At 45.1% G+C, this 71,909-nt stretch overlaps 1 protein-coding gene, 2 long non-coding RNA genes and 3 other non-coding genes across 7 annotated transcripts in view; 3 read left to right on the forward strand and 3 right to left on the reverse strand.

The window, feature by feature from the left end:
- itgb1a (integrin, beta 1a) overlaps positions 1 to 4,585 on the forward strand; it is a 20,974-nt gene extending 16,389 nt beyond the window's left edge. For both annotated transcript variants that reach the window (XM_030099734.1, XM_030099735.1), the window contains exons 11-16: positions 29 to 231; positions 334 to 572; positions 650 to 872; positions 1,210 to 1,445; positions 1,610 to 1,776; positions 3,253 to 4,585. In XM_030099734.1, the coding sequence (XP_029955594.1) occupies positions 29 to 231; positions 334 to 572; positions 650 to 872; positions 1,210 to 1,445; positions 1,610 to 1,776; positions 3,253 to 3,318 (1,134 nt within the window). In that variant the 3' untranslated portion in view covers positions 3,319 to 4,585. The remainder of the gene's footprint in view (positions 1 to 28; positions 232 to 333; positions 573 to 649; positions 873 to 1,209; positions 1,446 to 1,609; positions 1,777 to 3,252) is intronic.
- Positions 4,586 to 5,186: 601 nt separating this feature from the next.
- Positions 5,187 to 5,258, reverse strand: trnaw-cca (transfer RNA tryptophan (anticodon CCA)). The gene has a single exon. It is a non-coding gene; the product is annotated as a tRNA-Trp (tRNA).
- Positions 5,259 to 29,102: 23,844 nt separating this feature from the next.
- Positions 29,103 to 29,174, forward strand: trnaw-cca (transfer RNA tryptophan (anticodon CCA)). The gene has a single exon. It is a non-coding gene; the product is annotated as a tRNA-Trp (tRNA).
- A 1,470-nt stretch (positions 29,175 to 30,644) lies between these two features.
- Positions 30,645 to 31,995, reverse strand: LOC115394436 (uncharacterized). Its single transcript, XR_003932082.1, has 3 exons — positions 31,805 to 31,995; positions 31,370 to 31,404; positions 30,645 to 30,807 (listed from the first exon to the last, which is right to left on the reverse strand). It is a non-coding gene; the product is annotated as an uncharacterized LOC115394436 (long non-coding RNA).
- A 32,477-nt stretch (positions 31,996 to 64,472) lies between these two features.
- Positions 64,473 to 64,544, forward strand: trnaw-cca (transfer RNA tryptophan (anticodon CCA)). The gene has a single exon. It is a non-coding gene; the product is annotated as a tRNA-Trp (tRNA).
- LOC115394563 (uncharacterized) lies at positions 64,473 to 66,223 on the reverse strand. The gene is made up of 4 exons (XR_003932115.1): positions 66,193 to 66,223; positions 65,850 to 65,938; positions 65,414 to 65,448; positions 64,473 to 64,859 (listed from the first exon to the last, which is right to left on the reverse strand). It is a non-coding gene; the product is annotated as an uncharacterized LOC115394563 (long non-coding RNA).
- Between the last annotated feature and the right edge of the window lie 5,686 nt (positions 66,224 to 71,909).

Consider the following 71,909-nt stretch of genomic DNA (forward strand, 5'->3'; position numbering starts at 1 on the left):
CTGCGTCCGTCCGTCCGTCTCTCCTCAGGTCATGTTCACCATCAGCGTGACGTCCAAGGGGTGTCCAAAGCAAGTCAAGCCCGAGACCATCAAGATCAAGCCGCTGGGCTTCACCGAGGAGGTGGAGATCACCCTCAACTTCATCTGCGAGTGCGAGTGCCACAAAGACGGCGTGGAGAACAGCGACCTCTGCCACTTCGGGAACGGGACGTACGAATGTGGAGCCTGCAAGTGAGTCCTGCTCTCACCACAGCCTTTCAGCGCTTTTCTTTCAGAATTTATTCGGGTTCTGTTTACACACAAAGTTGACCATTTCACCTGACGCGGTCTCAGGTGCAACGACGGCCGCGTGGGCCGGCAGTGCGAGTGCAGCAGCAACGACGTGGCCACGGAGGACATGGACCGCACCTGCCGCAAGGACAACGGCACCGACATCTGCAGCAACAACGGCGACTGCGTGTGCGGCACCTGCGAGTGCAAGAAGAGGGACAACCCCGACGAGCGCTACAGCGGCCAGTACTGCGAGTGCGACAACTTCAACTGCGACCGCTCCGGGAACAAGCTGTGTGGAGGTGAGGGGGGGCGGCTCTGGGGCGGGGGCGCCGTGGCGGGACACGTCCGCCCGGGTCTCAGTCTGTCCCGTCCCCAGGTCACGGCCGCTGCGAGTGCAGGGTGTGTGTGTGCGACCCCATGTGGACCGGCAGCGCCTGCGACTGCTCTCTGGACAACAGCACCTGCATGGCCAGCAACAAGCAGCTGTGCAACGGCCGCGGAACCTGCGACTGCGGCGTCTGCAAGTGCACCGACCCCAAGTTCCAGGGCCCCACGTGCGAGACCTGCCCCACCTGCCCCGGAGTCTGCGCTCAGCACAAGTAACCGCCTCCGTCCCGATGCTCACACTGTACTTCATGAACACACACTCGCACCGCCGGGCTCCCTCTGCGTTTTCCCGGGTGGATTTTCCTCCCCGTGCGTCATCAGAGGGCCGCTTCCTGGCGGGACGCCGTCCAGACCCTCACGTCAGGACTGTCAGTCATTTCAGTTCAGCCTGCTTCCACCTCCAGTCAGACAGAGACACAGCAGCCTCTACATGTCAACTTTGAAGAGTCGGGATGTTATTGATCAGACCTCGCAGCAGTCGGTTGAAGTTGCTGCAGACGTGTCGCAGAAACCGTTTCCCATCAGCCCTGCTCCTCTGTCCGTCCGCAGGGACTGCGTGCAGTGCCGGGCGTTCGGCACCGGCGAGAAGAAGGAGACGTGCGAGCGGGACTGCAGCGACTTCATCATGATCAAGGTGAAGACGAGGGACAAGCTGCCGCAGCCCAACGACGCCTCCTACCCCGTCATGCACTGCAAGGAGCGCGACGCCAACGACTGCTGGTTCTACTACACCTACGCCGTCAACAACAACACGGAGAAGGAGGTGCACGTGGTGGACGCTCTGGGTGAGCAGGGCGTGCACGCCGCAGATTACAGGGCGAGAGAGACAGAAATAGAGCTTTAGTTTATCCTCATGCAGCAGGGTAATGGTAGGCCTCTCCCGGGTCGAGCCCGGAGTGGAGCGCAGCAGAACGCCAGACCAGCTGACCGGACCGACCTTTCCCTCCAGATTGTCCCGCGGGTCCGGACATCACCCCCATCGCGGTGGGCGTGGTGGCCGGCATCGTGCTGATCGGCCTGGCGCTGCTGCTCATCTGGAAGCTGCTGATGATCATCCACGACCGGAGGGAGTTCGCCAAGTTCGAGAAGGAGAAGATGAACGCCAAGTGGGACACGGTGGGTCTCCGGGTCCGGCCCGGGTCTGCCTGGGCCCGACCACAGCTCTGCTCACCACACCACAGCCAGACAGCAGAAACCTCAGCGCTCCCATGCTGCCACCTAGTGGAGGGAGAGGAACAACCACAGGATCCATGACGATCAGTTTTCCTGAGACAGAAATCGTTTTGTTGGTGGATTAAATGTCCTCCCGCCCAGATTAAAGTAGATGTAAGTGATAAGTGGTCTCTTCGTCTCCTACAGGGAAATAGAAGATTGTTCTTTGTTGGTTATGGTCATCAGACCTCACAGCTGACGCTAAATACAATACAGAAGTCAGTCCAGCTCTTTCACTCTGAGCTCCATCGAAAGAAATCTCACGTGTTTCTGTCTGTGTCTCAGGTGTTCTCCAGTCTGACAGGTTTCCTCTCCTCAGTGTTTGGTTGCTCCAGGTGTTTCTGAGTAGCCCAGTTGAACAGAGTAACCAGCTGTTGAACATGGAGCCTCAGCTGTTATTTTATTTTGAAGTTAAAGTTTCAACATCGGCTGTCGACTTTCACTCTTCTTTTCCAAAAGCTATTTTCCCTTAAATTATCCGTTAACAGCATCAAGTCCAGCCTTTACAAGGAGATCTGGTTTTATTCCCCAGCGTTCCTTTTTGTCTTTTAAAGGATTTTTGAGAAAAAAAATTTCAAACTGAAAAAGACAAGAGCAGGACTGTATAAATACATGTTTTATTAGTTATTATAATTCAGCTACTTCTTCTATTTTTGTTTCCATCAGTCACTACATAAAGTTTTTTTAACTTTCACTAAACTGGGCTGGGTTTGAAAACAGATGCCGGGATTCGAACCAGGGTCCCTTCAATCTGAACGCCATCCACCTGATGTGGCGATGTTTTATTATTTTAAAACGGACTCGGTTTATAATTTGGTTTTAGCAGGTTTTGTAGTGGGTTTCGCTCCTGTTTTTTCCTCATTTACTTTTCTCTCTTTAGTTTAATTTTCAGTTCCTTGTCCTGCTCTCTGGATGATAAAAGACGTCCATTCAGTCGTCTCTCCTCTTTCTGCTGCCTTTTCATTCTTTTTTTTCCTCTTGTTTGTGTCCCTGCTGAACCTCATGTCCTCCTTCTCCACCGTAGCAAGAAAACCCCATTTACAAGAGTCCAATCAATCAGTTCCAGAACCCAAACTATGGACGCAAAGCCACTGCTCTTTAAGTTTGTATTCCCTCTCCTTTCCTCTTTGCGTTTCCCTGCATGTGAGAGTCTGGTTTCGCTCACACTCCCGTTGCTGCCGGGCAGCGAGCGGCCTGCATGACCCGTTCAGGGAACCCGGAGGAGGTTTGCCGTGTTTCCACTGAGCATGGCAGCTTGCAGTGAGCCGCCGCCGCGCCTCGTTTCCACCGTAACCCGGTTGTGTTTGGGCGCCGCCTGCTAACAGACGCCTTCCCGACGCTCCCAGAGCTTCATGTCCGTCTCCTCCTTCTGCCCTCCAGGGTGAAAACCCCATCTACAAGAGCGCCGTCACCACCGTGGTCAACCCCAAGTACGAAGGCAAATGATGAGGCGCCGCCTCCTGAACTGTCCCTCCGGTGGAGTGGCTGTGGCGTCGCAGCAGGAGAAACGCCGCTCGCTCTCTCATCACAGCATCTGGCCTCCGCGGCTCTCACCCTCACTCTCGCCTTTCAGTTTAAAAGCCTCTCCTGTATTGTAGCTGTACAGTATGCGGTATGTGTATATACTATCGTGAAACGACGGCGTGAGATGTTTGTTTTCCTGCCGCTGGACTGAAATGAGCAGAGGAATGAGATTCTGTTTTTCTTTTTATCTACACTATGAGGACACTATGGATACACTATATATATATATATGTGGACACACACTCTTCAGCTTGTCTGTGCACTGACTCCACGAGGTGCTGAACTGTCAGCACGTTCTGTCCCTGTGTGTGTGTGTGTGTGTGTGTGTGTGTGTGTGTGTGTGTGTGTGTGTGTGTGTGTGTGTGTGTGTGTGTGTGTGTGTGTGTGTGTGTACACGCTCATACAGTAAAAAGCAACTGCAAGAAGAATATTGAAGGATTTATTGGTGCATTCATGCATCTGGAAAGTCAGAAGGTTTAAACTTCCTGTGTATGTAATTTACATTAATGCTTAAGCTTGATGAAGTGATGCCTGTAGCTTTAATATTTACACACTGTGGCATAAAGGGCAGTTTTTTCTGATAGAAAAATCAGTTTTTATCACAAAACTCAGTTTTGGTGACAGAAAAAAATGCAGTGAAACCTGCAAAGTTTAATTTCACAGTCAACATGTAAAAACTGCTTGAAACATTACATGGAATTGTGATGAGTAGAAACACTCACATGTCAGCTATCCAGAGTTCAGAGGAACAAACGTCCCTCTTCCCCGCTGTCGGATCGCCGCACGGCGTGGTGATACCTGCAGTTTTGAACTGTACTCCGTAAACACAGGATGAAGGAAAAACTCCTGATCTGCTCTGCTGTCATAAAAAGCGAGGCTTCACCGCTCAGTGGGAATGTGTTGCTCTGGTATGAAGTTATTATGGACTTCATCTGCCTTTCTGCTCACTCTCAGGTCCTCTCCTGTGTCAAATACACCAGAACAGTCTGCTTTCCTCCAGCCCGTCGTGAATTGGCGAGGCCGCTGCGCTCGTTGTTTCTTTCGGCCAGACGTCCCACTGAGCCTGAACGCCTCTGAAGTCCAGCCTGCAGCTTTCTACCGGGTTGTTTTCAAAGTGCCTTTCACTTCAGTACTGTGTTCTCTCCCAATGCTGTGCCAGAGTTATTTATTAAATAATGAACAGAAACTCTCCTCGTCTTTCTGCTCATCTACTCACTGCTGAAACCGTTTCAGGCTCAGTTTATGCAGCAGATTCTACTGAAATCACACCTCTGAGGACACTAGCTCACTCGGGGTGTTCAGCCACGGCTCCAGTAAATCAGCAGGGGTCACCTTCTGTTGTAACAGGTTCTCAGGGGAGGTTTTCACACCGAGCAGACGTAGATGGACACTGGTTACATGTGGTCTGAGAAGGGAGGACATGTTTAACGAATAATGATAAAGAAATGCCAAGAAAAGGTTTACCAGACAAAATAACTGACAGCATGACAGAGCTTAGGAGGCTTTATCCCACAGACAAGACCGTGTTAGGAGACTGGAACAGGACTACGGATGAATGGAACGATGGCCGTCAAGAACAGGGAGAGCAAGACACAAAGACACTGGGTAATTTAGTGATGGTAAATAATCTCCTCAGAACTGATCAGATGTGAAGTCAGTTAAAGTCCAGATCCTGCATGCACAGTGAGGACCTGAGGGTGAAAGGTCAGTTCAGAAATACTGAATAAGCAGACAGAGTTCCAGGTTTGGACGTTGTCCTCTCATCTGTCACAGCTGAATGTCCAGTCCTTTGACCCCGACGTGATTCGAACACACAGCCTTCTGATCTGGAGTCAGACGCGCTACCATTGCGCCACAAGGTCCCACGGTGCTGGTGCAGTGGTTTGTCCCGTCACTGCACAGAGAGAACAATCCAGTTTGAGTCCAGACTTTTGGGTATTTCTGCCAGAGACGTTCATGTTTTCCTCTTCATTCAGCCAAAAACAGAAACCACTGGTCACTTCAGCTTCCTTCAGCAGGAGAATGAAGAGAAACACTGAATTAACAGCTTTACTCCTTCTAATGTGGATCACTGAGTTAGTTTCAGATGATTTCAAATCATATCGAGTGAGATATACGATGATATGAAATTTTGTCATTACAAAAAAAAAAACAGTATTTGACAAAGAATATCAGCTAGGATACAATTGAGTAAAGTTTCAATACAAAACGTGCAAAACCAGAGAAATGGAGGTAGAAACATTCTTAGATCATCATCAGTGTGGTACATGGAACGAGATGTGGAATCTGCACAGCGATGGAATTGATTCAGTTTGTCTTAAATAAAACCTGGAATTAAAAAAATCATATCTGTACAAATGTAGTTTGACACTGACTGACTGACATGTGTAACATGTTCAGTTAGCCAGCAGAGTCCCATCAGAAGAATATCAGTGAACGATGGAAACCTGAAGCTGTGCTGCGTTCAAGGACCTGATGTGCTCCATGTAAATATTATAATCCTGTTGGGCTGTGAAGCTGGAGAAGGAGTCCTTCAGGGTCTGGTGAGCTCAGGAGGCTCTGGACTCAGAGAGATCCTGGTTGAAGAAAGAAAATAGTTTGCAGAGGCAGGAGGAGTTTTTTCTGAAACTGCTCAAACACCACAAACGTCTCCTGGACTCTCTCTACTTTGACTTATTGAACGTTAGAATGTTGATGAGCACTTCTCCTTGAATTTTGAATGTACCAGCTAAGATATACTCAACAATTCAGGGACCAAATGTTTCTTCCATATGCACTGGAAGGTCACTGGAGACTGAAGCCTTCACCATGAGAAACCTGTTTATCATTCATACAGATGTTTGGAGTGTGTCTGAGTGTGTGACAGATGGAATCATCACTGGTTCATTTGATGTTAATCACTCCTGGAGCTGAGGAAAGTGTGTGTCCTGCGTTACTCACTGTCCTTCTACTTTTTCAGGCACAGATCATATCCAAACCTGGAACTCCTGTCTCCTTATTCAGTATTTCTGAACTGACCTTTCACCCTCAGGTCCTCACTGTGCATGCAGCATCTGGACTGTAACTGACTTCACATCTGATCAGTTCTGAGGAGACGAAGCCACTCGTCACCTTGTGCTCCACATCAAAACGTTGATGGTGTTTGTAGCTGTCAGCTTCACAGTTCCTACAGTTGTGTAAGAGACGTCAACATGTCCTCGTGGGTGACGAGGTTTCCTCCACGTTCAAGTTCTGACACCTCCTTTGCATGAATGATTAAATGAGAAATGGATTTAATTTATTTTATAACGCATTTTCCCACTGATAAGAGGCGGGGAGGAGTCAGCGAGGACCTGAAACACCTGACAGACCTGCGAGACCGGGAGTCTGAAACTTTGAGGACCAGAAGACTCACCTGGAGCCACAAAACCTGATCGGCCTTTAAAATGAGGCGAGCAGCTTCTGAAGTCTCACATTCACAGTTTACTGCAAAAACTGTTTGTCATGTTCATCTAATCCATCTTCTTGACACATTTTTCAGCCTTACTGGACATTAATCAGCAGTGAGCGGCAGGCAGGCACACTCAAAACTTCATTTCATTCAAAAGTTGTGCTTCTTCTTCTGCCCCAAACGTATCACCGACAAAACTGCTTTCACTTTCAAGAAATCCCATCATCACCCTCTTCGTGCTGTACTCGTTCTTATACAGCTCAGCTCGTCTCAGCCTGGATGCTTCATGGCTGCTGAACATTTTACAAGATTGATTTTGGTCCTAAAGGTTGAAAACACTGAATAAAAGTGTCGTGTTACTTGACTGGCTTCATACTGACTCACAGTTAAAGGAGCAGTCCGTGATTCTGAGCCCTGACTTCAGTTTGAAATGTTGGCTCCGCCCCCGAGCTCTCTGACTGGTTCCTCACATTGAGAAAACCCTCCCCCTCCCCCTCCGCTCTGCTCCCGCTCAGCGTGCACGACGCTACATGCACATCCCGTACGCGTGCACAATCCTCCGGAGGAAACACAGCAGAAGCCACTTTGACTCTTCTTTGTTCAAAATAAACGGCCCTTCGTCTCAGGTGAACCATGTTTCACCCTGTCACTACATGTTCAACGCAGACAGCAGCTTGCAGAAATGAATTTGTAACAGCAAGTGGCGGTATCGCCACTTTCCCTGTTGCTCCTTCGGCTTCCACGCTGGTCTGTTTACCGCTGTCGTGCACGCGCTGAAGTCGGCCTGGCTCCGCCCCCGCCCCGCCCCCCTGCTGCTGCTGCCAGTGGAGCAGAGAGGTCGTCACGCTAAATCCTCAGGCAGCGCTTTGCCGGGCCAGATATCCAAAACACGCTGATCAATGTGGGATTTTTTTTTTTTCACAGAAATGTAGCATGGACTTCGTAGTACATGATGTAAAAAACATTTTCCTCGCCCTGGTTAAATTAAAATCGTGGATAGAGCCTTCAACTTAGCAATGTGCTAATTTACACAAGGATCCCAGATGTGACCTCATGAATTATGGGTAAAATCATACCATCACCAGTCACTTACTGATGTGAACAGAGAGTGAGAGCAGTACAAAGAATTGGGGCTGCAGAGACGTGAGACGTGTCCTTTAAATAGTGGTGAGGAGATCGACTTGTATTGAATTTGTGAAACGTTAACTGTGGGCTGCCGGCCAGCTTTACAAAACCTTGATACCTGAGCGTCCTGTGCTCTGACCTGAATGGTGTTGTTGCTGTCCGTGGTGCTGAATTGTGTTGATGAGCCAGACTTCAGGTCTGATTGATTTCAAACTGAGGTCGCTCTCCAAGGTTCTGAACTCTTCTGTCAGACGGCTGACTGGTGTGTGGTATTTTTAAAAGTTATGAATTGCATTTTAAGTGTTACGTTGAGTGTTGTAGATAGTTCTGTTTGATGTAAAACCCGTCTTCATTCAGTTTTTTGAAGGTTTAATCCATCAAATACAACCTATAATCACGTTATGGATTGAAGGCTAATTGCTAAACTAGCTCCAGTTAGCGTTAGCCTCTTGTAACATACTTGCTTTTTTTGTTAATCCATTAGGAAGAGGAGACATGTAGTTCATGTGTGATTTGTCGAACTATTTCTTACTGTTCTTTAATGTTTTAATATAAACTGATGAGATTTCTACTTCTTTCCATTAATTTTAGTGGTAGAATGAAAAACAATTTACAATTTATACGAAGCAGATCTTTGGGGGTATTATGTGTATTGATATTTGCATGGATTCATTTTGATTCATATATTTCTCGTTCTGTGTGGGACGTCTGTTAGTTCGGTCCTTTTTTATGCACAGTGTTGTGACGAGAGCCCTAATGGACGATCAGAGAGAGACGTGCTGAGGAGGGAGCAGCAGTTCAGGTGTGCTTCGTTTCACATCAACAGATAAAGGAGGCCCTGAAACAAAACCTGTCTCCTGGATTTCATAAAAATCTCGAGGCAGAGCAACAGCCACCGGTTCCACTCGCTGAAGAACCTCCAGGAGGTCAGCGCTCAGAAAATGAAGGCTGAGCTGCGGTGAATGGAGAAGGTTCATGAGGTGAAGATTCCCCGCAGAGCGGACCTGCCTGTTGCTCTCCACATCAGACTGACTCATCTCGGTTCACTGCTTCACCTCCTGAAAAGTCACAGATGAACTCATGAAAGACTCTGCTGCACAGCTCATTCAGTCATTCCAGCGTGAGCCCAAAACAGCCAGACTTATTCCACTTCAGAGGAAACCCAGTTTTCACCAGGGTTCAGACTTTTCTTTAGCAAGTGTTTGTTTGTGGTTTGTTAAAAAAAAAAAAAAGTTAATTTTAAAGAAATGTAAATAAAATGTTATCATAGTTTCATCCCTGCTGGAGGAAAGTTTTACCTCTAAATAGAAGTCAGTGCAAAAGAAGTGTTGAAGGTGAAAGTGTGGACCGTATTAGCAAGATGCTGTCTAGATTTACTCCTTTATTGGAATTTCATAAAGCACATAAACTGAAATTACTTGACTTGTCGTTTCCTTCCATGGTCTTTTGAACATTATGAATAGATCCATGAACCTGTTCTAGTTTCACCAAACTGTCCGTCCGGTTCCAGTTGTTTTTCTGGAATTCCTCTTGAAACAGATTATTAATATTACATTTCAATAAAATCTTCCACTTGAGTGTGTGAGCCAGAGGTAAGCTTCTGCAGCTTGAGCCGTTCCTGATGTGGCAAAAACTTATGAAAATGAGTTTTTCCTTCAAGATATTTGGTCCAATTTGTGATTGTTTAACAGCATAAGCTTTATTGGGATTAAAGGGCCGGTTCCCCCGGTCCACCACTGACTTGCAACCGTGCCAACCTCATTCTTCTACTCAATGTTCCGTCTATCTCAAGTGTGAGGAAGTCAAGATATGGACTGGGCAATAACAGTACAACTCTGAGCCTGGTTCTGCAGGGTTCTCCTCCTCTCAGCCTGGTTCTGCAGGGTTCTCCTCTCAGCCTGGTTCTGCAGGGTTTTTTCCTTTTAAAAGGGGGTTTTTCTTTCCTCAGTCTCTTCTTGCTCGTGTGGATCTGTTGGGTTTTCTCTGTGAAGTGTCTGGAGATGATTGTGTTGTAATTGCCGCTTTATAAATAAAGCTGAATTGAATTGAACCTTTTTTCCCGGTGCTGTGATTTAATCTCAGGTCAAAAGTTAGTGTGGGGCTGCTTTTGTTGGGTTAAAGACATGTTTTCCAGGACAAAGAGACACGAGCCTTTCCTGAAACCAGAACTCTTGTGTAACCCAGCACAGAAAATGACCTATTTTCTGTTTTTATTGGTTTAAATGTATTTGTCATTTTATTTTGAAAAACATTATTTTGGAAAGAGGAAGTGTTGTTTGCTTTCCATAGCTTCACTCTTCCTGTGTTTTGGTCACATTGGATGATCTTGACCTTCTCATTCGTCAAGAATGACGTTAGTCCCGCCCTCCATGCTGTGGACCTCTGCGCATTAGTTTAGCGGATATTTTCCACTCAGACAATGAGAGAGAGGAGTTTTCAGAGGGTCCGAGCACAAATCACGGGTCATTCTGTGGATGGGAGCACAAACTGTGAAGTCACGAGGCTGCTTCCCCGACCGTGTGTTTGCAGTAAAACTTCATCTTGGTGAGTTCTGAACCATGTTGCTGCAGACGCCATGTTAGCTTCATTAGCAATACACTAAAGCTGATCGCGGGTGGGTTTTTATGTTTTAAGGCAACAGAAATGCAACTTTTGTTTAACTTTTGGTTCTGCCATTGGAGATTTAAGTTTATAATAGTACCACAGTGTATTTTATTTTCATTTTGCACTGTTTTCTGGTAAATGTGTTGGTAATATTGATTTTGAATGTACTTTTTCTGTTCCAAATTGTGAAATGCTGATTGTGGTGTTGAAGTGGAAGCTCAGAAAGGCTTTTTCTGCCACAAGGGATAAGTTCCAGTAATGTATCCCTAAAGAAAGATAAAAAAAAAGAAATACTTGTATTTCATTTGTTGATTTACAAAGAGATTAAAGAACAGTTTAAAAATCAATCATTTCATTGGTTAAAAATATACAATAATAATCATAAATTCATGGTTAAATCAGTGTCAGTGAGAGGGATAAATTCATTTTTTACATGAGTCAGTCAGTTCATGTACAACAGATATTTTGAGTTAAAACATGCATGTATGTTATATTGCTGAATATTGGTACATTGGTAATATAATTTGATTGAAGATAAACAAAAAGCATAGCTATGTAAAGAGAAAGGATAATGAACACTGTTAGGTTGTATACAATAATACTATCATTATTGTGTGCAGGCTAGGTATTATAGCTTGATTAAGAAACCTCCGGATTGGACGTTGGAACGCTGGATACCTGGATTCTTCTCTGGACAGAGATGGCGAGTCAAGCCCAAACTGAACCAACCTTTGGACCGAGGAGCATCAGTCTTCTCTCACAACCAACCAAGTGGTAACAACACAAACTACCACAACACCGGAAAAGGAACTGAACTGAGATAAATCACGACTATACGACTACACGACTAAAAAGGACGAAACAAAACACTGAGCTCAGTAAAGACTTGTGGGATTTTATTTTATTTTATTTTATTTTTGAGATGCCGGCTTATTGTGAATTTTGTTAATTGTATATAGTTTTGTTTGCTTATTTTTCCTGAAATATTATACTCGTTCTTGCTCATTTCTTGCCTCCAGCCATTTCATTTCACTCAAATCTCAGTTGTTCCTGTACTCCTGCCGAACCTAGCAACTGGTCTATATACTTTCACCTTATTAACGTCAGTCAGGGGTTACAGTAAGCTTTGGCGAGTCCAGCCAGGAGCCTTTTTCTTTTTTTTCTGAACATGATTTTGAATTTTTAACATTGCCAGAATGGATATTATTCGGCGCGAATCTGTGAAAGTCCCAAATGCGGTGATTGTGAGTGAAATTGCTGGAGATGAGCAAATTGATGAAGTAATTGAATTCCTGAAGAAGTATGGGTCAATTTCAAGAGTTCTGAAAGTAGATGACACTAAATCTGAGTTTTTTGACAGTGTCATAGTCGAGTACAACTTTGGTACAGCTGTTGAAGCTATCGATCCATTGCCATACATTCATGTATCTGAGAGTGGTCATAACTATAAGATACAATCGCTTGCCAGTGTTTACACTCAAACAGTAGGTAATGATACAACTCAGTCATATCTTGAAGATATCAAAAACCTAGCTAAGATGAGTGGCAAAGATTTTGCAGATGTTCTGAAAGACATGATGTCACAGATTGCAGAGTCAATCAAAGTACCTGAAATGGAACAATCGGAGCAAACTAACCCGCCTGAGAACTCATCTGAATCTTCTTTGATCCAGCTCCAGACTACAACAAAGCACAGTAATGAAAGTGCACAACAAACTACTCATTCAAGTTACACTGCGAGTAGCCCAGCTCACACCATCTCCACGCATGATTTAAATCCTCCAGAAGTACAACGTGTGGTGGTAGAGCACATTGTGAAAAGAGAAGATTACTCCGTTCACCAGTTTTCACAGAAGCTGAAAGCTTTTTCTGGAAAGGAACCTCGACCAACCTATGAGCCAGACTATGATACTTGGCGCTCCAGTGTCAAACTACTGATGACTGATCCTTCTTTATCCAACCTGCAACAGTCACGAAGAATCCTTGAGTCACTTTTACCCCCAGCAGCTGATGTGGTTAAGCACTTGAACCTCAATAGCTCACCTGCAGAATACCTTCAGTTGTTAGATTCTGCCTATGAAACCGTTCAAGATGGTGGAGAACTTTATGCCAAGTTTCTCGACACATTCCAAAACCCAGGCGAGAAACCTTCGTCATTCTTGCAACGCATTCATGTAGCGTTAACTCACACTGTGAAACGTGGTGGTGCCTCAAGTAACGATTTTGACAGACTTTTAGTCACACAGTTTTGTCGAGGTTGTTGGGATGAGTCCCTTTTAACTGCACTTCAGTTGAAACAAAAACGAACAAATCCCCCAACATTTCCCGATTTGCTTCTCTTGCTACGCACTGAAGAAGACCAAAATGCTGCCAAAAGCATGCGCATGAGACAACATTTGAGCAGTACCAAACAAAAAGCAACATCTCATGTGCTAACTGTAAAAGGCTGCTCAGATGAAAATGCTAACATTACAACCTTAAGCACAATTCAAGAGCTCTCAAAACAAGTGGCAGAAATCCAAAGTCAGCTGGTAAAACTAACTGCCAAACCAACAAAACCAAAAGCTTACAATATTAAAGGTGCACCCAATACAAAGCCGAAAGAGAAATCAAAAATAAACAAAGTGACAAAGGAACCCACAGAACGAACAGTCAAAACTCAAAGTACTTCGCCCAAACCGTGGTACTGTTTTCAGTGTGGAGAAGATGGGCACATCAAACCGAACTGTGAAAATGAACCAAACCCAGCTCTGGTTACCGAAAAGCGGAAACTGTTCAAAGAGAAACAAAAGAAATGGGAAGCTGAAAACCCCTCAGCCGCTAATGAACAGTTAAACTGAAATCAGTCTCTATTGCGGGGCAAATGGGGACTGCACCCAGTCAATCTGGTCCCACAAAGAACAAACAACACGCTAACCTCAAACAGTCTATCACTAAACCTCAAAAGTATAGTCTACCAAAAGGGTTAGTCGGTTCTAAATGCACAGCTACAGTTAGCATTTCTGGTGTTAATGTGAACTGTCTGCTTGATTCAGGGTCACAAGTGACTACTGTCACAGAGTCCTTTTACAAACAGAACTTCCCAGATCAAACTCTTAAGCCGCTGTATGACCTTTTAGAAGTGGAGGGTGCTGCAGGTCAGCCAGTCCCTTACTTGGGTTTTATAGAGATGTGCGTGACTTTTCCCAAAGACTTTTCAGATGCAGATATTGATATACCAACTTTAGCACTTGTCGTTCCAGATGCTCACCCGAACAGTCAGACACCAGTGTTAGTGGGAACAAACACCCTTGATGTCTTGTATGAAAAGTATTTAGACATTAAGTCTCCCGATTACTTACCGAGTTCTTATGGGTTTAGAGCACTGCTGAAAACTCTTGAGCTAAGACATACACAGAACAAAGATGGGAACATTGGTTTAGTTACCTTGTCAGGCAAAGCCACAGCAGTAATTCCAGCAGGGCAAACTGTAGTGGTAGAGGGATCTGCAAATGTTCCCTGTACTTCAGTTGACACTTGTGCTATCGTTGAACACCCCTCCCATTCTTCTTTGCCCGGTGGGCTTTGTGTTAAAACTTGCCTGGTAACACTTCCTACGCGAGCTCCATACAAAGTGCCTGTAATGATAACAAATGAAACTGAACAAGATGTCACCATTCCATCCACTGGGGTTATCGCAGAGCTTGGAGTTTTCCAATGCATCCTGTCACAGCACAATGTCACCTGTGCAAATGAATCGACCTTGGACAAGACACCTTTGAATTTTAACTTCGGTGACTCTCCGATTCCACAGGAATGGAAAGAGCGAATAACTAAACAACTCAACGACATTCCCGAAGTATTCGCTTTTCATGATTTGGACTTTGGGTGTACGAGCAAAGTGAAACACTCCATCCATCTTAATGATCCGACTCCCTTTAAGCATCGTGCACGGCCTATACACCCTCAAGACCTTGAAGCGGTGCGCAAACACCTCCAAGAGTTGCTCGCTGCAGGTGTAATAAGAGAGTCTCAGTCACCTTACTCGTCTCCCATTGTCGTAGTGAGAAAACGAAACAACGATGTCCGTCTATGTATCGACTTCCGCAAACTGAATCTGCAAACAAGGAAAGACTCGTATGCTCTTCCAAACTTAGAGGAGACTTTCTCAGCCCTCACAGGATCCAAGTGGTTTACCGTCCTCGATCTTAAATCTGGATATTACCAGATTGAAGTTGAGGAGGCAGACAAAGAAAAGACAGCATTTGTAACGCCCCTTGGTTTCTGGGAGTTCAACCGCATGCCGCAGGGCATAACCAATGCCCCAAGCACTTTCCAGCGGCTGATGGAGCGGTGTGTTGGCGATATGAACTTACACGAGGTGCTAGTCTTTCTAGATGATCTCATCATCTTCTCCGATAGTTTGGAGGAACACGAACGTCGACTCATGCGAGTACTTCATCGCCTTAAAGAGTACGGACTTAAGTTATCGCCGGAAAAATGTAAATTTTTTCAAACCACAGTCAAATACCTCGGTCACGTAATCTCTGAAAGCGGTGTCGAAACAGATCCCGAAAAGATTCAGGCCCTCAAGACCTGGCCACGACCCAAGAATCTAAAGGAACTGAGATCCTTTTTAGGATTTTCTGGCTACTACAGACGCTTCATAAAAGGATACTCGTCTATAGTACGCCCACTGAACGAACTGACCCGTGGTTACCCACCACTTCGCAAAAAGTCAAAGACCAAAGAATCCGACCAAACCTACTTTGATCCCAAACTGCCTTTTGAGAGCCGATGGACCACAGACTGTCAGAAAGCTTTTGATTCCATCATAGAAAAGCTAACATCAGCACCTATCTTAGGTTTTGCAGACCCAAAGCTGCCTTACATACTCCATACTGATGCCAGTACCACCGGCTTAGGTGCAGCACTCTATCAAGAGCAGGAGGGTCAGCTTAGGGCCATAGCTTTTGCCAGTCGTGGGTTATCGAGAAGTGAAGCACGTTACCCAGCTCACAAGCTGGAGTTCCTAGCACTCAAATGGTCAGTAACTGAAAAGTTCCACGATTATTTGTATGGTGGTCAGTTCACGGTAGTTACAGATAGTAACCCCCTCACCTACATACTGACCTCTGCTAAATTAGACGCCACAAGCTACAGGTGGCTTGCAGCTTTGTCCAACTACAACTTTAAGTTGCAGTATAGAGCTGGCAAGCAAAACCTAGATGCAGATGGGTTATCTAGACGTCCTCATGGGGAACTTGTTAATGATCTTCAGTCCAGGAAAGAGCAGGAACGTGTAAGCCGGTTTGTAGAGCATCACTTAGCTGACACTGACACTACAGAGCTTGTAACGAGCGACGTGGTCCAAGCGATCTGTCAAAACCACTTTGTTAAGATCACAGACGACAGTCAGGACAGTAGTGTTACACTTGTAGAGTCACTTACCGTCTCAGCTGATGCGATTCCAGAACTATATCTCTCAGGAGATCATGGTTTACCCACCATCCCTGCTATGTCCCATTCTGAACTGAGAGACAAACAAAGAGCGGACTCGACAATCAGACAAGTCATTGAGCAGATTGAACATGGTCAAACACCTCCACCAACTGTTCGAAAGGAACTCCCAGATCTCCCTCTTCTACTCCGGGAACTAAAACGTTTGGAGATGAAAAATGAGGTGTTGTACAGAAAAAGACAAGACGGAGACCAAGTGACCCATCAGCTCGTTCTTCCTGAGGAGCTCAGAGCTCCTGTGCTTCAAAGTTTGCACAATGATATGGGCCACTTAGGTATAGACAGAACCCTCGATCTGGTCAGAACACGATTTTATTGGCCGCGAATGGCAACAGATGTCGAGCAAAAAGTAAAAACTTGTGATCGGTGTATACGCAGAAAATGTCCTCCAGAGAAAGCAGCCAGTCTGGTCAATATAACAACCACCCGACCATTAGAGCTAGTTTGTATGGACTTTCTCTGTCTGGAACCCGACAGCAGTAATACAAGTAACATCCTTGTAATGACTGATCACTACACTAAATTTGCCCTTGCATTGCCCACTGCCAATCAGAAGTCAAAGACAGTCGCCAGGTGCCTGTGGGACCAGTTCATCGTCCACTATGGCATACCTGAGCGTCTGCATAGTGATCAGGGTCCTGATTTCGAGGCAAAACTAATCAAAGACCTCTGTGAAATTTCAGGCATAAAGAAAATAAGAACTACCCCGTACCACCCACGTGGTAATCCCACTGAAAGATTCAACAGAACGTTACTGAGCATGTTGGGAACACTTGAGTCCAAACAAAAGTCCCACTGGAAAGAATACGTGATGCCGTTGGTACATGCATACAACTGCACTCGTAGTGATGTGACAGGGTTCACTCCCTATGAATTGATGTTTGGAAGAAAACCCAGATTAGCAGTTGATCTTGCATTCGGACTTCCACTCAACAAAGACCGAAAAGTTACTCACATGCAGTACGTTGAAAGTCTCAAGAAACGGCTCGAAGAAAGCTACAAGTTAGCTTCACAGAATGCACAGAAAGTGGCAGACAAAAACAAGGCCAGGTTTGACAGCAAAATCACAGTTTCTGAACTAGAACCAGGAGACAGGGTTTTAGTAAGAAATGTGAGGCTGCGTGGTAAAAATAAACTTGCTGATAAGTGGGAGGCAGATATCCACGTCGTAGTCAAACGTGCAGGAAGCTTACCTGTTTACACGGTGAAACCAGAATCAAAGCAAGGTCCCTCACGAACGCTACACAGAGACCTTTTGCTTCCCTGCAGTTTTCTACCTGTTGCCACAGCAGACATACCTGAGCCAGAGCCAATTCGCCGTCCTAAGACACGTCAAACGGCTGCCACAGAAAGCAATGATGAAGAAGAGCTGATGGAACTTGACAATGAACTGTTGATTCCATGGGTTGAGGATTCCCCATGTGAAGAAATGAGATTCACTACCGTGCATGAGTATCCAAAACCTTCTCAAAAACCAGACATGACAAACTTACCTGATTGTGACTTACCTGAAATCCCTGCTAATGTGGAAAACAATACACATGTGGATGAACTTACCGATGAAACACCTGTTGAAAACATCCCGGATGGAGACAATACAGGAAACGACAAACCTATGGAAATTGAAACAGAACTGACAACAGAGGAAACTACTGAGGATTCAGTCAAGGAACCAGAGAACCACTCAAGTGACTCACTTGATGAAATGGACAATGATGATCCCATTGTAACTCAACCAGTAAGGCGATCAGAAAGAGTCCGACATCCTCCAAAAAGACTTGAGTATCCTAATTTTGGAAATCCTTTAGTGACAGTTGTTAAGTCGCTATTTCAAGGGTTGAGTACAGCCTTCTCAGAGTCTCTTACTACAACAGACTATTGGTCTGACATGCAACGAGACGTGCATGATATTTAGCAGGGGAGGGTGTAACCCAGCACAGAAAATGACCTATTTTCTGTTTTTATTGGTTTAAATGTATTTGTCATTTTATTTTGAAAAACATTATTTTGGAAAGAGGAAGTGTTGTTTGCTTTCCATAGCTTCACTCTTCCTGTGTTTTGGTCACATTGGATGATCTTGACCTTCTCATTCGTCAAGAATGACGTTAGTCCCGCCCTCCATGCTGTGGACCTCTGCGCATTAGTTTAGCGGATATTTTCCACTCAGACAATGAGAGAGAGGAGTTTTCAGAGGGTCCGAGCACAAATCACGGGTCATTCTGTGGATGGGAGCACAAACTGTGAAGTCACGAGGCTGCTTCCCCGACCGTGTGTTTGCAGTAAAACTTCATCTTGGTGAGTTCTGAACCATGTTGCTGCAGACGCCATGTTAGCTTCATTAGCAATACACTAAAGCTGATCGCGGGTGGGTTTTTATGTTTTAAGGCAACAGAAATGCAACTTTTGTTTAACTTTTGGTTCTGCCATTGGAGATTTAAGTTTATAATAGTACCACAGTGTATTTTATTTTCATTTTGCACTGTTTTCTGGTAAATGTGTTGGTAATATTGATTTTGAATGTACTTTTTCTGTTCCAAATTGTGAAATGCTGATTGTGGTGTTGAAGTGGAAGCTCAGAAAGGCTTTTTCTGCCACAAGGGATAAGTTCCAGTAATGTATCCCTAAAGAAAGATAAAAAAAAGAAATACTTGTATTTCATTTGTTGATTTACAAAGAGATTAAAGAACAGTTTAAAAATCAATCATTTCATTGGTTAAAAATATACAATAATAATCATAAATTCATGGTTAAATCAGTGTCAGTGAGAGGGATAAATTCATTTTTTACATGAGTCAGTCAGTTCATGTACAACAGATATTTTGAGTTAAAACATGCATGTATGTTATATTGCTGAATATTGGTACATTGGTAATATAATTTGATTGAAGATAAACAAAAAGCATAGCTATGTAAAGAGAAAGGATAATGAACACTGTTAGGTTGTATACAATAATACTATCATTATTGTGTGCAGGCTAGGTATTATAGCTTGATTAAGAAACCTCCGGATTGGACGTTGGAACGCTGGATACCTGGATTCTTCTCTGGACAGAGATGGCGAGTCAAGCCCAAACTGAACCAACCTTTGGACCGAGGAGCATCAGTCTTCTCTCACAACCAACCAAGTGGTAACAACACAAACTACCACAACACCGGAAAAGGAACTGAACTGAGATAAATCACGACTATACGACTACACGACTAAAAAGGACGAAACAAAACACTGAGCTCAGTAAAGACTTGTGGGATTTTATTTTATTTTATTTTATTTTTGAGATGCCGGCTTATTGTGAATTTTGTTAATTGTATATAGTTTTGTTTGCTTATTTTTCCTGAAATATTATACTCGTTCTTGCTCATTTCTTGCCTCCAGCCATTTCATTTCACTCAAATCTCAGTTGTTCCTGTACTCCTGCCGAACCTAGCAACTGGTCTATATACTTTCACCTTATTAACGTCAGTCAGGGGTTACACTTGCTTGGCGACTCTTATCCCTCTGGACAGAAACAGTTCAGCTGCTGCACTTCGTTTAAGAAGGATCCACTCAGTGGTGTGTGGTGATGACAGGAACATGAATGAGAACTCCTTTTTTTTCCCTCCAGTTGGACCTTCAGATTGAGTTGCTCCACGTTTGTGTTCCTCATCAGAGCGTCGTACGTGACGAACGGCCCGGCGCTGTCGTGACACGCTGGTGGATTTGTCCGTGCTCCTGTTCTCCGGTCGCCCTCGCTCCCTGATAGCTGTGGGCAGACCAGACTTTAATGAGGCTGTTTCATTTCTACTGCTAAACAAATGTGTCATTTTAATCAACGCCGGCGGGGCTGATTGCGGCTCGCTCTGAGCTGTCGCCGTGACCTTGCCGTGCCCCCGCCTGCGGGAATCAGCCGTCGCCCTGCCGATGTGGGCCGCCCGCCACGCCCGGCGGCGCGGCGGAGAGTGAATATATGGCCAAACACACTCACACACACAGCCACAGAGCATTCGCCACACTCTAAGAAATACTGTAACAGCTCAGCTTAATTCAATTAAGGTAACAATTTGCATCAACCTTTTTAAGAAATTCCAACTAAAACCTTTCAATAAATCCAACAGGACTTTTAATGGTCGAAACTCAGTTATTTAAGGACAACCAACATAATTTACTTCTACCTGCAAACAGTTAAACAGTTAATTAGGGTGAAGTAACATAATTCTAATAAACTGGTCCATGTCAAATTAAGGTGAAGCAACTTAATTTCAGTGAAATGGTTTGTGTAAAATTAAGGTGAAGCAACATATGAAAGAGGTGAGGCTACCTCACCTTAAAACATGGTTTGAAAATCTTACTCATTCATTCATTAGCTACCACTTCTCCCTTTCGGGGTCGCGGGTGGCTGGAGCCAATCCCAGCAGCGAAGGCGGGGTCACCCTGGACAGGTCACCAGTCTGTCGCAGGGCTGACATACAACCATTCACACACACATTCATACCTTGGGGGCAATTTAGGGTGACCAATTAACCTGACATGCATTTTTCTGGACCATGGGAAGAAGCCAGAGTACCCAGAGAGAACCCATGGGACGAACATGCTCCACACAGAAAGGCCTGAGCCCCAGCCGGTATTTGAACCCAGGACCTTCTTGCTGTGAGGCATGAGCACTAACCACTGCACTATCGTGTGGCCATCTTACTTAAACTCAGCCCTAAAATATTAATATGAAAACTTTTGTTTGTTTTGTCTTACTCATTTAATTTAACAAAACAGATTTGGGCAAACTGATGGGAAACTCAATATACAGTAAAATTTCAGTCCCTGATTCAGCTCAGACAATGAATGAGGTGCAGTTGATTTCAGGTCTGGCCTTTGAATTGCCTTTGGGGACAAATGAAGTTTTTTTCAATTTGAATTTGACAGGCTTTGTTGAAAATATACATACATATTTAATTTGACACAGTTTCCGATTTCAAGCTGGACCAACTTCTTAAACTAAGGCACCATCTTGTTATAATAAATCCCCATGTATCAAATTTAGAATGTTATTTTGACAAAGCTCTTGATTTTAAGCTCAACCAGCTAACCCAATACTTTCAGCCGGACTAACCTCTTAAGACAAATTACCACCTTGTTATAATAAGTCCATGTAACAACCTTATTCTTTTATGCCGAAAAAGCTCATGATGTTAAGCTCAACTAACTAACCCAAGGAATCATTTTTTAGAGTGCAGGCGTGTGTGAAGTTCTGACACGGTGTGTGAGAAGCTGCTGAGGAGGGATGAGCACAGTCATTAAAACACACAACAAGGCTTGTTGGCGGCTAACGGTCCATACGGAGGAACGATGCGGCCACGGAGCGATTTAACCTCACAGGAAGTGGAACTGCCACAGAGGTCGACTTCACCTTCCTTTCTCCCCTAAACACCGGTGCTACACTGGATTAAACTTTGACCTCGACTGGGAATCCCTAAAAGCTCTGAAGGCTCAGATCCGCCTTGAGACGCAGTAAAGCGTTGTTTATTGCTTCAGCAGGGTAGAAACGGTCCTCGGGCCAAAGCCGGGACAAAGACGGAACGGCCTCTGACTGAAACTGAGTCCGACTCCTCTGATCCGGGTCAACGTTCAGCTGGACTCATCTCTAGAGAGAAAGGATGGCTGCTTGTTAAACATGACCGCAATTATTGAAGGCTGCTCCCATTATTGTTTCCAGAGTGTAAATCATGTAATTATAATGATACGGTGACAATTCTACATCTGAGGGCGAGTGATGGAGTTGTTCTCAAGGGCGAACAGGACACAGAGCTGGCATATGCTTCAGACTGAGGTCATTTAATCTTCACCGTTTCTCAGCCATTTAAAACAACGTCTTCGGTTCTGCAGGACGTTAAACCAGCAGTCTGAAGGTTTCGTCCACAGGATGATGCTGCTCGTCAGAATGAGCAGGGGACAGTTTTTCTGCAAGCGCCGCCCAAAACTGACAAATGTTGTTCCTGGAACGACGTAAAAGACTCCATCCCGGGGTTAATATTAAACATTGAGTATTTTAATGCTGCCTGGAGCTGCAGGATTCATTCACATTCTCTAATCCTCTCCTGTTGTTTCCCTGTTAGCGAGTGGAGTCCTCCTGGATCAAATCCACCAGGATGACGATTCAGCTTCTGTCATGTTTTCCTTTATCTCTGTATTGATTGGAGAAGTTCCAGAGGTTTTCACAGGATACTGACACACGAGTTCCAGTGAAAATACTGAACCTTTGTTTCATCTGGTTCGTCTATTTACACGACATCGGTGCTCAGAACCAGAGAAACTTCAGCTGTGACTTTCTGACGACTTCCAGGATGGAACTTTTTCAGAACGCCCGGAGTCTAAGATGGCAAAACCCTGGTCCTGGTCCTGGTCCCAGTCCACGTTCTCCTGGTCCTGGTCCTGGTCCTGGTCCACGTTCTCCTGGTCCTGGTGCAGGTTCTCCTGAACCTGGTCATTGTAGAGTTGACAGTCCAGCTTGGTGTTCTGGGTGGTTTCATTACAAAGTCATGGCTTCATCATTGTTGGTATTTTTGCCGTTCCCATGGAAACGGATGTTTTTATTGATGTGAAAATAGGATTTTTTTTTTTAAACAAGAATGCTGCGTTGTGACTCGTCGTGTAAACGGGGCCTCGGTTCTTCTGAAGAGTCTCCCTGAAGCTTTCAGGACATCGTGTCTTTTCGGGCCGGACGTCATGCTGCTCGTTTGCTGAGTGATTCTTCAGGTTCTAACTTGGTCTCTGGCCGCCTCCTCCTTCACGCCCCCTCCTGGTGTCTGATTGGTGTTTCCTGCCCTGATGTGGTCTTGATCTGCCAAGAGCTGCTGCTTCTTTTTCTATCTTTTTTCTCATCAACGTCAAGCCCTCATCAGTGGAATCATCAGTCCAGCCAGGACCCCACCCAGACCCAGGACCCCACCCAGACCCAGGACTACACCCAGACCCAGGACCACACCCAGACCCAGGACCACACGCAGACCCAGGACCACGCCCAGACCCAGGACCACACCCAGACCCAGGACCACACCCAGACCCAGGACCACATCCAGACCCAGAACCCCACCCAGACCCAGGAATCCATCCAGACCCAGAACCCCATCCAAACTGATGTGATGTCAGTCTGGCCCAGCCGGAGAGTGAGAGACCCTCTCTGTTCACCACCTGTACACCTGGAGACAAACACAACATGGAGTGAGACCACATGGAGCAGGACCATCAGGACGGAGCTTCCTGTGCCATCTGAGAGCGTCACTGTGGTCTTACTGGGTTTGCAGCGGGGAACATCAGGTCAGCTGCAGCTGAGTAGCCGTAGTGCGGCGCCCAAGGATACTGGAGGAGCTGCTGAGGGAGAGGAAAGAGTCACAAACCGGGTCAGACAAACACTTTCTGCATTTGAACCATGTGGACTAAATGTCTTGAGACGAAGCGTGAGGACGTGCGTCCTGCCTCTCGCCGGGGGTCTTACCTGTTGATGGATGAAGGTCTCCGCCTCACACCACTGAACTGCAGCAGTCAGGGTGTGGAGCACCGGGGGCTCTGCTGCTGGGCTCCTCCACCCAAGCAGCTCCTCCTGAGTGTGGTGGGGCTCGGGGAGGACCACTGGCACCGGTCCTGGAGGAGCCGGAGGGTGGAGTCCAGCCATCATCTCCTCCACCAGATCCTCAAAGATCCTCTGAGCGGGATCGACTGGCTGGGGGACGATGGCTGGCAGACAGCTGGATGATGCCGGAGCCATTCCTCCAGACATCATCCAGCTCTGCTGAGCCTCCAGGGTCCAGCCAGGACCAGCTTCTGGAGCCACAGCAGAGACGGGCTCCGGTTGGCACCGGGCTGAAGAAGTGTAGACTCCTGTCACACAGAGGAAGCACAGGTGAACATCTCGTCTTCTGAGTCCTGAACAGCTCACCACATATTCAATAGATAAGATGCTCTGTATCACAGTCACTGCGACCATGAAGCTGTCTGGATGTGAGCCTGAAGGGAAATGTGACTGACGCCCTGATCTCATCATCCACACTCTAACCTAATGAAATTCACTCATCTCGTCTTACCTTCATCTTCCCTGGCAGCCCTCACCCGCCGTTTCTTGGTGCCCTAAAAGAAGCAGACATATTTAGTTTTCCATCAGCTGATCAGACATGTGTCCAGTGCTGGTTTCATCAGTGGTCGTAGCTTCCTACATGTTGTGGAAGCAGCTCTAACTTACATAGTTGTCCCGGCAGGACCAGTCCGGGTGTCTCTGGGCGTGGAGTCGGGCTTCTCGTTGGGCCTGCTCTTGGTATCTGGCCCTCTGTTGACCGGACAGCGACTTCCACTGTTGAAGGAGAACAACACACTGTCAGCACACACACTGATGCTCCACTACAAGTCAGCTCCTTCGTCTAATAGTCAGGAGCTTCTCAGTGAAACGGACTGCTCACACACTCACCCTCTGTCCCAGGACTCTGTTGACCACTGCGTTGCCCGTCTGACCGACTTCAGCGACCACCGTAGCCCTCTGATCCTTGGCAAAGAACATGAAGGCGTTCAGAGGCTTCTTGATGTAGGACGGTCTGTCGTCGTCCCGGTCTGCACGCTTCCTCTTTCTAGAAGAACAAGAGGGAAAATCCAGACGTGAGAGCAAATAAACACCTTCTAAAACCACGTCCACAGGAAATAAACTCTTTCAACACGCAGGAGGAAGAAAGATGGACGTCTCATCTGACGGCAGCAGCAGAAGCTAACTTACTTTGAGGTGGTGGTTTGGGTCGGGGGGCCCAGGACAGACTCATCTATCGCCACTCGATTCCTACAGAGGGTCAAAGACACAGGCTTTAAATGGAGAAGAGGGGAACACAGGAAGTAAAGAACTGCTTCCACAGGGTTTGGTTTACTCACAGTAGCACAACAGGCTGCATGTTGGCCGGCAGGTTGGGAGGGCCTCTGATCGCCGGGGGGGTCAGGACAGCCTCACCTATCGCCACTCGATTCCTACAGAGGGTCAAAGACACAGGCTTTAAATGGTGAAGAGGGGAACACAGGAAGTAAAGAACTGGGTGACACTTTACTTGAAGCACCCGGTATAACACATCATAAGTACATTTATAAAGCATTATGATGCCATTATAGCATGTGTAGCTAAACACTCACAGCAGCACCACAGGCTGGATGTTGGCCGGCAGGTTGGGAGGGCCTCTGATCGCCGGGGGCGTCAGGGCAGCCTCACCTATCGCCACTCGATTCCTACAGAAGCACAGAGACACAGGCTTTAAATGGTGAAAAAAGGAAGACAGGAAGTAAAGAACTGCCTCTACAGGGTTTGGTTTACTCACAGTAGCACCACAGGCTGCATGTTGAGCGGCAGCTTGGGACGGCCTCTGATCGCCGCTGTGCGCTGGAAGCAGAACAGAACACAGAGTGAGACCACATGGAACAGGATCATCAGCAGGAACATGTTTGTGGAATCTGACAGCTTCACTGTGATCTTACTGGGTTTGAAGAACGGAGTCTCATCATATCTGTCGGTGAACGATCCCGATACATAAACAGATGCTCTACGGTCTGCGGAGAGAGAAGACGGTGTGACTAACCAGGTTACACAAACACTTTAAGAATTTCAATGAACAACACTAGCTGAAGTAGTGGAGGGTTAAAAAGATAAAGTGATGAGAAGTGTGGAAATGTGAAAAGCCAGTCTGGCCTGTGAGCTCTGTTCAGTTCATGACCAAGACACCAGCAGGCCGTTCATAAGGCTCCTCAAATCACAATTTGAACCCACAAAATACTCATTTCAGACCATGAAACATGAACCGGTGGCCTCAAAATATGATGTTTTCTCCTGTTTTGGCCCAGTCTGTAGTTTTCGTCTTGATATGATTCAGTTTTTATCAAATCGTGGTGGAAAGAGTCAGACACTGGATCATGTTCAGCTCCATGCTCCACGGTTCCTCTCCTGTTTTAAATACGTACTGAGTGTGTTTGGTCGCCGGTCAGTTGTGGGTTTCTGTAGCCTGGAACGGTTCCTCTGGAGCAGCACATACAAATATGTCTGAACTCTCTGAGATCCTGAAGCAAGTGAAGGAACATTCTGATTTCTCTGGTCTGATGACACGCTAAAGCAGCTGTCACCATGGCAACGACCCAGGCTTGATGATGTTACCTGGCAACCTTCCAACTTTATTTAAAATACATTTTTCACATTCAAACAGCCCAAAGAGCAACACCTGAGATCAGATATGTGAACAAATAAATAATTTACTTATTAGTTACTCTCATTTGAAAGTAATTAGTTCCATTAACATATTACTGTCTCTGAACTGTAATATCTTACACTACATTTGCATTACTTTGAGTTGCTCTCATCAGAGAAATATAACCTTTATCACTGAAATGTAGCTTGTTACAGCTGTACACTGTAAAAAATTACCAGGATTTCACAATAGTCAACTGTGAAATTGCACTCTAAATTGCAGTATTATTACTTTACAGGATTTCACTTTAATGTTCACAGTATGACACTGTAATTTAGAAGTTTACTATAAAAGCAGTGCCATCACAGTAAACTATTGTATTATTTGTTGTTTTAATTATTACTGTGATTTCACAGCATTTTATTGTGTTATTTCAGTGGAAAATACCGTATTAAGACTCTCCACGCAAAACACAGCAAATTACATGAACCGCACTGCATTGTGGGACCTGCCGCGGCTTTTTTCAAATCTTATTAAGTATTGGTGCATGGACTTGATACCACCCCCATGGAGAACAAGAGAAGATAATTTAGCCTTGTTTTCCACCTTTGTGTTCACTATATTGACATTTAAAATGAGTGACACCCACCTCACCGAAGGCTGCGAGGGACAAACGGAGGATCAACAGGTTAGTTTGTTTGATGAACTGTTTGTGTGAGCTGAAGGGACGCTGAGTGTCACTGTTTGCACCACATTTTGATTTGCGACTGTGGCCACGGTAACGTTAGCAAGTTGGTTTGATATGCTGCAAAACGCCTACGCTAACATTAGCTTACGTTTCTCTTTCATCTTGCATGTGAAATTCTCAGTAGAGCAGCATGTAGGCTAATATAATGTCAAGCGTTTTTTGTTTTCTTTTTTCCAAGTATTTCTTGATCCATGAACGGCTTGTAGGGTGTTTGTCTCTTAGGCCTTCTACTCCTGATGGCATACTTCAAAGACCCCAAAACCTCCATCATGCTTGGGACTGATGTAAGTTGTTAAAAAGATAAATAAGCATGTAGTGATTGCATAAGTCAGGATAAAATTTGCTGCAACAGATGTATGATACAGGGATCCTGTTTTACAGCCATGTGCCGCTGCTGCTGATGTGCAACGGACACAGGAGCTGCCAGGCACCCCCTGCTTGACTGTACAAGGTCTTGTTACTTTGATTTTAACTTTATATTTGTTGGAAAAATGTGAAAACTGTGAATATTTTATAAATGATTATAAATTCATTACATATGTCTACTTACTGTGACTGGTTGACTGATGTTTTGAAAATGTTTTTGCTAAATTCTGTATCTTATCTCCATCTCTTCTGATTGTGATCGTTTCTGATCATTCTGATCAGCAAGAAGGTCCTGGGTTCAAATACCGGCCGGGGCTCAGGCCTTTCTGTGTGGAGTTCTCCCCGTGTGTGCGTGGTTTCTCTCCGGGTACTCCGGCTTCCTCCCATGGTCCAAAAACACACGTCAGGTTAATTGGTCACCCTAAATTGCCCCCAAGGTGTGAATGTGTGTGTGAATGGTTGTATGTCGCGACAGAGTGGCGACCTGTCCAGGGTGACCCCGCCTTCGCCCACAGCAGCTGAGATCGGCTCCAGCCACCCGCGACCCCGAAAGGGAGAAGCGGTAGAGAATGAATGAGTAATTAAATTGTAAATTTACAGTAAATTATTGGTTAATAATTGCATTACTTTTACAGTAGTGTTTCTCCATCTCATCTGGGTAGATGTCTGCAGTGACGTGCGGTCAGGGTCCTACCTGGTGAGGCAGGGGCTTCTGGGTAATGATTCATCTGAGTCCATCCATCCATTTCAACCACTTACCTGGGACCAGGTCAGAATCAGGTTTACCAATATATTCCCCCTGCAGAGAAAATGATTCACTGGTCATTGTCCATCCTGGACAGGTGAGGACAGAGTGATAAATACAAACGATTAATGAGATTATATTAGTGCGTATCTGCTTTGAAATTTGTCTTTCCAAATGACATCGCTCTTTTTCTTGCCCCTAAATTGACACCCGGGTCTTGGTCATGTTTTCCATTTTTTCCATCACATCAACATCTGCAGTTTGTTTTTAACTTGAGTTTTGTGCTTCTTTTTGTGCTTCTTTCTTCTTTCTTTCTTCAGTTTGAATTTGCAATGCATGGAAACAAATTTCAGCAAAGCTCGTTCAGTATGTGTATGGAATAGATTAAAAAAGGAGATCATTTAAACTGAGAATGGCCTCTGATGCTTGTTAATGGACTGTGGGAGGAAACTCTCACAGACCGGGAGAACATGCATGTTGGTTCCATCAGAAAATATAATGAAGATCAATATATCCTGTTCATGAACAGAACACTTCTTTCATTGATGTTAAATTTTGACTTCGCTCTTGTTGATAAAAGAACCTGATGCTTTCTGATGAAGCCTTCAGCAGCTTCACCGTGGAGGCTCCGCTAGCAGCAGGTGAAGGGCCCCGCTGGAAACACCACTCACTGGTCGGCTTTGGGACTTTTTGCCTTATTTAGCTGAAATTCAAAGTAGCCATTGAAGAATGCGCTCAAGTTAAAGTGAAAAAGTAGTTTATGAAGATGAAAATGAACTTTGAGTAAAAGCTGCGGCTTGATGGAGGTCACTCCTCCTGGTGTGAATCAGCGAGGAAGAATCATTTATACCTAAAAGACTAAATAAACAGTTTGTCCATCCTCTATAGCCTTCATTCTGTTCAGTCCTAACACACAATGTTGTGTTCAAGAGGAAGAAGCATTTGTACCTCAGACAGTAAATAAAGGTTAAAACATGTCTGACTGTGCAGCTACAGGACAAACCACTGCACCTGTCCAGTGTGACCTTGTGGCGCAATGGTAGCGCGTCTGACTCCAGATCAGAGGGCTGCGTGTTCAAATCACGTCAGGGTCAAATGTTTACTGTCCCTCATCACACTGAGGACTGAGATCAGGTGGTGAATCACATTGGTACAGCTTGTAGACTGTCAGTGTTTCTCTGGCAGTGTTGTTTTCGTTAACGATGACGACGACGAAAATATTTCGTCAACGCCCCTTTTTTCCGTGACTAAAACGAGACGTGACGAGCTAAAAATATCTCTTTAAAAGACGGAAAAGTGACGAGACGTATCTGTTGTTTTCGTTAACGAGACGAGACGAGACGAAAATGTCGGTATTTTGACTTTCAAAATAAATGAAAACAAATGCGATTCCCCCAGCCAGTTCACGCAGATCGGCTGCTTTACTCTGAAAATATCAGGAATTCTCGAGCTGCTTCCTGCATGCCTGCACTGCATGCGCCGGCGCACTAGAGAGCGTGACAGCAACTTTCGCCCGGGCTCGGCGGGAGGAAAAGATGCAGCGATTTATGGATGTACTTTAATCAGAATCCAGCAGAAAATAAAACAGAACGCCTCGTAGTGGGAGACGGAGGATCTAATCCAACTGTTGACTGTTTGTTCTTACTGCGAAACTGCAATAGGAGCCCACCACTAATTAGTGAAGATTTTTCCCCAAGTACCTAATAAATCTTTACTTGTTCTTGTTCTTTTCTTTTTTAAAAATAATCCAGGTGTTGTCTTATTTTGAAGAAATGTATTTTCACTCTTGTTTAAAATTAGTATAAAGAAAATTCAGGTAAGGAATACTTACAAAGTTTATTAAACTGTCATTTCAGTTTTGAAGACTTCCAAGTGTTTCATACCATCAAGTTTACCCAAGGAATTAATTTAGTTTATTTCAGTTGTTTTAATGGTAGTATTTTCCTCATAACCATCTTAATATGGTGTTATCTCTCCTCCAAAAGTAATAACAGGCAGTTACTCTGACCAGTTCAAATCAGTAACATAGAAACATAACAGACCAGTTTTAATAAAAGATCTCAGCCTTTATATCAGTATGGACATTATAAAAATAGCCTGAAAGTATCAGCAAAACTCCTATTAGTCCTCTCATTCTGTCTGCAGCGCTCATATAAGCACTGCATTGAGGTTGTAAAGTATCAAACTAGTCCAGTTATTATTTAATTCACAAGGAATCAATGTGTTATGATGGTTTTGTGCCATTTAAGTATATTTTATTATGTTTGTTTGGTTTAGAATTTCCTTTGTCTGTCTTTTTTCTCATGTACTATTGTTTCAGCCTTTTTTTAATGACTAAAACTTGACTAAAACCCGTTTGGTTTTCGTCGACTAAAACTAGACTAAAACTATGAAGTGTTGAAATGACTAAAACTAGACTAAAACTAATGAGCATTTCGTCCAAAAGACTAAGACTAAAACTAAATCAAAGCAGGCTGCCAAAAACAACACTGTTCTCTGGTGGAGCACAGCTTCAGAAAACTCTCCTCCAGGATCTCTGCTGAGTCCAGAGCCTCCTGAGCTCACCAGGCCCTACAGGACTCCTCCTCCAGCTTCACAGGTCCTTGAACGCAGCACAGCTCCAGGTTTCCTCTGTCTCTGCACTGCTGGATCTGAACTCCTCTCATCAGCTGAGTGGCTCCCCCTGCAGGCCGCAGGATGTTCTTCTGATGGGGCTTTGTTGGCTCACTGAACATGTTACATGTGGAAAAAAGAAATAACCGGATTTGTAAAGACATGACCAAAACACTGTTTATTTAAATTCCAGGTTTTATTGAAGACAAACTGAATCAATTCCATCACTGTGCAGATTCCACATCTCGTTCTCTGTACCACACTGATGATGGTCTGAGAATGTTTCTACCTCCTTTTCTCAGGTTTTGCATGTTTTTTAATGAAACTTTACTCATTTTAGTTTGATCCTAGTTGACATTCTTTGTGCATCTTTCTAATTGTTTGTTGTAATTTATCAGTGAATTTCACATCATTATACATCTCACATGATCCCAACACGATTTTAAATCAACTGAAACTAACTCAGTGATCCACATTAGAAGGAGTAAAGATGTTAATTCAGTGTTTCACTCTTCATTCTCATGTTGAAGTAGATCTGTGGATGGAGACAAAATGACTGGATGATGTGTTTCTGTTAATGGGTTCAATTTCTGAATCTGAATCATCCTGAACCTGTAACCTGTAACGTAATTAAATCTAAATTCAGAATGTTTCATTATGTGTCATTTCCACTCACCTCCTGGAAGCAAGAGATGGCAAAAAACTTGCTCTCTGCAAAGGAAAAGACAGATGTTGGTTTCATAAAAGGTCTTTTTCTGCTACAGTCCAGTGGGACCTTGTGGTGCAACCAGGAGGCAAAGCCAAGAAGAAGAAGTGGTCCAAGGGAAAGGTGAGGGATAAGCTCAAGAAGCTGGTCCTCTTCGACAAGGCCACCTACGACAAGTTGTACAAAGAAGTTCTGCTCTGACTCCAGAGCAGAAGGCTGGGTGTTTAAGTCACGTCAGGGTCAGGCGACTGTTGATGAGAGTGTCATGGAAAATGGCTTCAAAGATCATTTCCAACAACCTGCAGGATGCCGGAGAACTTCACTCATGGTGAAGTTTGTGGTTCCTTCCCAGAGAAAGATTCTTTTATGCCTAAAGAGTAAATAAACATGTAAAAAAAACCATACCTCATGCTGCGTTTCCATCTTCTATACCCTTCACTCTGCTCAGTCCGAGACACAATGTAGTGTTCTCCAAGAGGAAGAAGCATTTTTACCTCAGACAGAAAATAAACAGCTTAAAACACGTCTGACTGAGCAGTTACAGTAGAAACTATTACACCAATGCGGACCTTGTGGCGCAATGGTAGCGCGTCAAATACATTCCCTCATACGGAGACAGAAGTGCACTTTTCAGTTTTTGCAAAAATCAAAAGACAAGCTCAAAACGCAAACTGGGTGTTCTTGAAAGACTCAGGGAGAAAATGAAGATAAAAAGGGAAAATAAAGAAAGTGAAGAGGAGCCACAAACCTCTGAACTGCTTTCCAGACGAAAGTTAACAACACGCACTACTGAGACAGGTTGGATGCACAAAGTAAAAATGAAACTAAACAGGTTAGAGCCAAACAAGGAGGGGAACCAGAAAGGCTGTTTTGGACATCAAGGCTGGATTTAATGAGATCCTGAAAGAGGGGAAGAGTCTTTTTTTTCTCAATAAGTATTTCAAGTAAAGGCCATGAATCAGACTTTACAGCCTTTATCTCCGTGATGCAACAGATCTTTCTGCTGTAAATCCCCCAGTCGTCACAGATCAGCCGGCGCTCTCAGAGATCCACCATATTTCAGAGGGAAACATCACATATTATCATTCTGACCCTGAAACTACATTTGGCCCACAAACAGATGCTGGGGCTGAGTTTGATCAAGATGACTCACTAACTGATCATCCTGAATCACCTGACCATGCAACTTTACCCAGAATTATTACGATACGTGCAAATTGCTTCAGTGACACGATTGAAGCATTTTCTGGCTCTCAGATTCTGACCGGACCACTGGAAATTAGGCGATGACTACCAGATGATTCTGAGGAGGCTGGCAGTGGGTCAGGGCTCCTCAGAGATGATTTTAGTGCAGTTTGGCAGGAGTTCTATGACGGCTGCACACTCGGGACAACATTGAAAGTCCATTCATCACACATGATTTGAAGGCCGACACGTGGAAAGCCATTGGCAGAATTTTTTTGAGAGGATACCGTGACTGCCACGACCTTCTCATTAAGCCAACAACTAAGAAAGTGTCGAAGCTGTTGAAGTTCCCAGCAGACATGACCGCAAAGCCAAGCGAGGTCGAACATCATCTCCGACGGTGTGTTAGGGAACTGGATGAAGCAAAACTGGCAAAAATTTCTAAGATTCTGTTCAGGGTCCAATTTAATTGTGTCAGACAGTATCATTACTGATTTCATAGTCATGTCTGATTTCACACGACGTCCAGTTGGACGAACATGTGGAACGTTGCTACAGCTAGCAGAGTGCTGTGATCATTTCCCAGACTTTCGTGCTGAATTCAGTGAAATCCTTGACAGCAGTGTCTGGGTGACGGACAGACTGCTTCCTAGCAAACAGTTGAAATCGATGCTCACAAAAAACTAAAACAATCATTTTATTTACTATGAAAGTTTTATTAGCAGAGTTTGTTTTCCGACATTCATATATCATGTGAGGGAATAATAAATTACAAATGCCGGATGTTCTGACTTTGTGCCAAGTTCAATGTAAAATGCTACAGCACATGTAGTCAGCTGTTTTCAGGATCTTTATGTCAGGCTGATTCATTTAATTCCTTCTGTGTTTATGACAAAATCTGACTCAGTTGACACAAAGTGGAATTATTCTTGTCTTCTGATGTCCTGTATTCAGGAAGTAACAAAAAAAAAAAAGTCCTATAAATTGTTAAATGTTCGATGTGAGAGAGTTTCCCTTTTAAATACCTGTCCAGCGCTATGTTATATATTTCTTCATATGCTGAGCAATTTACAGTGACACTAAATGCTGGTAGCTGTTGTTTAAAGCTAGGGTCGACGATCTTGGAAAACGAGCATGCAGGACGAATGTAGCATCTCCCAAGGCTCCGCCCAGCTCCCACCCCATTGGAGGAGCTCCCGTTGGGAGCGAACGCACTGGACGCGGAAGCGCCTCGCGCAGGGAGTTTGTGATCGCCTCCAATGTTATGAACCTTTCTGACTGCTGCACACAATGCGCATAGGAGCGCAGTGCGCCGCTCCGCTTCGTTCTGTTTTTCACGCGAGCCGCGAGCGCCGAGAGCGCCTTGGCAACGCGCTCTGAACCAGGGCCAGTGCACGCCATTGAAATGTACGCGCAGGGGGCTGGTAGAACGGCGAAGGGATTTGATTGGTTCCTGAAGAGCGGTCCGCGCAATACGATTGGTCGGAGTTTTTACTGTCCTTTGGCCGCTACTGTTGTCAGAGTTTTCCGCACCTTTTTCCGTCCACATAATGTATTGACTTCCCCCAGGGGGGAGGAGCATTTCACTCAGGATGACTAAAAGTGATTTTGGACAACATCGTCTACCCTAGCTTTAAATGCTGAGATTTTTTTTTTCCAATTTGAAAATGTTCTTTTTTGTGATTTCAATTATAATAATTATTTTTATAATAATTAATTTATGAAACCACCACAGGCATGTGTTTCAGGTCAGCTTTGTGTGTGTGTGTGTGTGTGTGTGTGTGTGTGTGTGTGTGTGTGTGTGTGTGTGTGTGTTTTTACTGCACTTCAGATATTCTATAAATGAGGTGGTGTATCTGTTTGCATTTTGTACCAGTTTAAGTACAAGATGTCCTATAAAATATGCTGGCAATAAAAACAAATACAAATTTGCTAATGTAGAAAAGAAAAAAAGAAATAAGTTGTGTGAAGGCTCTGGGGGTTCTGCTTTTATTACAAATGAGCCAAGCCATGTTCACAATTCGTTAATAAACGTTCCTGTGGAGAGTGCAGAACTTTCTCTTTAATGTGGTTTGAATCAGCTGATTTCAAGGGAACCATGCTTTAATTGTGTGTGTGTGAGCGCTAAATAAGCCTACCCAAATGATTCATCAGTGCGGAGATGAGATGGCGTTCTGCAGAGAGGAACGTCGGATACTTTGCAGTGTTTGGGTTGTCAGTAAGGTGTACAGTTCAGCAGCAGAAAACACACCTGCAGGAGCATCCCATCCCTTTTCCTGCATCAGAAGACAGCAGGGATCAAAAACTGTTTCATCACATGGATATTGGCTTCTGGGGGTGTGTTCTTCCTCACAGAGAGCCAGTTCATCCATGTTTACGGTCCTGAGACTGTCTGCTGCACCATACATGTCTGGAAGTGTGAACATCAAAATCGGACGACCTCCCATCACACCAGCGCCTGCCTTTTTCTCATCTTCTGTGAATTCCAGGTCCTCACAACTTCATCAAGCTCGTCCTGCATTAAAATAAAAAAATAGACACAGCTTTGATACTTTATACATACGAGATATGCATATAATAATAAAATGTACATAAAAATGTATGTGAAATAATTTTTGTTGTTGCAGGAATGTCAGTGTTAGTTCAAGGTTATTTAGTTTACAAATTGTTGGATAATCTTACTGAACTGAACTGAGAAGATATCGTTCATAATGAATTAAAAGAATCACATTAGAGGGATGCCTCGTTACCTTCCCTCACTCTTAATGTTTTAATCCCTATTAACAGACATTATTACTGATCCAAGTGTGTTTACAGGTCCAGCCCCTTGCAGTGCTGCAGCCCTGTCTGTAATTCCCAGATCTGAGAGGCTGTCTGATGTGAGTCAATAGGCTCAACAGCATCTGGTGTGTCTGGGTATTGTATCTCGTGATACAGCATATCCCCTCTGAACTGCGCCCAGATGCAGCCATCAGTAGCCTTGCTTGTGTCCATTACCGGCTGTTTCAGCGTGCACGAATGAGGCCAGCTCTTCCAAGCATGTGTGGTTTATCCTTCTGAACAGTCGCAGTTTTTTGAAAGTCTCTTCAAAGTTCTAACACTCATCACTGCGGCATGTCTGTGGGATAAAAGAGAAAGTATTTCTTTATGACTAAAGTCGAGTCCGAAAGGTCGACTTTGTTCTCGACATCCTATTTCAACTTTATTCTCGACATTTCGACTTTGTCCTCAAAGTTCATGATGACATGTTTTTTTTTTATTTACCCCTTCTATTTTTTTTTCTCATGAGTGGCCCTAATGCTCTTCTGTATTAAGGAAATTTGCGCTGCCTCACTTCACGAAAGTGAGGCAGCGCTGGATAAAGAGGAGGTGACGGTCACATTTTATGTAGTTTTGTTTCTTTTGAAGGTGTCATGTCTGTAAATTATGAAGATGAGCACTTTGTTGCTGGGTCAAAAACATGTTAAAACATTTCCTGCAAAAAAGAAAGCCAACAATTAAATAATATATCTCTGCATATTTTTGTGCAGGATCAACTGAGGATGAGGCAGCCACAGACAAGCCACTGTTGGACTGCAGACCAGAATATCCCTCAGATCCGTTTCCTTTTAAAGATGAGACTCTGAGCTCAGCAGAAGTCAGAGCCCTTGTTCAACACGGTCATGCTAACCTGGGTTAAAGGATAACTTTTGAGATTTTGTGACAAATTCACACAACGAAAAATTCAAAATACACTGGTACAAAAACACAAGTGGCAAGGTCGGTACTGATAGACACTGGCTGGTGTATTCTCCTCCTTCTGGCAAGATGTTTTGTTTTTGTTGTTGGCTTTTCGTAGAGAAAGGAGACCAAACCCTCTGGTCTGACCCCAACAAGGGCTTTGATGCGTACCACAAAGGAATGGACAGGACAAAGCACCACGAAGAGTTAGCAGCAGGGCAGAGAAGAAAGACCTTCTTCATTACTGAATATCACATTACTCAGGATAAAACTGTCATTGCAGGACTCGTGTAGGCAGAACGACTGGCCACTGAGAAAATCAGGAGGGTACTAAAAATGCTTTGGGTTCATTTTCATGCTCAATTTTTGGAACACTGTGTTGGGAAAAACATATTCTCTGTCAAACTACCATCAGAAAGAATCAATTGATTTAAAAGCTGCAATTGCGCAAACTGACAGCTGTGCCACTGCTTCGAGAGGTTTAATATCTGAAGAGGTCTTTCATAATATTGAGGAAGGAACAAGCAAAAGAATGTGACACATGCAGAGATTCTTGTCCATGAATATTCTGCTTTTAGAGATGTTTTCAAAGGCACGTTCCCTGACGGAGCAGGGGTTTTCACTGCCCAGACTCTACCCTTTATGATTGCAGATGACTTGCACGGAGCTTATCCTAACCTTGAAACATGATACAGGATCTATCTCACTGTTCCAATCAGCAGTGCACAGGCAGAGCGCACCGTCAGTCGCCGTCAACTGATCAAAACCTATCTGCGCTCAAAAATGAGTGAGTCTCGCCTCTCAAGCCTGGCATTACTTCTCACTGAGAGAGATGTCTGAGAAGACTAACTTTGACAAGGTTGTTGATTAATTTGCAAGAATGAAAAAAAGAAAAACACAGCTCTAGTGGCAGTAATGAGAGATTGTTTTCAGTATTTCACATTTTTTTGTTTTATAGTTTACGGGAATGTAATTGCACCTTAACTTATTGTATTGTAATTTTTTATTTATTTTTAGAGATTTATTTTTATTTTTAAGAGAAATTGACACCTCCGTTCTGGAGGACAGACATCAGGGATTGTTTCTCCCAGTGCCTTGCAACCACGACGAAGGGTCAAATACAGCACGGACTTCATTTACTTTGCACCTCCCTTGTATTCCTGCAGCGTAAACAGGCCCAAATACTGTCGAATCATCAGTCGCACCAGTAACAGTGCAAGGAGTGAGCTCCGGTCTGACACGATACCCAGCGAAGCAACTGAGCACAAAGACGGGAGAAATGGCTCCAGGTGACGAGAAGTTTACGTTCAGGCTCCAGAAAACTATGGCGGCCTTAATCGGAAACATTGTCTATTCTGATGGAAGACCTTAAGGTTAAAAAGTAAAGGACCTAAAATCGAACCCTGGGGCACCCCACATGTGACCCCATGGACCCTTGAAGAACAGGTGTCCAGACTCACCATAAAAGTCCTGTCTGTGAGATAGGATGTAAACCATCTGTGGACAGCACCAGAGGCCAACGTACTTTTAATGAGCTAGAAGAATGGTATGGTCTAATGCAGGGGTCGACAACCTTTTTGTCATGGAGTGCCAGTTTAAAATTTTCTCATCAATGTGTGTGCCATTATCAACTCAAACCGCAAGTTAACATAGAGTACAAGAAGATTTCTAACATACCTGGAAATTTACTCCATTCAGATAAAGCACATAAAATCATATCTTTATAGATATTTTTTTCTGTTATTAACTCCAAAAAGTGCCTTCATAAACTTGGTGTTTTGTGCTCCAATGCCGATGTTTCGAATTAACTGGTGCCCGTGTTAACTTGTGACCAATAGATGACTGAGACTGGTAGTCGTTCTAGCGAACGTCGGTTATCTACAGTTACAGTGAATGTATAAGTTTAAAGTCTTTTGTTAGTCTTACTTTAACCACTGCTGTTATCAGCATGTGTTTACACAGAATTCCGCTGTCACTCGTTAACACGGGAACCAGTTAATCCATAACACCGGCAGGGCGATCGCTTGTATTTCTGCTACGGAGCTCTTTGAACAACTCTCTGTTGCGCGACTTAATTCCATCTGGCCTCTCCAGTGTTGTTTCTGTCAGGGTTTTTATTAAAAAAGTGATTTTCAATCACTGTCGTGTTCTTCTGGTCATTTTTGGACTGTCCTGCTTCCCGTCCTGCGCACATCATCACGTCACTACATATGAGGGAACGCGTGCGCGGAACAAACAATCCCCCATTTTTTCCGATCCGCTGTCAGGCACGGAGGGGATTATCGATCGGTGTACACCGCCTCGTACAATCGGCTTCCAAATACAATCTGCTCCAAGTGCAGCAGATCCACCCTGGCGTTTACACGACACATTGACAACCCACTCGTCCCTATGAACCATTATATGGGGCGCATGTAAACGTGCCCAGTGTTAATGCCAGGCGTGCCAACCCTGGGTTGCCGACCCCTGGTCTACTGTATCGAACGCAGCGCTTAGATCCAGTAAGACCAACACTGTGCTGTGGTTTACTCTAAAACCAGACTGAAATGTCTCTCGGACATTGTGTGTGCTGATAAAATCATTAAACTGAATAAGAACAAGCTTTTCTAATATTTTGCTTAAGAGTGGTAAGGTGGACACCGGTCTAAAATTGTTAAAATCATTAAAATCTGAATTGCTCTTTTTCAGCCTCACCACCGCCCCTTTAAAGGCGGCAGGAAAGACCCCCGTCTGAAGAGAGCAGTTCATCATGTATAAAAGTTCATCTCGAAAAGAATCATTAAAGGATTTCAAAAACTCTGTGGGTACAGGGTGTAAAAGGCATGTGGTGGGCCTCGCCGAGGTGAAAACTTTATCAAGAGTCTCAGCATTAACCAGGACAAAACTGTCCAGTGTTTCCTCTGGTGAAGGCAGACACCCAGATGTATTTAAAACCATGTTATTCTGAGAAGACAAAATATTACATCTAATAGTGTCTACCTTCCTCCTGAAGTTTGCTTCCCCCTGCAGCGACTGTGGTCAAATTGCTAGGTCCCCATGCAAATCCAAAAGCTTTTCTGGATCTGCGTGACTCAGCTTATGCCACGGTGGAAGATGGAGATGAAGTTTATGCCCAGTTTCTCAGTGTAAATCAAAACTCAGGCGAGAAACCTTCCAACTATCTTCAAAGACTACAGACCTTCTTGAACGGAATTGTGAAAATGAAAACCATTTCACCACAAGACTCAGACAAGCAGCTTCTAAAGCAGTTTTGTAGGGGCTGCTGGAACAATGCACTGATCAACAACCTTCAGCTTGAGCAGCGAAAAGATAAACCACCTACTTTCCCAGAGCTTTTACTCCGACGTACAGAAGAGGACAAAGAAACTACAAAAGCAAATAGGATGAAAAAACATTTGGGTTCCAGAAACCAAAAAGTGAAGCTGCAACACATATGCATGAAGCATATGTTTCTGACCCATATGATTCCCCTCAATCTTTCTCCGCCCAACCATCAGATATGCAACAACTTCAGAAGCAAAGTGTTGAACTGCAGGCCCAAATCACCGTTCTCTCAAGTTCCAAACAACAGTCAGTTGCGAACAAATCTGCAAAGAAAAAAGAAAAAGAGAAAGAGAAAGTGAAATCAGTTCAGAATATGCCAACAACCCCTAAACTTACCTCAGAAGCCACATCCACAACAGTTAAGCCAAAGTCATGGTACTGTTTTCGCTGTGGTGAAGACAAACTGCACTGATCCTCCGAATCCCACCTTAGTGTCCGCGAAAAGAAGCCAACTAAAAGAAAAACAACACGCTTGGGGAAAAGAAAACCCAACACATGACAAACCTCTAAACTAAACAGTGTTTCCATTGAGGGACACATGGAAACAGATCAACCTCTAAGTCCCACAACTGAACCAAAGACAAAATCGAAAGCCAAATTAAAAGAGCACAGAGTGACTAAAACCAGAACCTTACCAAAAGGGCTAGTTGTTAGTAAGAGCACTGCTGACGTGAAAGTAAAAGGGGTCGAGTGTAACGCTCTACTTGATACAGGGTCTCACGGCCCGAACGCACTGGACGCGGAAGCGCTTCTGATCGCCTCCCATGCTAACCTATCTGACTGGTCGCACACAACGCGCAGGGGGGCGCCGTGCGCGCCGTGGCTCGCACTGTGCAGCGCACGCCCGCTCCGGTTCGTTCTATTTTTCACGCGAGCCGCGAGCGGCGAGAGCGCCAACTGTCAAGCTGGATCAAGCAGATCGGACCAGACGGGAAGTCGGAAACAGGAAAGGCAAGAGAACCCGGTCAATTTTCAAAATACAATAAATTAAATGACGATTAGTTACGGTGTTGCTCGTCCGTCTGTCAGTTGGGTCTAATCACAAGAGAGACGGACACACACACAAACAGACATACGCACGTACGCACCCAATCAAACACACACACACACACACACACACACACACACAGCCACAGAGATTCGCGTGATGCAGAAGAAAAGGGGACAAAAGGAGAAAAAGTCTCTCCACAAGTCACCACAACACACATCCATACTGGCAGAGCGAGACAGAGATGTGAAAACCGAGAGCAGACGGATCCAGCCGAGTGCAGTCGATGTGTGACCAGTGCGGAGAGCGCAGGCAGCAGATACGCCTCCAGTGCGAACAGCCAAGCGCCGGTGCGGAGATGTTCGCGCCGCGCGCCGCGCCTCCGCTACGCTTCCGCGTCCAGTGCGTTCCCGGCGTCAGGTAACAACCATGTCCTTGTCTTTCTACAATCAATACCTTTCAGATCAGACCATTCACCCAGTTGCTGACATACCTGGGGTATGTTAAAGATACACTGCAGTTTCCGAAAGAGTTCATTGTCAAAGAACGTTATAGTCTTCTTCTGGGACAGATTCCCGAACAGGAATGTGAAGAATAAGTCTAATAGCTCTGCCCTGAAGGCGCTCTAAAGTGTCAGATAGAACCTGACCAATTCCAGCAAACACAATAGAACCATACTCAAAATGAGGCAGAATAATAGCCTTATAGATTCAAGATTCAAGATTCAAAGATTTATTGTCATATGCACAGTAAAGAAACACGTTTCCCTGGGCAATGAAATTCTTACTTTGCTGCCCACAGTGGATGCCGAAAGCCAAAGTAAATAAATAAAAATGAGCTTTCGAGATGACAGATAAATAAATAAAAAAAATAAATAGAATATCTGTATAATAGACAGAAACACTATAAGTATGGGCTAAATGCTATGTGCATAAATACGGCACTATAAAAATGCGTGCAGTGTGTGAAGACGATTAGTATGAGGTGCAACCGATTCACATAAATAGTAGCACAGAAATTATTCATGTGTGCAGATTGTGGGTCAATGCCCATGAGGGGGAGCTATTGCTCAGTGGTTCAGGAGTCTGATGGCCGTTGGGAAAAAAGAGTTCTTAAATCTTGTGGTTCTGCACTTCACACTCCTATACCTCCGACCAGAAGGTAGGAGTGTGAATAGTCCATGCTGAGGGTGTGTGGGATCCCTAACGATAAAGGCAGCTCTCCTGTGGACTCTGCGATGATAGATGCTCTGCAGAGAGGCTTGAGGAGTCCTGGTAATCCCTGTTAAGAAGTTGGACTTTGCGAGGGATGTATTGGCTTAAGGCTTTCAAGACGAAAAGTTCCATAAGCCGCTTTCACACCAGCCAAAAAACCTGTTTAAACCCGCGAGTTAATTGGCTCCTCATGGCAGTGTGAAAGGGTTCACCCGGCATTAGACCCGGGTTTTTCAACCCTGCAATCGTCACTACTATTGGCTTTTAGTGGGAGGGGCGAAAGGGAGTGTGAAAGGCAGACGCGAGTCGACGCGGTAACTTACGTGATGATATCGACGCAGCGTGGCTACGTTAGCGCGCTAGTTGTTGTTTCTGGACACAGCGTGAGATTTCCTTCATCAAGACGACCCAGCATTGGCAGGACAGCGAGACCAGAGAGCTCCTCTGGATCCGTGGGGAAGAGGAGATTTGTCTACAGGTAACAGGGACGGTGTTCCGCTGCATTGTTTACTTTCGCTTTGCTCCGTCGTGCTGATGATGTCATCAACGTGGGACACTATCAGGGCGGGAAAACGCAGCGACGCGGCTCATCAGCAGGCGGTTTAGACTCGGGTCTGCAGGCAGTGTGAAAGGACACAAAAGGCGATTATTAGCGGGTCGAAAACACGGATCGACCCGCTAGTTGCAGTGTGAAAGGGGTATTAACTCTTACACAAATATGACATATATGCTCCCCAACCTTCAGATCATCAGACAGGACCACTCCTAGGTATGTGCAGGATTTAGAGAAAGGTATAAATCCATTCATGAAGGAAATGCCCTTTGGCCTTAGCTGTGGATGACACTTTGAGATGAACAAAGATATTGTTTTAGAAGGGTTAAACATCATTCCCCAACTAGCAGCCCAGCGTGATACGTGTATTGAAACAATGTTTAGGTATGTAGCAGCAGTCATTGGGTCTTTGTGGGATACAGAAAACTAAGTGTCATCTGCATATGCAGCAGAACAAATAGAACTTTTTCTGCCCATTTCTCGAAGAGCAGTTGCAAGGCGGTCAGCAGTCACAAGCAAATTATTAATAACTAAAAATCGGCACTCAGAGAGCGCAGACCTCCGCCACAGCTCCAATCAGTCACCAACAACAATAAGAACACCACGTATAATCAAACGTTGTGATCGGAGGTGTGATCGGAGCAGAGCGCTGCAGTGTGCGGTGCCTCTCTCTGTCGCCCTGTCCCCCTCGCTCCCTGTGTGTGTGTGTGTGTGTGTGTGTGTTTATCTGAAAAGGAAAACCAAAAAGTGACATAATTTATGTTATTTTACTTCATTTTAATTTGAAAATTGACCGGATTCTCTCGTATTTTCCGTTCCCGACTTCCTGTGTGGTGTGATCTGCTCTGTCCAGCTTTACAGCTGGCGGTGCACGGCGCGCGGCTCGCAGAGAAAATAGAGAGGAGCGGAGCGCCGCGGTCCACGGCGCGAGCCGCTACGCATGCGGCGCTGTCCCGTGCCTCTTGTATGAACCGTCAGATCGGTTAAGAGGGGCGCCGATCTGACAGTCGGTGCACGGCACTTCCACTTCCGCGTCGGAAGCGGCGCGTCCTGTGAACCAGGCGTTTGTCGCCCCTGTCGGCGGGCCTGCCCAACCATGTGAAAGACTCCCTATCTCTCAATGATAAAGAATCCTTTAAAAAATTCCTCGAACCAGACAGTGATCCGGATCATCACCAAAATTTAATGGATTCTAAGTTAGCCCAAGACCCACCTCTCCACAAAGTTTCATTGCAATCCGTCCATTACTTTTTCCATAATCTTGCTAACAAACCAACAAACTGACATGATTGCATAACCTCCTGGCAGAGGTAAAGACCAGAAATAATGTGGGGGCTAAAACACTTTCCTGCGGAACACCAGAGGTATTATGAGATGGGGCAGAGAGTTGTCTGTCGATGTGAGTCCGTTTTGTTCTGTCGTGTAGTCAGAGAGCATAAAGATTACCGCGAATGCCAAACGAAGGCAATAGTGATCGTAGTGTGTTATGAGGAAAACTGCCAAATGCTTTAGTGATTTCGAGAAATGCAGCCGCTGTTGAGAGATTTTGTTAACGTACTGAGGCCCAGTGATGATAGACACAGGCTACTTGATCTGTTGCAGAGTGGCCTTTCAAGAATCCAAGTTGAGAAGAATGCATAAGAATATTTCTCACCAGGTGATCATTAATAATATCTTCCATTATTTTACCAACACAAGATATTAGAGATATTGGTCTGTAATTTCCAGGTTGCGAGGAGTCACCTTTACAGTTGTAGATGGGTACAACGACAGTGGATTTCCTCACCCTTGGTAGAATTCCCGATTGAAACGAGAGAGAAAACAGATGTGCCAGTGGTCGAGCTAGGACGAGAGAGCAAATATTAGGACTGGCATCAGCGCCTTGAGCCTTGTTGATATCGAGTGAAGCTAATTTAGACTGTACAATGGCTTCGTTGAAATTTATATAGGTAAGGAAAGGAAAGGAAAGATTTGAGAGGCCCAGCGCAGAATCTGTCAGTGGCTGACAGATTCTGACATTCACTGACAGATTCTGAAACGTCAGCTCTAACTCAGTCTGGGAAAGACCTAGACACGTGGGGATGGGCTGTGGAAATTTACAATTTCTATTACTATTCTACTGTCTTCTGAGCTATTTAAAATCAAGGAGAAATGCAGCTTGTGAACCATAATCTTGCTCGCCTAATCAGACATATGCTAATGTTCATGCAAGGAATCTTTGAGTATCTCTGTGCAGAAAGACAACTCCTTATCAGGCAGAGCGGCTGTGCTGTGACCCAGAAGAATGAAAATATCACCCCCCTGTGAGCGGAAGACTTCATAAATACACACACATTAGATTAGACATCGCCTTTCCCTCTGACTCTGTCAGTGAGGACTGCTCGCGGACAGACGAGGGACACAGAGGACCAGAATTCTGTCGAGAGGCTTCGCACAAATAATATGTAACCAGCGTTGGAAATCTGCATTGGGACTCTTTATTTCTGCACTCTATTTGGGACCAAAGAAAGAATCTTTACGGTACAAGGAGCAATCGGAGGGGAGCCCAGCCTGGCACCGGAGGCAAGAAAACTCCATCCTCAACAGAGCTCATATGAAAGCTGGGGGCGACCTGAACAATTCAACACCCTTCCCAGGCCAGTGTGACCTTGGGATGTAAAGTTATAGGACATTGGACGTGGCATCACAGGATTGGCTGTAACTTTTTATGCAAATGAGCTAAACAGCTGGGGGTGGGCTCAGATGAGACCTGTGGGTGTTATATGTAGTGTAGAGGTGATTTCATGGACCTCAGTTGATTTTTGAAGATTTTAGAGGCTCAGCGCAGAATCTGTCAGTGGCTGACAGATTCCGACATTCACTGACAAATTCTGCAAAGTCAGCTCTAACTCAGTCTGGAAAAGACCTACACACCTTGGGATGGACTCAAATCAAACATGAGTTTGTACTAAGTGGTGTAGAGGTGGTTTCAGGGCCCTCAATTGATTTGTGAAGATCAATTGAGTTGAGAATCTGTCAGTGGCTGACAGATTCTGACAGATTCTGACAGATTCTGCAAAGTCAGCTCTACCTCAGTCTGGGAAAAGACCTGGACAGGTGGGGATAGGCTCATATGAAAGCTGGGAGTGTTCTAAGTTGTGTAGACTTGGTTTCAGGGCCCTCAGCTAATTTCTGATGATTTTAGAGGTCCCGTGCAGAATCTGTCAGTGGCTGACAGATTCTCACATTCACTGACAGATTCTGCAGTCAGCTGTAACTCAGCCGGGTAAAGACCAAGACACCGAGGGATGGACTCAAATCACAGATGGGTTTGTACTAAGTGGTGTAGATGTGGTTTCAAGGCTCTGAGTTGATTTTTGAAGATTTTAGAGGCCCAGTGCAGAATCGGTCAGTGGCTGACAGATTCTGCAAAGTCAGCTCTAACTCAGTCTGAGAAACACCTAGACAGGTGGGGATGGGCTCAAATGAAAGCTGGGGGTGTTCTCAGTGGTGTAGAGGTGATTTCATGAACCTCAGTTGATTTTTGAAGATTTTAGAGGCTCAGCGCAGAATCTGTCAGTGGCTGACAGATTCCGACATTCACTGACAGATTCTGAAACGTCAGCTCTACCTCAGTCTGGGAAAGACCTGGACAGGTGGAGCTGGGCTCATATGAAAGCTGGGGGTGACCTGAACAATTCAACAACCTTCTCAGGCCAGTGTGACCTTGGGATGCAAAGTTATGACATTGAGCACAGCATCACAGAATTGGCTATAAGTTTTTATTCGAATGAGCTGGAGAGCTGGGGGTGGGCTCAGATGAGAGCTCTGGGTGTTCTAAAGCCCCTTTTCCACTGCGCAGCTGGTTTCGGTACGGGTCGGGTCTGGTAGGATCGGGTCGGTTAAAGCATACCAGGCACAAATCACGTGTCGCGTTTCCATTTGTGGGGTTCCTGTTGTAATGTAGGCGGGGTGATGAATGCCACAGGAAGTGACGTCATTACGCACCGGCAATCGCGCCAGCAAAACAAGACATCAGATGGAGGAGTGGAGGAGCTCCGAGGAGCTCTGCTCAGCTCCTCATGTTTCAGTACTGAATAAAACTACATTTCAGTGAAGCGTGAGGCTGTTTTGTGGTCATGGAAATTCAGTCACGAATTATCAAGTCATTGAAAATCAGAGGTGAGACAGTGTCTGAATCCTGTTGACACTATATAGATATTATATTATGGTCACTGTAGAACCCCAAATCAGCCATGGACACTTTATTATCCACGCATTCTGTTGCTCTAACATCCCTGTACATATTTCTATATATTATAGCTCCAGTTTTATTTTAGTAGTAGTAGAAGTGTTATATTTTAGATCTGTTGTATATCAAGTTATATCTTTTCTTTTTTTAGATTTCTATTACTTATTCTTTATTTGCAAATTTCATTTAGTTGCAGCCCTTTGTTCTACGAGCCTCCATAACTGAATGCCTCCATGGTGAGATAAATACAGTCTATTCTGTTCTATATGAAGCACAGGTCTGCTCACAACTGGGTAAAATTCATCATTTTTTTCTGACAGACAGAAGTTTGCTGTTAAAGGTTTCGTGTCAAACGAGACTACATGCTTGTCAACATGAGGCCAGCTCAGAAGAAGAGTTGGTTGATGACAGAAGGATTGTTTCATAAGGCTGTGTTTAGTGTGTTTAAAGCTGTAACAGGGTAATATTAAATCAGTACTGGCTTCTTCCTACATGTACATGACTCTGGCTCCACCTTACCTTTCGCTCTTCAACCAGCAGTCAGACTGAAGTGTGTTTCCATAAAGCACCCTGTTACTGTAACGTGTCGCAGCGCAGAATTGTCTGAAGTTCATGATAATCACCATATAAAATATTCAAAACACCACCACGTCCAACCTTTACAAATGAAGTTATTTCATCTCCATTCAGCATCACTACTGAGAAAGAAAGGCCAAATGCAAAAACACTGCTGTGCTTGTGTTGAGCAAGAACCAGTGAATTCAGACACATATGGGGTGAAAACTGTTTTTATTGGAAAGGACATCGATGTTGTTGAGTTGCTCCTGTGGGTTCTCGGAGTCTGGACCAGCAGAGGGACCTGCTGCAGGACCGTCTGAAGGCCTGGCTCTGCTGCTGCTGAGAGGACAAACCAGCCTCGCTGCCCTGCTTCACCTTCAAGGAACTGAAGGTTCAGACGCCGCTCCTCCTGCTCCTCCTCCTCCTCCTCCTCCTGCTGCTCTTCCTCCTCCTCCTCCTCCTGCTCCTCCTCCTGATGGACATGCCGTTTTTTTCTTCTTTTCTTTTATCCCTTCTCTCTTTTTTCCATTTTTTCACTTTGAGTTTGTGCAGGAGCAGCATTTCTACAAGCCTTTTGGCTTTTTTACATTCCCATGCACACTGCCATGTTGTTTTGACTATATGTGCAACATAAAATAAAATAAATGAATCAAGTATTTGGTGACATCCATAGATGGCTGGTGTGTGTTCTGGTTACTGGATTATGGTTACTGAAACTTTCTTCTCCGTCCACTAAACGTACAGATTCCTAGCTACTTGTTGATGTATCGAGCGAAGACATCTGGAGCGACGATGAGCCTGTTTGGTCAAAACGCTGCTCCTCCTCGAACGGAACAAAAGTAAGTTAGCTGGTTTATTCCTGAAAGTGTTTTCTCCTGATAACAGCTTCTAGACTTGAAGCGGATCAGGCTTCTGTTGTCATTTCCTTCATGTTTAGTGTTTATTTCCTGTCCATGTGTTTTCAAATGGTGTCCATGTGTTCTCTGACTTTGGTTTTCTTTTGTGTTCTTCTAGAGCAGGGGTCGGCAACCTTTTTGTCATGGGGTGCCAGTTTAAAATTTTCTCATCAGTGTGTGTGCCATTATCAACTAAAACGCAAGTTAACACAAAATACAAAAAGATTTCAAACATACCTGGAAATGTATTCCATTCAGATAAAGCAGATACAAACATATCTGTAAAGATATTTTTTCTGTTACTCCAAAAAGTGCTTTCATAAACTTTGTGTTTTGTGCTCTGCATGCTCATGTTTCGAATTAACTGGTGCCCGTGTTAACTTGTGACCAATAGATGACTGAGACTTGAAGTCGATCTAGCGAACGTCGGTTTTCTACAGTTACAGTGAATGTATAAGTTTAAAGTCTTTTATGAGTCTTACTTTAACAGCTGCTGTTATCAGCATGTGTTTACACAGAAGTCCGCCGTCACTCGTTAACACGGGAACCAGTTAATCCATAACACCGGCGGGGCGATCGCTCGTTTTTTGCTATGGAGCTCTTTAAACAACTCGCTGTAGCGCGATTTGCTTCCATTTCTTCTCTCCAGTGTTTTTTCTCTCGGGGTTTTTATTAAAAAAATGTTTTCTCTGCTTGTTTTTGACAGTCCTGTTTCCCGTTTACTGCGCACGTCGTCACGTCACTACGTACGGGGGCGCGCATGCAGAACAAATAATCCCCCGTTTCTTCCTGCTCCGCTGTCAGGCAGCTTTTATATGAGACACGGAGCGGGTTATCGATCGGTCGACACCACCTCGTACAATCGGCTCCGAAATACAATCCGCTCAGAGTGAAGCAGATCCACTCGGACGTCTACATGACACATCCGCTCTGCCTTATAAGCCATTATATAGGTGGCATGTAAACGTGCCCAGTGTTAGTGCCACACGTGCCAAGGGTTGCCGACCCCTGGTCTGGACATTTAACTGTGACAGATGAGAGGATCATATCTGAACCTGGAACTCTTGTCTCCTTATTCAGTATTTCTGAAATGACCTTTCACCCTCAGGTCCTCACTGTGCATGCAGCATCTGGACTTTAACTGACTTCACATCTGATCAGTTCTGAGGAGACGAAGCCACTCGTCACCTTGTGCTCCATATCAAAACGTTGATGGTGTTTGTAGCTGTCAGCTTCACAGTTCCTACAGTTGTGTAAAAGACGTCAACATGTCCTCGTGGGTGACGAGGTTTCCTCCACGTTCAAGTTCTGACACCTCCTTTGCATGAATGATTAAATGAGAAATGGATTTAATTTATTTTATAACGCATTTTCCCACTGATAAGAGGCGGGGAGGAGTCAGCGAGGACCTGAAACACCTGACAGACTGGGAGTCTGAAACCTTGAGGACCAGAAGACTCACCTGGAGCCACAAAACCTGATCGGCCTTTAAAATGAGGCGAGCAGCTTCTGAAGTCTCACATTCACAGTTTACTGCAAAAACTGTTTGTCATGTTCATCTAATCCATCTTCTTGACACATTTTTCAGCCTTACTGGACATTAATCAGCAGTGAGCGGCAGGCAGGCACACTCAAAACTTCATTTCATTCAAAAGTTGTGCTTCTTCTTCTGCCCCAAACGTATCACCGACAAAACTGCTTTCGCTTTCAAGAAATCCCATCATCACCCTCTTCGTGCTGTACTCGTTCTTATACAGCTCAGCTCGTCTCAGCCTGGATGCTTCATGGCTGCTGAACATTTTACAAGATTGATTTTGGTCCTAAAGGTTGAAAACACTGAATAAAAGTGTTGTGTTACTTGACTGGCTTCATACTGACTCACAGTTAAAGGAGCAGTCCGTGATTCTGAGCCCTGACTTCAGTTTGAAATGTTGGCTCCGCCCCCGAGCTCTCTGACTGGTTCCTCACATTGAGAAAACCCTCCCCCTCCCCCTCCGCTCTGCTCCCGCTCAGCGTGCACGACGCTACATGCACATCCCGTACGCGTGCACAATCCTCCGGAGGAAACAGCAGAAGCCACTTCGACTCTTCTTTGTTCAAAATAAACGGCCCTTCGTCTCAGGTGAACCGTGTTTCACCCTGTCACTACATGTTCAACGCAGACAGCAGCTTGCAGAAATGAATTTGTAACAGCAAGTGGAGGTATCGCCACTTTCCCTGTTGCTCCTTCGGCTTCCACGCTGGTCTGTTTACCGCTGTCGTGCACGCGCTGAAGACGGCCTGGCTCCGCCCCCGCCCCGCCCCCCTGCTGCTGCTGCCAGTGGAGCAGAGAGGTCGTCACGCTAAATCCTCAGGCAGCGCTTTGCCGGGCCAGATATCCGAAACACGCTGATCAATGTGGGATTTTTTTTTTTTTTTTCACAGAAATGTAGCATGGACTTCGTAGTACATGATGTAAAAAACATTTTCCTCGCCCTGGTTAAATTAAAATCGCGGATAGCGCCTTTAACTTAGCAATGTGCTAATTTACACAAGGATCCCAGATGTGACCTCATGAATTATGGGTAAAATCATACCATCACCAGTCACTTACTGATGTGAACAGAGAGTGAGAGCAGTACAAACCATTGGGGCTGCAGAGACGTGAGACGTGTCCTTTAAATAGTGGTGAGGAGATCGACTTGTATTGAATTTGTGAAACGTTAACTGTTGGCTGCCGGCCAGCTTTACAAAACCTTGATACCTTAGCGTCCTGTGCTCTGACCTGAATGGTGTTGTTGCTGTCCGTGGTGCTGAATTGTGTTGATGAGCCAGACTTCAGGTCTGATTGATTTCAAACTGAGGTCGCTCTCCAAGGTTCTGAACTCTTCTGTCAGACGGCTGACTGGTGTGTGGTATTTTTAAAAGTTATTAATTGCATTTTAAGTGTTACGTTGAGCGTTGTAGATAGTTCTGTTTGATGTAAAACCCGTCTTCATTCAGTTTTTTGAAGGTTTAATCCATCAAATACAACCTATAATCACGTTATGGATTGAAGGCTAATTGCTAAACTAGCTCCAGTTAGCGTTAGCCTCTTGTAACATACTTGCTTTTTTTGTTAATCCATTAGGAAGAGGAGACATGTAGTTCATGTGTGATTTGTCGAACTATTTCTTACTGTTCTTTAATGTTTTAATATAAACTGATGAGATTTCTACTTCTTTCCATTAATTTTGGTGGTAGAATGAAAAACAATTTACAATTTATACGAAGCAGATCTTTGGGGGTATTATGTGTATTGATATTTGCATGGATTCATTTTGATTCATATATTTCTCGTTCTGTGTGGGACGTCTGTTAGTTTGGTCCTTTTTTATGCACAGTGTTGTGACGAGAGCCCTAATGGACGATCAGAGAGAGACGTGCTGAGGAGGGAGCAGCAGTTCAGGTGTGCTTCGTTTCACATCAACAGATAAAAGAGGCCCTGAAACAAAACCTGTCTCCTGGATTTCATAAAAATCACGAGGCAGAGCAACAGCCACCGGTTCCACTCGCTGAAGAACCTCCAGGAGGTCAGCGCTCAGAAAATGAAGGCTGAGCTGCGGTGAATGGAGAAGGTTCATGAGGTGAAGATTCCCCGCAGAGCGGACCTGCCTGTTGCTCTCCACATCAGATTGACTCATCTCGGTTCACTGCTTCACCTCCTGAAAAGTCACAGATGAACTCATGAAAGACTCTGCTGCACAGCTCATTCAGTCATTCCAGCGTGAGCCCAAAACAGCCAGACTTATTCCACTTCAGAGGAAACCCAGTTTTCACCAGGGTTCAGACTTTTCTTTAGCAAGTGTTTGTTTGTGGTTTGTTAAAAAAAAAAAAAGTTAATTTTAAAGAAATGTAAATAAAATGTTATCATAGTTTCATCCCTGCTGGAGAAAAGTTTTACCTCTAAATAGAAGTCAGTGCAAAAGAAGTGTTGAAGGTGAAAGTGTGGACCGTATCAGCAAGATGCTGTCTGGATTTACTCATTTACTGAAATTTCATGAAGCACATAAACTGAAATTACTTGACTTGTCGTTTCCTTCCATGGTCTTTTGAACATTATGAATAAATCCATGAACCTGTTCTAGTTTCACCAAACTGTCCGTCCGGTTCCAGTTGTTTTTCTGGAATTCCTCTTGAAACAGATCATTAATATTACATTTCAATAAAATCTTCCACTTGAGTGTGTGAGCCAGAGGTAAGCTTCTGCAGCTTGAGCCGTTCCTGATGTGGCAAAAACTTATGAAAATGAGTTTTTCCTTCAAGATATTTGGTCCAATTTGTGATTGTTTAACAGCATAAGCTTTATTGGGATTAAAGGGCCGGCAGCCGTGCCAACCTCATTCTTCTACTCAATGTTCCGTCTATCTCAAGTGTGAGGAAGTCAAGATATGGACTGGGCAATAACAGTACAACTCTGAGTCTGGTTCTGCAGGTTCTCCTCTGAGCCTGGTTCTGCAGGGTTCTCCTCCTCTGAGCCTGGTTCTGCAGGGTTCTCCTCCTCTGAGCCTGGTTCTGCAGGTTCTCCTCTGAGCCTGGTTCTGCAGGGTTCTCCTCCTCTCAGCCTGGTTCTGCAGGGTTCTCCTCCTCTGAGCCTGGTTCTGCAGGGTTCTCCTCCTCTGAGCCTGGTTCTGCAGGGTTCTCCTCTCAGCCTGGTTCTGCAGGGTTCTCCTCCTCTGAGCCTGGTTCTGCAGGGTTCTCCTCCTCTGAGCCTGGTTCTGCAGGGTTCTCCTCTCAGCCTGGTTCTGCAGGGTTCTCCTCCTCTGAGCCTGGTTCTGCAGGGTTCTCCTCCTCTGAGCCTGGTTCTGCAGGGTTCTCCTCTCAGCCTGGTTCTGCAGGGTTCTCCTCCTCTGAGTCTGGTTCTGCAGGGTTCTCCTCTCAGCCTGGTTCTGCAGGGTTCTCCTCCTCTGAGCCTGGTTCTGCAGGTTCTCCTCCTCTGAGCCTGGTTCTGCAGGGTTCTCCTCCTCTCAGCCTGGTTCTGCAGGGTTCTCCTCTCAGCCTGGTTCTGCAGGGTTCTCCTCCTCTCAGCCTGGTTCTGCAGGGTTCTCCTCCTCTGAGCCTGGTTCTGCAGGTTCTCCTCTGAGCCTGGTTCTGCAGGGTTCTCCTCCTCTGAGCCTGGTTCTGCAGGGTTCTCCTCTCAGCCTGGTTCTGCAGGGTTCTCCTCCTCTGAGCCTGGTTCTGCAGGGTTCTCCTCCTCTGAGCCTGGTTCTGCAGGGTTCTCCTCCTCTGAGCCTGGTTCTGCAGGTTCTCCTCCTCTGAGCCTGGTTCTGCAGGGTTCTCCTCCTCTCAGCCTGGTTCTGCAGGGTTCTCCTCTCAGCCTGGTTCTGCAGGGTTCTCCTCCTCTCAGCCTGGTTCTGCAGGGTTCTCCTCCTCTCAGCCTGGTTCTGCAGGGTTCTCCTCTGAGCCTGGTTCTGCAGGGTTCTCCTCCTCTCAGCCTGGTTCTGCAGGGTTCTCCTCCTCTGAGCCTGGTTCTGCAGGGTTCTCCTCTCAGCCTGGTTCTGCAGGGTTCTCCTCCTCTGAGCCTGGTTCTGCAGGTTCTCCTCCTCTGAGCCTGGTTCTGCAGGTTCTCCTCCTCTCAGCCTGGTTCTGCAGGGTTCTCCTCCTCTCAGCCTGGTTCTGCAGGGTTCTCCTCCTCTCAGCCTGGTTCTGCAGGGTTCTCCTCTGAGCCTGGTTCCGCAGGGTTCTCCTCCTCTCAGCCTGGTTCTGCAGGGTTCTCCTCCTCTGAGCCTGGTTCTGCAGGGTTCTCCTCCTCTGAGCCTGGTTCTGCAGGATTCTCCTCCTCTGAGCCTGGTTCTGTAGGGTTCTCCTCTGAGCCTGGTTCTGCAGGGTTCTCCTCCTCTCAGCCTGGTTCTGCAGGGTTCTCCTCTGAGCCTGGTTCTGCAGGGTTCTCCTCCTCTCAGCCTGGTTCTGCAGGGTTCTCCTCCTCTCAGCCTGGTTCTGCAGGGTTCTCCTCCTCTCAGCCTGGTTCTGCAGGGTTTTTTCCTTTTAAAAGGGGGTTTTTCTTTCCTCAGTCTCTTCTTGCTCGTGTGGATCTGTTGGGTTTTCTCTGTGAAGTGTCTGGAGATGATTGTGTTGTAATTGCCGCTTTATAAATAAAGCTGAATTGAATTGAACCTTTTTTCCCGGTGCTGTGATTTAATCTCAGGTCAAAAGTTAGTGTGGGGCTGCTTTTGTTGGGTTAAAGACATGTTTTCCAGGACAAAGAGACACGAGCCTTTCCTGAAACCAGAACTCTTGCTTGGCGACTCTTATCCCTCTGGACAGAAACAGTTCAGCTGCTGCACTTCGTTTAAGAAGGATCCACTCAGTGGTGTGTGGTGATGACAGGAACATGAATGAGAACTCCTTTTTTTTCCCTCCCGTTGGACCTTCAGATTGAATTGCTCCACGTTTGTGTTCCTCATCAGAGTGTTGTACGTGACGAACGGCCCGGCGCTGTCGTGACACGCTGGTGGATTTGTCTGTGCTCCTGTTCTCCGGTCGCCCTCGCTCCCTGACAGCTGTGGGCAGACCAGACTTTAATGAGGCTGTTTCATTTCTACTGCTAAACAAATGTGTCATTTTAATCAACGCCGGCCGGGCTGATTGCGGCTCGCTCTGAGCCGTCGCCGTGACCTTGCCGTGCCCCCGCCTGCGGGAATCAGCCGTCGCCCTGCCGATGTGGGCCGCCCGCCACGCCCGGCGGCACGGCGGAGAGTGAATATATGGCCAAACACACTCACACACACAGCCACAGAGCATTCGCCACACTCTAAGAAATACTGTAACAGCTCAGCTTAATTCAATTAAGGTAACAATTTGCATCAACCTTTTTAAGAAATTCCAACTAAAACCTTTCAATAAATCCAACAGGCCTTTTAATGGTCGAAACTCAGTTATTTAAGGACAACCAACATAATTTACTTCTACCTGCAAACAGTTAAACAGTTAATTAGGGTGAAGTAACATAATTCTAATAAACTGGTCCATGTCAAATTAAGGTGAAGCAACTTAATTTCAGTGAAAAGGTTTGTGTAAAATTAAGGTGAAGCAACATATGAAAGAGGTGAGGCTACCTCACCTTAAAACATGGTTTGAAAATCTTACTCATTCATTCATTAGCTACCACTTCTCCCTTTCGGGGTCGCGGGTGGCTGGAGCCAATCCCAGCAGCGAAGGCGGGGTCACCCTGGACAGGTCACCAGTCTGTCGCAGGGCTGACATACAACCATTCACACACACATTCATACCTTGGGGGCAATTTAGGGTGACCAATTAACCTGACATGCATTTTTCTGGACCATGGGAAGAAGCCAGAGTACCCAGAGAGAACCCATGGGGAGAACATGCTCCACACAGAAAGGCCTGAGCCCCAGCCGGTATTTGAACCCAGGACCGTCTTGCTGTGAGGCATGAGCACTAACCACTGCACTATCGTGTAGCCCTAAACTCAGCCCTAAAATATTAATATGAAAACTTTTGTTTGTTTTGTCTTACTCATTTAATTTAACAAAACAGATTTGGGCAAACTGATGGGAAACTCAATATACAGCAAAATTTCAGTCCCTGATTCAGCTCAGACAATGAATGAGGTGCAGTTGATTTCAGGTCTGGCCTTTGAATTGCTCTTGGGGACAAATGAAGTTTTTTTCAATTTGAATTTGACAGGCTTTGTTGAAAATATACATACATATTTAATTTGACACAGTTTCCGATTGCAAGCTGGACCAACTTCTTAAACTAAGGCACCATCTTGTTATAATAAATCCCCATGTATCAAATTTAGAATGTTATTTTGACAAAGCTCTTGATTTTAAGCTCAACCAGCTAACCCAATACTTTCAGCCGGACTAACCTCTTAAAACAAATTACCACCTTGTTATAATAAGTCCATGTAACAACCTTATTCTTTTATGCCGAAAAAGCTCATGATGTTAAGCTCAACTAACTAACCCAAGGAATCATTTTTTAGAGTGCAGGTGTGTGTGAAGTTCTGACACGGTGTGTGAGAAGCTGCTGAGGAGGGATGAGCACAGTCATTAAAACACACAACAAGGCTTGCTGGCGGCTAACGGTCCATACGGAGGAACGATGCGGCCACGGAGCGATTTAACCTCACAGGAAGTGGAAATGCCACAGAGGTCGACTTCACCTTCCTTTCTCCCCTAAACACCGGTGCTACACTGGATTAAACTTTGACCTCGACTGGGAATCCCTAAAAGCTCTGAAGGCTCAGATCCGCCTTGAGACGCAGTAAAGCGTTGTTTATTGCTTCAGCAGGGTAGAAACGGTCCTCGGGCCAAAGCCGGGACAAAGACGGAACGGCCTCTGACTGAAACTGAGTCCGACTCCTCTGATCCGGGTCAACGTTCAGCTGGACTCATCTCTAGAGAGAAAGGATGGCTGCTTGTTAAACATGACCGCAATTATTGAAGGCTGCTCCCATTATTGTTTCCAGAGTGTAAATCATGTAATTATAATTATACGGTGACAATTCTACATCTGAGGGCGAGTGATGGAGTTGTTCTCAAGGGCGAACAGGACACAGAGCTGGCATATGCTTCAGACTGAGGTCATTTAATCTTCACCGTTTCTCAGCCATTTAAAACAACGTCTTCGGTTCCGCAGGACGTTAAACCAGCAGTCTGAAGGTTTCGTCCACAGGATGATGCTGCTCGTCAGAATGAGCAGGGGACAGTTTTTCTGCAAACGCCGCCCAAAACTGACAAATGTTGTTCCTGGAACGACGTAAAAGACTCCATCCCGGGGTTAATATTAAACATTGAGTATTTTAATGCTGCCTGGAGCTGCAGGATTCATTCACATTCTCTAATCCTCTCCTGTTGTTTCCCTGTTAGCGAGTGGAGTCCTCCTGGATCAAATCCACCAGGATGACGATTCAGCTTCTGTCATGTTTTCCTTTATCTCTGTATTGATTGGAGAAGTTCCAGAGGTTTTCACAGGATACTGACACACGAGTTCCAGTGAAAATACTGAACCTTTGTTTCATCTGGTTCGTCTATTTACACGACATCGGTGCTCAGAACCAGAGAAACTTCAGCTGTGACTTTCTGACGACTTCCAGGATGGAACTTTTTCAGAACGCCCGGAGTCTAAGATGGCAAAACCCTGGTCCTGGTCCTGGTCCTGGTCCACGTTCTCCTGGTCCTGGTCCCAGTCCACGTTCTCCTGGTCCTGGTCCTGGTCCTGGTCCACGTTCTCCTGGTCCTGGTGCAGGTTCTCCTGAACCTGGTCATTGTAGAGTTGACAGTCCAGCTTGGTGTTCTGGGTGGTTTCATTACAAAGTCATGGCTTCATCATTGTTGGTATTTTTGCCGTTCCCATGGAAACGGATGTTTTTATTGATGTGAAAATAGGATTTTTTTTTTTAAACAAGAATGTTGCGTTGTGACTCGTCGTGTAAACGGAGCCTCGGTTCTTCTGAAGAGTCTCCCTGAAGCTTTCAGGACATCGTGTCTTTTCGGGCCGGACGTCATGCTGCTCGTTTGCTGAGTGATTCTTCAGGTTCTAACTTGGTCTCTGGCCGCCTCCTCCTTCACGCCCCCTCCTGGTGTCTGATTGGTGTTTCCTGCCCTGATGTGGTCTTGATCTGCCAAGAGCTGCTGCTTCTTTTTCTATCTTTTTTCTCATCAACGTCAAGCCCTCATCAGTGGAATCATCAGTCCAGCCAGGACCCCACCCAGACCCAGGACCCCACCCAGACCCAGGACCCCATGCAGACCCAGGACCACACCCAGACCCAGGACCACACCCAGACCCAGGACCCCACCCAGACCCAGGACCCCATGCAGACCCAGGACCACACCCAGACCCAGGACCACACCCAGACCCAGGACCACGCCCAGACTCAGGACCACACCCAGACCCAGGACCACGCCCAGACCCAGGACCACACCCAGACCCAGGACCACGCCCAGACCCAGGACCACGCCCAGACCCAGGACCACACCCAGACCCAGGACCACGCCCAGACCCAGGACCACGCCCAGACCCAGGACCCCACCCAGACCCAGGACCCCATCCAAACTGATGTGATGTCAGTCTGGCCCAGCCGGAGAGTGAGAGACCCTCTCTGTTCACCACCTGTACACCTGGAGACAAACACAACATGGAGTGAGACCACATGGAGCAGGACCATCAGGACGGAGCTTCCTGTGCCATCTGAGAGCGTCACTGTGGTCTTACTGGGTTTGCAGCGGGGAACATCAGGTCAGCTGCAGGTGAGTAGCCGTAGTGCGGCGCCCAAGGATACTGGAGGAGCTGCTGAGGGAGAGGAAAGAGTCACAAACCGGGTCAGACAAACACTTTCTGCATTTGAACCATGTGGACTAAATGTCTTGAGACGAAGCGTGAGGACGTGCGTCCTGCCTCTCGCCGGGGGTCTTACCTGTTGATGGATGAACGTCTCCGCCTCACACCACTGAACTGCAGCAGTCAGGGTGTGGAGCACCGGGGGCTCTGCTGCTGGGCTCCTCCACCCAAGCAGCTCCTCCTGAGTGTGGTGGGGCTCGGGGAGGACCACTGGCACCGGTCCTGGAGGAGCCGGAGGGTGGAGTCCAGCCATCATCTCCTCCACCAGATCCTCAAAGATCCTCTGAGCGGGATCGACTGGCTGGGGGGCGATGGCTGGCAGACAGCTGGATGATGCCGGAGCCATTCCTCCAGACATCATCCAGCTCTGCTGAGCCTCCAGGGTCCAGCCAGGACCAGCTTCTGGAGCCACAGCAGAGACGGGCTCCGGTTGGCGCCGGGCTGAAGAAGTGTAGACTCCTGTCACACAGAGGAAGCACAGGTGAACATCTCGTCTTCTGAGTCCTGAACAGCTCACCACATATTCAATAGATAAGATGCTCTGTATCACAGTCACTGCGACCATGAAGCTGTCTGGATGTGAGCCTGAAGGGAAATGTGACTGACGCCCTGATCTCATCATCCACACTCTAACCTAATGAAATTCACTCATCTCGTCTTACCTTCATCTTCCCTGGCAGCCCTCACCCGCCGTTTCTTGGTGCCCTAAAAGAAGCAGACATATTTAGTTTTCCATCAGCTGATCAGACATGTGTCCAGTGCTGGTTTCATCAGTGGTCGTAGCTTCCTACATGTTGTGGAAGCAGCTCTAACTTACATAGTTGTCCCGGCAGGACCAGTCCGGGTGTCTCTGGGCGTGGAGTCGGGCTTCTCGTTGGGCCTGCTCTTGGTATCTGGCCCTCTGTTGACCGGACAGCGACTTCCACTGTTGAAGGAGAACAACACACTGTCAGCACACACACTGATGCTCCACTACAAGTCAGCTCCTTCGTCTAATAGTCAGGAGCTTCTCAGTGAAACGGACTGCTCACACACTCACCCTCTGTCCCAGGACTCTGTTGACCACTGCGTTGCCCGTCTGACCGACTTCAGCGACCACCGTAGCCCTCTGATCCTTGGCAAAGAGCATGAAGGCGTTCAGAGGCTTCTTGATGTAGGACGGTCTGTCGTCGTCCCGGTCTGCACGCTTCCTCTTTCTAGAAGAACAAGAGGGAAAATCCAGACGTGAGAGCAAATGAACACCTTCTAAAACCACGTCCACAGGAAATAAACTCTTTCAACACGCAGGAGGAAGAAAGATGGACGTCTCATCTGACGGCAGCAGCAGAAGCTAACTTACTTTGAGGTGGTGGTTTGGGTCGGGGGGGCCAGGACAGACTCATCTATCGCCACTCGATTCCTACAGAGGGTCAAAGACACAGGCTTTAAATGGAGAAGAGGGGAACACAGGAAGTAAAGAACTGCTTCCACAGGGTTTGGTTTACTCACAGTAGCACAACAGGCTGCATGTTGGCCGGCAGGTTGGGAGGGCCTCTGATCGCCGGGGGGGTCAGGACAGCCTCACCTATCGCCACTCGATTCCTACAGAGGGTCAAAGACACAGGCTTTAAATGGTGAAGAGGGGAACACAGGAAGTAAAGAACTGGGTGACACTTTACTTGAAGCACCCGGTATAACACATTATAAGTACATTTATAAAGCATTATGATGCCATTATAGCATGTGTAGCTAAACACTCACAGCAGCACCACAGGCTGGATGTTGGCCGGCAGGTTGGGAGGGCCTCTGATCGCCGGGGGCGTCAGGGCAGCCTCACCTATCGCCACTCGATTCCTACAGAAGCACAGAGACACAGGCTTTAAATGGTGAAAAAACGAAGACAGGAAGTAAAGAACTGCCTCTACAGGGTTTGGTTTACTCACAGTAGCACCACAGGCTGCATGTTGAGCGGCAGCTTGGGACGGCCTCTGATCGCCGCTTTGCGCTGGAAGCAGAACAGAACACAGAGTGAGACCACATGGAACAGGATCATCAGCAGGAACATGTTTGTGGAATCTGACAGCTTCACTGTGATCTTACTGGGTTTGAAGAACGGAGTCTCATCATATCTGTCGGTGAACGATCCCGATACATAAACAGATGCTCTACGGTCTGCGGAGAGAGAAGACGGTGTGACTAACCAGGTTACACAAACACTTTAAGAATTTCAATGAACAACACTAGCTGAAGTAGTGGAGGGTTAAAAAGATAAAGTGATGAGAAGTGTGGAAATGTGAAAAGCCAGTCTGGCCTGTGAGCTCTGTTCAGTTCATGACCAAGACACCAGCAGGCCGTTCATAAGGCTCCTCAAATCACAATTTGAACCCACAAAATACTCATTTCAGACCATGAAACATGAACCGGTGGCCTCAAAATATGATGTTTTTTCCTGTTTTGGCCCAGTCTGTAGTTTTCGTCTTGATATGATTCAGTTTTTATCAAATCGTGGTGGAAAGAGTCAGACACTGGATCATGTTCAGCTCCATGCTCCACGGTTCCTCTCCTGTTTTAAATACGTACTGAGTGTGTTTGGTCGCCGGTCAGTTGTGGGTTTCTGTAGCCTGGAACGGTTCCTCTGGAGCAGCACATACAAATATGTCTGAACTCTCTGAGATCCTGAAGCAAGTGAAGGAACATTCTGATTTCTCTGGTCTGATGACACGCTAAAGCAGCTGTCACCATGGCAACGACCCAGGCTTGATGATGTTACCTGGCAACCTTCCAACTTTATTTAAAATACATTTTTCACATTCAAACAGCCCAAAGAGCAACGCCTAAGATCAGATATGTGAACAAATAAATAATTTACTTATTAGTTACTGTCATTTGAAAGTAATTAGTTCCATTAACATATTACTGTCTCTGAACTGTAATATCTTACACTACGTTTGCATTACTTTGAGTTGCTCTCATCAGAGAAACATAACCAGGCTGAAATGTAGCTTGTTACAGCTGTACACTGTAAAAAATTACCAGGATTTCACAATAGTCAACTGTGAAATTGCACTCTAAATTGCAATATTATTACTTTACAGGATTTAACTTTAATGTTCACAGTATGACACTGTAATTTAGAAGTTTACTATAAAAGCAGTGCCATCACAGTAAACTATTGTATTATTTGTTGTTTTAATTATTGCTGTGATTTCACAGCATTTTATTGTGTTATTTCAGTGGAAAATACCGTATTAAGACTCTCCACGCAAAACACAGCAAATTACATGAACCGCACTGCATTGTGGGACCTGCCGCGGCTTTTTTCAAATCTTATTAAGTATTGGTGCATGGCCTTGATACCACCCCCATGGAGAACAAGAGAAGATAATTTAGCCTTGTTTTCCACCTTTGTGTTCACTATATTGACATTTAAAATGAGTGACACCCACCTCACCGAAGGCTGCGAGGGACAAACGGAGGATCAACAGGTCAGTTTGTTTGATGAACTGTTTGTGTGAGCTGAAGGGACGCTGAGTGTCACTGTTTGCACCACATTTTGATTTGCGACTGTGGCCGCGGTAACGTTAGCAAGTTGGTTTGATATGCTGCAAAACGCCCACGCTAACATTAGCTTACGTTTCTCTTTCATCTTGCATGTGAAATTCTCAGTAGAGCAGCATGTAGGCTAATATAATGTCAAGCGTTTTTTGTTTTCTTTTTTCCAAGTATTTCTTGATCCATGAACGGCTTGGAGGGTGTTTGTCTCTTAGGCCTTCTACTCCTGATGGCATACTTCAAAGACCCCAAAACCTCCATCATGCTTGGGACTGATGTAAGTTGTTAAAAAGATAAATAAGCATGTAGTGATTGCGCAAGTCAGTATAACATTTGCTGCAACAGATGTATGATACAGGGATCCTGTTTTACAGCCATGTGCCACTGCTGCTGATGTGCAACGGACACAGGAGCTGCCAGGCACCCCCTGCTTGACTGTACAAGGTCTTGTTACTTTGATTTTAACTTTATATTTGTTGGAAAAATGTGAAAACTGTGAATATTTTATAAATGATTATAAATTCATTACATATGTCTACTTACTGTGACTGGTTGACTGATGTTTTGAAAATGTTTTTGCTAAATTCTGTATCTTATCTCCATCTCTTCTGATTGTGATCGTTTCTGATCATTCTGATCAGCAAGAAGGTCCTGGGTTCAAATACCGGCCGGGGCTCAGGCCTTTCTGTGTGGAGTTCTCCCCGTGTGTGCGTGGTTTCTCTCCGGGTACTCCGGCTTCCTCCCATGGTCCAAACACACACGTCAGGTTAATTGGTCACCCTAAATTGCCCCCAAGGTGTGAATGTGTGTGTGAATGGTTGTATGTCGCGACAGAGTGGCGACCTGTCCAGGGTGACCCCGCCTTCGCCCACAGCAGCTGAGATCGGCTCCAGCCACCCGCGACCCCGAAAGGGAGAAGCGGTAGAGAATGAATGAGTCATTAAATTGTAAATTTACAGTAAATTATTGGTTAATAATTGCATTACTTTTACAGTAGTTCAACACACATATTTTCACAACAATTTACTGTACTTATTTCACATTAGTTTACAGTAAGTCCACAGTTAATTACTGCTATATCACAGTAATTCCTTGGGGCATGGCAACCATGAATTTACGGTAAAGTGTTGTTGTTTTATTGTAAATTACTGTGGAATAATTACAGTAAAGTGCTGTGAATTAATTACTGTAAATTGTTGTGAAAATATTTACAGCTAATTGCTGTGAAAGTAATGCAATTATTAACCAATAATTTACTGTAATTTGACAGTGACATTTCTTACAGCTGTAGAGTGAGTGGAGGGGGACGCAGCATCATTACTGTGTCGGCCTCTGATCATATTGACTTATTGATCTGTACAAACCACTGTGTGAGCTGACTGACATCATACAGACAGTCAGATTGGAGGAGTCCGTGTTTCTCCATCTCATCTGGGTAGATGTCTGCAGTGACGTGCGGTCAGGGTCCTACCTGGTGAGGCAGGGGCTTCTGGGTAATGATTCATCTGAGTCCATCCATCCATTTCAACCACTTACCTGGGACCAGGTCAGAATCAGGTTTACCAATATATTCCCCCTGCAGAGAAAATGATTCACTGGTCATTGTCCATCCTGGACAGGTGAGGACAGAGTGATGAATACAAACGATTAATGAGATTATATTAGTGCGTATCTGCTTTGAAATTTGTCTTTCCAAATGACATCGCTCTTTTTCTTGCCCCTAAATTGACACCCGGGTCTTGGTCATGTTTTCCATTTTTTCCATCACATCAACATCTGCAGTTTGTTTTTAACTTGAGTTTTGTGCTTCTTTTTGTGCTTCTTTCTTCTTTCTTTCTTCAGTTTGAATTTGCAATGCATGGAAACAAATTTCAGCAAAGCTCGTTCAGTATGTGTATGGAATCGATTAAAAAAGGAGATCATTTAAACTGAGAATGGCCTCTGATGATTGTTAATGGACTGTGGGAGGAAACTCTCACAGACCGGGAGAACATGCATGTTGGTTCCATCAGAAAATATAATGAAGATCAATATATCCTGTTCATGAACAGAACACTTCTTTCATTGATGTTAAATTTTGACTTCGCTCTTGTTGATAAAAGAACCTGATGCTTTGTGATGAAGCCTTCAGCAGCTTCACCGTGGAGGCTCCGCTAGCAGCAGGTGAAGGGCCCCGCTGGAAACACCACTCACTGGTCGGCTTTGGGACTTTTTGCCTTATTTAGCTGAAATTCAAAGTAGCCATCGAAGAATGCGCTCAAGTTAAAGTGAAAAAGTAGTTTATGAAGATGAAAATGAACTTTGAGTAAAAGCTGCAGCTTGATGGAGGTCACTCCTCCTGGTGTGAATCAGCGAGGAAGAATCATTTATACCTAAAAGACTAAATGAACAGTTTGTCCATCCTCTATAGCCTTCATTCTGTTCAGTCCTAACACACAATGTTGTGTTCAAGAGGAAGAAGCATTTGTACCTCAGACAGTAAATAAAGGTTAAAACACGTCTGACTGTGCAGCTACAGGACAAACCACTGCACCCGTCCAGTGTGACCTTGTGGCGCAATGGTAGCGCGTCTGACTCCAGATCAGAAGGCTGCGTGTTCAAATCACGTCAGGGTCAAACATTTACTGTCCCTCATCACACTGATGACTGAGATCAGGTGGTGAATCATATCGGTACAGCTTGTAGACTGTCAGTGTTTCTCTGGTGGAGCACAGCTTCAGAAAACTCTCCTCCAGGATCTCTGCTGGGTCCAGAGCCTCCTGAGCTCACCAGGCCCTACAGGACTCCTCCTCCAGCTTCACAGGTCCTTGAACGCAGCACAGCTCCAGGTTTCCTCTGTCTCTGCACTGCTGGATCTGAACTCCTCTCATCAGCTGAGTGGCTCCCCCTGCAGGCCGCAGGATGTTCTTCTGATGGGGCTTTGTTGGCTCACTGAACATGTTACATGTGGAAAAAACAGATTTGTAAAGACATGACCAAAACACTGTTTATTTAAATTCCAGGTTTTATTGAAGACAAACTGAATCAATTCCATCACTGTGCAGATTCCACATCTCGTTCTCTGTACCACACTGATGATGGTCTGAGAATGTTTCTACCTCCTTTTCTCAGGTTTTGCATGTTTTTTAATGAAACTTTACTCATTTCAGTTTGATCCTAGTTGATATTCTTTGTGCATCTTTCTAATTGTTTGTTGTAATTTATCAGTAAATTTCACATCATTGTACATCTCACATGATCCCAACACGATTTTAAATCAACTGAAACTAACCCAGTGATCCACATTAGAAGGAGTAAAGATGTTAATTCAGTGTTTCACTCTTCATTCTCATGTTGAAGTAGATCTGCGGATGGAGACAAAATGACTGGATGATGTGTTTCTGTTAATGGGTTCAATTTCTGAATCTGAATCATCCTGAACCTGTAACCTGTAAAATCATTTAATCTCAATTCAGAATGTTTCATTATGTGTCATTTCCACTCACCTCCTGGAAGCAAGAGATGGCAAAAAACTTGCTCTCTGCAAAGGAAAAGACAGATGTTGGTTTCATAAAAGGTCTTTTCCTGCTACAGTCCAGTGGGACCTTGTGGTGCATTCAGGAGGCAAAGCCAAGAAGAAGAAGTGGTCCAAGGGAAAGGTGAGGGATAAGCTCAAGAAGCTGGTCCTCTTCGACAAGGCCACCTACGATAAGTTGTACAAAGAAGTTCTGCTCTGACTCCAGAGCAGAAGGCTGGGTGTTTAAGTCACGTCAGGGTCAGGCGACTGTTGATGAGAGTGTCATGGAAAATGGCTTCAAAGATAATTTCCAACAACCTGCAGGATGCCGGAGAACTTCTCACTCATGGTGAAGTTTGTGGTTCCTTCCCAGAGAAAGATTCTTTTATGCCTAAAGAGTAAATAAACATGTACAAAAACCATACCTCATGCTGCGTTTCCATCTTCTATACCCTTCACTCTGCTCAGTCCCAGACACAATGTAGTGTTCTCCAAGAGGAAGAAGCATTTTTACCTCAGACAGAAAATGAACAGCTTAAAACACGTCTAACTGAGCAGTTACAGTAGAAACTATTACACCAATGCGGACCTTGTGGCGCAATGGTAGCGCGTCAAATACATTCCCTCATACGGAGACAGAAGTGCACTTTTCAATTTTTGCAAAAATCAAAAGACAAGCTCAAAACGCAAACTGGGTGTTCTTGAAAGACTCAGGGAGAAAATGAAGATAAAAAGGGAAAATAAAGAAAGTGAAGAGGAGCCACAAACCTCTGAACTGCTTTCCAGACGAAAGTTAACAACACGCACTACTGAGACAGGTTGGATGCACAAAGTAAAAATGAAACTAAACAGGTTAGAGCCAAACAAGGAGGGAACCAGAAAGGCTGTTTTGGACATCAAGGCTGGATTTAATGAGATCCTGAAAGAGGGGAAGAGTCTTTTTTTCCTCAATAAGTATTTCAAGTAAAGGCCATGAATCAGACTTTACAGCCTTTATCTCCGTGATGAAACAGATCTTTCTGCTGTAAATCCCCCAGTCGTCACAGATCAGCCGGCGCTCTCAGAGATCCACCATATTTCAGAGGGAAACATCACGGATTATAATTCTGACCCTGAAACTACATTTGGCCCACAAACAGATGCTGGGGCTGAGTTTGATCAAGATGACTCACTAACTGATCATCCTGAATCACCTGACCATGCAACTTTACCCAGAATTATTACGATACGTGCAAATTGCTTCAGTGACACGATTGAAGCATTTTCTGGCTCTCAGATTCTGACCGGACCACTGGAAATTAGGCGATGACTACCAGATGATTCTGAGGAGGCTGGCAGTGGGTCAGGGCTCCTCAGAGATGATTTTAGTGCAGTTTGGCAGGAGTTCTATGACGGCTGCACACTCGAGACAACATTGAAAGTCCATTCATCACACACGATTTGAAGGCCGACACGTGGAAAGCCATTGGCAGAATTTTTTTGAGAGGATACCGTGACTGCCACGACCTTCTCATTAAACCAACAACTAAGAAAGTGTCGAAGCTGTTGAAGTTCCCAGCAGACATGACCGCAAAGCCAAAAGAGGTCCAACATCATCTCCGACGGTGTGTTAGGGAACTGGATGAAGCAAAACTGGCAAAAATTTCTAAGATTCTGTTCAGGGTCCAATTTAATTGTGTCAGACAGTATCATTACTGATTTCATAGTCATGTCTGATTTCACACGACGTCCAGTTGGACGAACATGTGGAACGTTGCTACAGCTAGCAGAGTGCTGTGATCATTTCCCAGACTTTCGTGCTGAAATCAGTGAAATCCTTGACAGCAGTGTCTGGGTGACGGACATACTGCTTCCTAGCAAACAGTTGAAAACGATGCTCACAAAAAACTAAAGCAATCATTTTATTTACTATGAAAGTTTTATTAGCAGAGTTTGTTTCCCGACATTCATATATCATGTGAGGGAATAATAAATTACAAATGTCGGATGTTCTGACTTTGTGCCAAGTTCAATGTAAAATGCTACAGCACATGTAGTCAGCTGTTTTCAGGATCTTTATGTCAGGCTGATTCATTTAATTCCTTCTGTGTTTATGACAAAATCTGACTCAGTTGACACAAAGTGGAATTATTCTTGTCTTCTGATGTCCTGTATTCAGGAAGTAACAAAAAAAAAAAAGTCCTATAAATTGTTAAATGTTCGATGTTGTGAGAGAGTTTCCCTTTTCAATACCTGTCCAGCGCTATGTTATATATTTCTTCATATGCTGAGCGATTTACAGTGACACTAAATGCTGGTAGCTGTTGTTTAAAGCTAGGGTCGACGATCTTGGAAAACGAGCATGCAGGACGAATGTAGCATCTCCCAAGGCTCCGCCCAGCTCCCACCCCATTGGAGGAGCTCCCGTTGGGAGCGAACGCACTGGACACGGAAGCACCTCGCGCAGGGAGTTTGTGATCGCCTCCAATGTTATGAACCTTTCTGACTGCTGCACACAACGCGCATAGCAGCGCAGCGCGCCGCTCCGCTTCCTTCTATTTTTCACGCGAGCCGCGAGCGCCGAGAGCGCCTTGGCAACGCGCTCTGAACCAGGGCCAGTGCACGCCGTTGAAATGTACGCGCAGGGGGCTGGTAGAACGGCGAAGGGATTTGATTGGTTCCTGAAGAGCGGTCCGCGCAATACGATTGGTCGGAGTTTTTACTGTCCTTTGGCCGCTACTGTTGTCAGAGTTTTCCGCACCTTTTTCCGTCCACATAATGTATTGACTTCCCCCAGGGGGGAGGAGCATTTCACTCAGGATGACAAAAAGTGATTTTGGACAACATCGTCTACCCGAGCTTTAAATGCTGAGATTTTTTTTTTCCAATTTGAAAATGTTCTTTTTTGTGATTTCAATTATAATAATTATTTTTATAATAATTAATTTATGAAACCACCACAGGCATGTGTTTCAGGTCAGCTTTGTGTGTGTGTGTGTGTGTGTGTGTGTGTGTGTGTGTGTGTGTGTGTGTGTGTGTGTTTACTGCACTTCAGATATTCTATAAATGAGGTGGTGTATTTGTTTGCATTTTGTACCAGTTTAAGTACAAGATGTCCTATAAAATATGCTGGCAATATAAACAAATACAAATTTGCTAATGTAGAAAAGAAAAAAGAAATAAGTTGTGTGAAGGCTCTGGGGATTCTGCTTTTATTACAAATGAGCCAAGCCACAATTTTTTAATAAACGTTCCTGTGGAGAGTGCAGAACTTTCTCTTTAATGTGGTTTGAATCAGCTGATTTCAAGGGAACCATGCTTTAATTGTGTGTGTGTGAGCGCTAAATAAGCCTACCCAAATGATTCATCAGTGCGGAGATGAGATGGCGTTCTGCAGAGAGGAATGTCGGATACTTTGCAGTGTTTGGGTTGTCAGTAAGGTGTACAGTTCAGCAGCAGAAAACACACCTGGAGGAGCATCCCATCCCTTTTCCTGCATCAGAAGACAGCAGGGATCAAAAACTGTTTCATCACATGGATATTGGCTTCTGGGGGTGTGTTCTTCCTCCAGTTCATCCATGTTTACGGTCCTGAGACTGTCTGCTGCACCATACATGTCTGGAAGTGTGAACATCAAAATCGGACGACCTCCCATCACACCAGCGCCTGCCTTTTTCTCATCTTCTGTGAATTCCAGGTCCTCACAGCTTCATCAAGCTTGTCCTGCATTAAAATAAAAAAATAGACACAGCTTTGATACTTTATACATACGAGATATGCTTATAATAATAAAATATACATAAAAATGTATGTGAAATAATTTTTGTTGTTGCAGGAATGTCAGTGTTAGTTCAAGGTTATTTAGTTTACAAATTCGCCTCGTTACCTTCCCTCACTCTTAATGTTTTAATCCCTATTAACAGACATTATCACTGATCCAAGTGTGTTTACAGGTCCAGCCCCTTGCAGTGCTGCAGCCCTGTCTGTAATTCCCAGATCTGAGAGGCTGTCTGATGTGAGTCAATAGGCTCAATAGCATCTGGTGTGTCTGGGTATTGTATCTCGTGATACAGCATATCCCCTCTGAACTGCGCCCAGATGCAGCCATCGGTAGCCTTGCTTGTGTCCATTACCGGCTGTTTCAGCGTGCACGAATGAGGCCAGCTCTTCCAAGCATGTGTGGTTTATCCTTCGGAACAGTCGCAGTTTTTTGAAAGTCTCTTCAAAGTTCTAACACTCATCACTGCGGCATGTCTGTGGGATAAAAGAGAAAGTATTTCTTTATGACTAAAGTCGAGTCTGAAAGGTCGACTTTGTTCTCGACATCCTATTTCAACTTTATTCTCAACATTTCGACTTTGTCCTCAAAGTTCATGATGACATGTTTTTTTTTTTATTTACCCCTTCTATTTTTTTTTCTCATGAGTGGCCCCAATGCTCTTCCGTATTAAGGAAATTTGAAGGTAGAGCACGAAAGTGAGGCAGCGCTGGATAAAGAGGAGGTGACGGTCACATTTTATGTAGTTTTGTTTCTTTTGAAGGTGTCATGTCTGTAAATTATGAAGATGAGCACTTTGTTGCTGGGTCAAAAATATGTTAAAACATTTCCTGCAAAAAAGAAAGCCAACAATTAAATAATATATCTGCATATTTTTGTGCAGGATCAACTGAGGATGAGGCAGCCACAGACAAGCCACTGTTGGACTACAGACCAGAATATCCCTCAGATCCGTTTCCTTTTAAAGATGAGACTCTGAGCTCAGCAGAAGTCAGAGCCCTTGCTCAACACGATCATGCTAACCTGGGTTAAAGGATAACTTTTGAGATTTTTTGACAAATTCACACAATGAAAAATTCAAAATACACTGGTACAAAAACATAAGTGGCAAGGTCGGTACTGATAGACACTGGCTGCTGTATTCTCCTCCTTCTGGCAAAATGTTTTGTTTTTGTTGTTGGCTTTTTGCACAGAAGGGCCACCAAACCCTCTGGTCTGACCCCAACAAGGGCTTTGATGCGTACCACAAAGGAATGGACAGGACAAAGCACCACGAAGAGTTAGCAGCGCATCGCAGGGCAGAGAAGAAAGACCTTCTTCATTACTGAATATCACATTACTCAGGATAAAACTGTCATTGCAGGACTCGTGTAGGCAGAACGACTGGCCACTGAGAAAATCAGGAGGGTACTAAAAATGCTTTGGGTTCATTTTCATGCTCAATTTTTGGAACACTGTGTTGGGAAAAACATATTCTCTGTCAAACTACCATCAGAAAGAATCAATTGATTTAAAAGCTGCAATTGCGCAAACTGACAGCTGTGCCACTGCTTCGAGAGGTTTAATATCTGAGGAGGTCTTTCATAATATTGAGGAAGGAACAAGCAAAAGAATGTGACACATGCAGAGATTCTTGTCCATGAAAATTCTGCTTTTAGAGATGTTTTCAAAGGCACGTTCCCTGACGGAGCAGGGGTTTTCACTGCCCAGACTCTACCCTTTATGATTGCAGATGACTTGCACGGAGCTTATTCTAACCTTGAAACATGATACAGGATCTATCTCACTGTTCCAATCAGCAGTGCACAGGCAGAGCGCACCGTCAGTCGCCGTCAACTGATCAAAACCTATCTGCGCTCAAAAATGAGTGAGTCTCGCCTCTCAAGCCTGGCATTACTTCTCACTGAGAGAGATGTCTGAGAAGACTAACTTTGACAAGGTTGTTGATTCATTTGCAAGAATGAAAAAAAGAAAAACAGCTCTAGTGGCAGTAATGAGAGGTTGCATTCGGTATTTCACATTTTTTTGTTTTATAGTTTACGGGAATGTAATTGCACCTTAACTTATTGTATTGTAATTTTTTATTTATTTTTAGAGATTTATTTTTATTTTTAAGAGAAATTGACACCTCCGTTCTGCAGGACAGACATCAGGGATTGTTTCTCCCAGTGCCTTGCAACCACGACGAAGGGTCAAACACAGCACGGACTTCATTTACTTTGCGCCTCCCTTGTATTCCTGCAGCGTAAACAGGCCCAAATACTGTCGAATCATCAGTCGCACCAGTAACAGTGCAAGGAGTGAGCTCCGGTCTGACACGATACCCAGCGAAGCAACTGAGCACAAAGACGGGAGAAATGGCTCCAGGTGACGGGAAGTTTACGTTCAGGCTCCACAAAACTATGGCGGCCTTAATCGGAAACATTGTCTATTCTGATGGAAGACCTTAAATGGTACATGACCTCTGGCAATAACCCTGAATAGGCGGGAGTTTGTGGTTGAACGGAGCAGACAAGACACCACGAAAACCTGTGCTTGGATTCTGAACATTACGGAGCGTGATATCAGAAAAAAACAAGCGAGTGCAGAACATACGTCACACACACCGGGGAACTGATGAGGCAGTTCTAAATGTATTTTATTTAACCTTTATTCATACAGGTGGGCTCCACTGAGACCCAGGGTCTCATTTTCAAGAGGCACCTGTCAGTAGCAGCAAACAAAACCC

This window comes from Salarias fasciatus, chromosome 9 (genome assembly GCF_902148845.1).
Source record: "Salarias fasciatus chromosome 9, fSalaFa1.1, whole genome shotgun sequence".
Lineage (NCBI taxonomy): Eukaryota > Metazoa > Chordata > Actinopteri > Blenniiformes > Blenniidae > Salarias > Salarias fasciatus.